The 55512-nt window shown below is 32.7% G+C and overlaps 2 protein-coding genes across 2 annotated transcripts; one reads left to right on the top strand and one right to left on the bottom strand.

The window, feature by feature from the left end:
* Positions 1-11120: 11120 nt before the first annotated feature.
* Positions 11121-11998, bottom strand: LOC130448781 (uncharacterized). Its single transcript, XM_056786292.1, has one exon. It carries the CDS (start codon positions 11977-11979, stop codon positions 11398-11400), a length of 582 nt encoding a protein of 193 aa, XP_056642270.1. The 5' UTR covers positions 11980-11998; the 3' UTR covers positions 11121-11397.
* Positions 11999-30536: 18538 nt separating this feature from the next.
* LOC130448742 (Bardet-Biedl syndrome 2 protein homolog) lies at positions 30537-51652 on the top strand. Its single transcript, XM_056786238.1, has 11 exons — positions 30537-30662; positions 30973-31135; positions 37232-37479; positions 39221-39403; positions 39456-39678; positions 39738-39985; positions 43872-44054; positions 44760-45131; positions 45298-45461; positions 51346-51494; positions 51552-51652. The coding sequence occupies exons 1-11, from the start codon at positions 30537-30539 to the stop codon at positions 51650-51652; spliced, it is 2160 nt and encodes a 719-aa protein (XP_056642216.1).
* The last annotated feature ends 3860 nt before the right edge of the window (positions 51653-55512 follow it).

Genomic DNA, 55512 nt, shown 5'->3' with positions numbered 1-55512 from the left:
AATGGTGGACTACATCCCCACCGAAATGTCCGTTGACGTCAAACATATTTAAACACAATTATTCGATGTAATTTTTAGGTTATGTATTCTTAATGAAAGATAAATTATTTATCTAAAGATTTTGATAATGATAATAATGAATATTGATTTTAATTGATACAAAAGTAAACGATTTGTTATTCAATCATATATTGCCCGCCTAAAACAAACTACTAATCGTTGTACAGACAATAGATTTGTTTCAAATGGTTATTGAAGCTTTTGTAAAGCGAATTATTCAAAATTAAACAAAATAAAAAACCAATATGGACTATTATTATCAAAAAAGTGTGAAATTTTAAGTTTTCACAGTATTTCCTAAAGTTTTAGATATGGGTGGTGTACAAAATGGCGGACTACATCCCCACCGAAATGTCCGGTGACGTCAAACACAATTATTCGATGTAATTTTTAGGTTATGTATTCTTAAAGAAAGATAAATTATTTATCTAAAGATTTTGATAACTATAATAATAAATATTGATTTTAATTGATACAAAAGTAAACGATTTGTTATTCAATCATATATTGCCCGCCTAAAACAAACTACTAATCGTTGTACAGACAATAGATTTGTTTCAAATGGTTATTGAAGCTTTTGTAAAGCGAATTATTTCAAAATTAAACAAAATAAAAAACCAATATGGACTATTATTATCAAAAAAGTGTGAAATTTTAAGTTTTCACAGTATTTCCTAAAGTTTTAGATATGGGTGGTGTACAAAATGGCGGACTACATCCCCACCGAAATGTCCGGTGACGTCAAACACAATTATTCGATGTAATTTTTAGCTTATGTATTCTTAAAGAAAGATAAATTATTTATCTAAAGATTTTGATAACGATAATAATAAATATTGATTTTAATTGATACAAAAGTAAACGATTTGTTATTCAATCATATATTGCCCGCCTAAAACAAACTACTAATCGTTGTACAGACAATAGATTTGTTTCAAATGGTTATTGAAGCTTTTGTAAAGCGAATTATTTCAAAATTAAACAAAATAAAAAACCAATATGGACTATTATTATCAAAAAAGTGTGAAATTTTAAGTTTTCACAGTATTTTCGATAGAAATTAAATCGGAATATTTGAAGGACTATCCTATTCGACATCTCCAAGGTATTAGGTAACTTCCTGGCAATAATACGAATGGTACAGTTGTTCAAGTAAAGATATTTTGACATCAGACCATTTATTTGAACAGTGTTGAACAGTTTTTGATCTCTAAGACTGTTGAATATATGAAATACTTTGTGTTAATCGTGGAAGTGAAAATTTAGCACTTCTAGACTATTTTAAAAAACTATAAATTACTAAAAACTTCACGAAGGAACCCCATGAAAGTTTAGTGCACTGGGAATCACCAGAGCCATGAGATGTATCGTACCAGCAGTACTAGAAGTCGTATAGACTGAAAACTGAATGTAATATCCTCCGAGTAGACATTTATGCTATGGAGAAAACTGTTAATTGAACCGGTGGATTAAGCAGAACCAGAACTATCTACACAGATAGACGGGTAGCATTAAATAGAGTAGCATCAAAATCAAAAGCTGTAATGAGCTGTCGCGAAGCATTCTTCTGGATTTATAACACTGCCGTAAGCCTCCGCTGAGTCTCTGGATACTATGAAGTGGAAGGGAGCTTGCAAAAGGTGTTTGAGGGCTACTCAGTACTCAGTACATTATCTCGGAGAAAATGCATACAGATGAGGTATAAAATTGGTACCGGTGGAATCAAAGCAAAAATTAGTTCCTTAAATTTCTTCTTTAGAAATTCAAAAGGTTTCTTTTTGGTGAATGTTTCGAAATAGAGTTTTTGAGAAACAAGACGATTTGAGAATTCAGTATTACTAAACAAGCCTGATATTTCTGGTATTTCGTTGCTAGTAGCCGAATATTTTTGGTTAAAACTACTATGGATCAAGTATCCAGCTTGTAGGTTGTTTCGACGGCTTCAAATAGATATAACGAGAAAAATTTCGATGTCAAAATATTTGATTACTCAACATATTCGCCTCTTAATTGGATACATTTATTACAGCGAACCTGCAACGTCTCTAAACCTTTCAAAAAAATGTTTCTTCATGCTTTGCAAACCAGACCTCCACAGCTTCTATTACCTCCTCGTTGGAAGAAAATTTACGACCTTTTCAACTTTTTTTTAGTTGAGGAAAGAGATGATAGTCGGACGGAGTCAAATCTGGTGAATAAGGGGGGTAATTCAAACAGTAAATCACGAATTTTTTGCTTGGCAATATGAGGTTTGTGTGCAGGGACGTTGTCCTGCACAAACAAAACACCTTTGGATACCTTTCCGCGGCTTTTCTCTTTAATTTTTTCCGTAGTAATGTCGAATAGTAATCTCCAGTTTTTGTTCTATCTTTTTCCAAAAAATCACGATTACTCCTTGGCAATTCCAAAAAACTGAAGCAAGAACTTTTCCAGTAGATTTTTGGACACGAAACTTGTTAGGTCTTGAAGAACCAGATTGTCGCCATTCTATCGATTGTTGCTTTGTTTCTGGATCGTAGAAATGTACCCAAGTCTCATCCATAGTAATAATTCGAAGTCTACATCGTTTTCAAATCGAGCACAAATCGAATGCGATGTTTCTACGCTTGCACGGTTTTGGTTAACGTTCAAACATTTGGGCACCCATTTTGCAGCAATTTTTCTCATGTCCAAATTGACGTTTTAGCCCAATTCGACGGTCTGATGAAATCATGTCATGAACTGCATCGATATTTTCGGAGACTGACACAAAAACTGTCCTTCCCGATCGGTCATCATCTTCAATGGAAAATTTACCTCTTTTGAAGCTTGCAATCCAATTTTTCACGGTCGCATCCGAAGGACATTGATTCTCAAAGGTATTAAGCATATTTTCGTAAATCTGCTTACCTCTTAACCCTTTTAATTACAGGTACTTGATAGCTCGATACTTCGATTTCCACAATTTCGGTAGATATCTTTTTTCTTTTAATTTATCGCGTAACTCTGGTTCACTTTTTTGACGCCAAACTTTACACTTACACTTCTAATAATTTATTGTTCGTTGCTATGGTAACTGGTCGAGGCTAACTAGATATCAATACGTCCTCGGATGTCTAAGTTTGACATAAAAGGTGATGTTGGGGCTGAATTGCCGCTTGTGTTAGCAGTACTTGAGGATTGACTGCTCGGAAGGATAAAAGACACTCTAGCTAAAGAAAAGCTCCAAAGTTAGGACGAATGATTAGACATAGGTTAGATATGAAATTTGGTTGTTGAATTTTAATTATTTCTCATTATAAAATAATAAATAAAGTTGAAGACTTAGCCAACGTCATAATTTATATTTAGTAAAATCATTATGCTTAGCGTAATTGTCCTATTGAGAACAATCCTTGTACTAAATTATGACGTCTGAACACAACGAAACAAAGGATACTGATAATATATCCTTGAACTAATTCGTGCATAATTAATTATGAGATGAAATTCAGGATGAAAGAACCTCGATTGCTTTTCAATAATAATGGAAACTATTACGAGCACGTTTCATAGTAGGAGGGGAGTTATGAAAAATATTCTACACCAAGCAAGGGGGGGATTTATAGTAACAAAAGTCATTCAAAGTATCGACCATATCAGTTTTGATATAAGTTTTGTTGCTTTAAAGATATTTCAAGGTTTTTTTAAGTCTAAATAACTGCTTTTTGGGGTGAAATGCGATTAATTAAATGTTAATATTGGTTATCTAGATTCAGATTGATCCCCAAAATCAATAACGTTATAAAATAACAACATTTTGGTTTTTTTCAGAACCTTATCAGTCACGTATTCCACCAAAAGATTTTATATCTTTAAGAATACAATGAATGTTATGTTTTCCGACACTTGACAGCTGTCATTAGCTGTCATTCGATGTATTAGAGTACGACTTTGATGATTCGCCTGTTTTCCCGTTTACAGTTGATTCTTTGTGTAAAACCCAACGATTGCAAAGTGTAGTGATTTAACAGGCCAATAATACCTTTAGATCCGATTGTTATGGCATATTCCAACAAAAGATTTTATATCTTTAAGAATACAATGAATGTTATGTTTTCCGACACTTGACAGCTGTCATTAGCTGTCATTCGATGTATTGTACGACTTTGATGATTCGCCTGCTTTCCCGTTTACAGTTGATTCTTTGTGTAAAACCTAACGATTGCAAAGTGTAGTGATTTAACAGGCCTTAAGATCCGATTGTTAAGGCATATTCCAACAAAAGATTTTATATCTTTAAGAATACAATGAATGTTATGTTTTCCGACACTTGACAGCTGTCATTAGCTGTCATTCGATGTATAAGAGTACGACTTTGATGATTCGCCTGTTTTCCCGTTTACTGTTGAGTCTTTGTGTAAAACCCAACGATTGCAAAGTGTAGTGATTTAACAGGCCCATAATGCCTTTAGATCCGATTGTTGCGCTGTTACAAGATGATCAGGGGCAACGTCAAACTGCAAGAATTGTTGGTGCTAGTCTTTGTGGTGTGCAAAGGGTGTACCAGCGCTTTCTGGAGACTGGTCGGATCGCTAGAAGACCAGAGTCTGGGCGAAAAAGAGTTACCACTCAACTGGATGACCATTTTTTGGTGTCTACAAGTTTGGGGAAGAAGGCTTCATGCTGCTGGACTCTCATGCAGAGGAATGGCTACTGGTCCCTCGATGCAACGCCAGCATCGGACTGCAAGATGGATATTTGTCATTTGCCAGAGATTACTTTCGTAGGAATTATGATGATTGGATCTGGGTATTGTTCTAAGATGAGTCGCACTGGGTCGGATGGACGTCGACGAGTGTGGAGAAGACCTTTGAAAAGATATGCTGAAGTTTGCATTGACGAGCGTCTTCCATTTGGCGGTGGGTCAGTTATGGTTTGGGCGGGAATCACTGCACAAGCTCGTACAGAGTTGGTATTCATATAAATCGGCTCCCTAGCCTCTCACAGATACATTACGGAGGTGTTAGAAGACCGTGTTATGCCTTTCATGGTGACTATGGGGGAACGTGGCGTTTTTATGCAAGATAATGCGAGACCACAAACACCCAGAATTGTCAGGGAGTATCTGGATGTGGTAGAAATTAAGCGGTTTGACTGGCCAGCCCGCAGTCCAGACATGAATCCTGTAGAAAATGTTCGGGACGAGTTGGGACGACAGATACACACCAGCACCAAGAATTGCCCATGAGCCGAGAAGATTGCTGTTGGAGGAACGGGATAACATCCGACCAGAATGTGATCCGCAACTTAATTCAAAGTATCAAACATAACAAAATGTTGAATTTCGCCTAAAATGTTAATTTGCTGCTTTTTCAGAATAAATCGTTAAATCCAAGAAAAAAAATGCATCTTTAGTTAGTAGGTGGCCTCAATTTTTTGCTCCTCGGTGTATTAAAGATGCGGTACCTTAGATATTAAATGGAAATTTGGACATGAGAAAACTATGCGCAAGATGGGTTCCGCGTTTGCTCGCTGGATCAAAAACAGCACCATGAAGATGCTTCCATCGAGTGTTTGGCAATGTTTTACATAAATAAAGCGGATTTTTGCGCCGTTTCATAATCATGGATGAAACGTTGGTCCATCACTTCACACTCGACTCCAAAGAACAATCTGAAAAGGGAGAACCGGCTCCAAAGAAAGCAAAGTCGTTCCATCTGCAAGGGAAGGTCATGGCGTCGGTTTTTTTTAGGATAATTTCCATTGACTACCTTGAAAAAGGAAAAACTGTCAACGGAGAGTATTATTGAGCGAAAAACGGCTGCATTTGGCGAGGAAGTAAGTTTTTTTCATTAAGACAATGCACCAGCTCACAATTCTCCTATTTTAATGACCAAAATTTTTGTATTGAAGTTTGAATTGCTACATAATTCACCCTATTCGCCAGATTTAACCCCCTCGGAATATTTTCCAACATTGAAGAGGTGATATCGACAGTTAATGGCTATTTTGAGGAACTTGACGAACTTATTGTACAAGTTTATGGATCTAAAAGTAGAATACGCTGAAAAATAAATATATTCTTTTCCAAATTTTTGTGTTTTCTTTGTTGTGCCTGGAACTATCCTCGTAAGTCTTCTGATGTTGAAGCAAACAACACATATGCCCCCTTATAAGTGAAACAACTCTTGCAAGATATAAAAAATTATCAATAACAATTTTTTTTGATGAAATTTGGCACCGTTTGACAGATGTGTCTTCTAAAAGTTGTTTAGAATCAACGTATACCTAATTCCGTAATTGTAAACTATCATTTTCAATTTTTATTATAGAAAAAAATCACTGGCTTGACACTCATTAGTAATAATAAAATAAAAGTAAGTTAAAAGCCTCAAAATGAATGACTGTTATTGTGAGTACTGCCAATTTACTAGGCCAACATGTCAGACTCAGCCTCGTTGCTTCTATCTGCACCCTCCACGGCTCTAAGAGACTCGGAAACCTAACCTAACCTAACCTAACCTAACTTAACCTAACCTAACCTAACTTAACCTAACTTAACCTAAACTAATCATTCGTAACAATTACTACGGGGTTATTCTTACAATCAAATTACTTATTAATAATTTTTTTTTGTATAATTCGTTCCAAATGAATGAAAAAAAAATATATTGGGACTAGAAATGACGTATCCATCAGATTTCATCTGTAGCTGGTATTTATCCGTGGATAATATTTGTCCGTGCTTGGTTTAAAGTTTATTATTTAATTAGAGACACAGATAAAGCTTCTATCGTGTTTCTATGGTCGAAATTAGAGTCACGGATTTTTCCGTGGAGGGTACCAATAGACACTTCGTATTTACCCATTAGAAACCATCTAAAAGCGGATGATTCATATGGTATAATATACTTTTGGATTAATCACTGTTATACTGAAAATTTGCCCTCGGTATGTTGCAGAATGGTCCTAGATAAAACGTTGTAACCTAGATTTTCGCTCGCAATTTGCGTAAGCATTACGTTGATGACCCATTTATAGGACGCTGCACCCAAATCTGTCATCTCTGTATTGAAAGAGCTGAATCGATATCATATAACTATAATTCTTTTTTGAGAATTAGTTGACGAAATTATGTCAAAACAAAAAATAAAACTAAACAGTAAACTTTGACATCGGAAATCAGTAGTGATAAAATATAAAAACAAAATGGCAGATATTGAAACCAGTTTCAGTCAATTAGACTGAAATAATCAGCAACATATAGAAATTGATAGTTAGAGGTCGAAACTAAACATCTAGAGTTCAAAAATTTCATCATATTTAAAAAATTAGGTCTGATTTGTTCAAATACTTTTTGGACATTTTGTTTAGGTAGAAATAATTCCAAATGATTGCTGTAATCGATGTTAATATAGAGTATGAGGAAAATTTTTGAAAATGTCATCGTTTGACCACTTGAAACCGTATGAATACTTTTTTTTATATAGTACCTGGCCCCATACACAATTCCCAGCGATGTTCAATAAATTCGACACCATTTTGATAATAAGAATCGTCAAGCTCTTCATGGTTGGAAAATCTTTGACCCCCGAGACATTTTTTTTGAATCTGGGAAGAGAAAATATTCCGTGGGGGCTAAATTTGGCGAATAGGGTGGATGAGATACCAATTTAAACTTTAATTCAATAATTTTGGCCATTGTATTAAGGGATGTGTTAATCGGAGCAAAGTTTTGATGAGAAAAACTTTCTTCTTAGCCAAACGTTGCAATAAGTTCCTTTAATATATTTTACAAGAGATTCAATGAAAATTTTTCCACGCGCATCCCATAAAACCGACACCATTACCTTGCGTGAAGAAAGAACGGCTTTTGCTTTCTTTGGAGCCGGTTCTCCAATTGTTTTGATTTTTCCTTTGAGTCTACTAAGTCTGCTAGTTCGCGCACTTTCAGTCTACGATCTTCCAGTACCACTTTGGGGATTTTCTTCAACATTTCTGGAGTTGTCACCTCATTTTGTCGATCGCTGTGATGCTGGTCTCGTTTAAACTCTGCTATCCAATACTTTTTATAAAAAATTGATCGTTTTTGCGTCATTTGAACTCAAACCCCTGCACATTTTTTTTTTCAAATTCGAGTTACTTAACTTATTTTCGTCATAACTCGCTTAATTTTTATGCTAGACGGTTTTATAAAAACTCATTTTAAAGGTCTAAGGAAGTACTTTAAAAATGTTCACTACAATTTTTATGAAAAATTGATCGTTTTTGCGTTATTTGAGCTCAAACCTCTACATAAAGGTTTTTTTAAAAAAATTGAAAAAAAAATTCACAGAGTACTTTGGTGTTTGGTTGCCACAGTCCCACAATAATAACGTTTATATATACAATTTGTTGATAAATTCTCTTGATTTTCGGTCTTCTTTAATTGAAAATTCTTTTGAAAACAGACAAAAACTTGACGTTTCGATCTATTGTAGTCTTTACTTGACTTATTTTCGTCATAACTCGCTTAATTTTTAAGCTAGGTGGTTTTATAAAAGCTTATTTTAAAGGTCTGAAAAAGCACTTTAAAAATGTTTATCACAATTTTTATGAAAAATTGATCGTTTTTGCGTTATTTGAACTCAAACCCCTGCACATTTTTTTTTCAAATTCGAGTTACTTAACTTATTCTCGTCATAACTCGCTTAATTTTTATGCTAGACGGTTTTATAAAAACTCATTTTAAAGGTCTGAAAAAGTACTTTAAAAATGTTCACTACAATTTTTATGAAAAATTGATCGTTTTTGCGTTATTTGAGCTCAAACCTCTACATAAAGGTTTTTTTAAAAAAATTGAAAAAAAAAAATTCACAGAGTACTTTGGTGTTTGGTTGCCACAGTCCCACAATAATAACGTTTATATATACAATTTGTTGATAAATTCTCTTGATTTTAGGTCTTCTTTAATTGAAAATTCGCTTGAAAACTGATAAAAACTTGACGTTTCGATCTATTGTAGTCTTTACCAAAATATAATTTGATAAAGTCATTTTATTTCGACTAAAATTCATCGAAAATATTACACTTTAATGTCTGAAGATGAAGAAGATCGAAAATTGTTGCCAGTTTTTGCTTTAAATTCAAATATTTCCTTATATCTGGATCTACTTAGGTTGAACGCTTCGGGAGGCGTTAATAACGAAGCAGATTGATAATTTAGGTTGTATTCAAAAATATTTTGATTAAAATGGATGCGGATGGGAGTTTATACACTAATAAAACGACATAAATCACTCGTAATATTTTATTAAGGGACATTCTACAAGGCACTAGTTATTCGAAAGTTTGGAATACATATTGAAAAGAGAAGAGTATTTTGGTGTTTGGTTGCCACAGTCCCACAATAATAACGTTTATTTATATAATTTGTTGATAAATTCTCTTGAATTTAGGTTTCCTAATTTAATTTTAATTTTGCCACACATGGTGTCAAAATTACCGACATTTTTTTTTTAAATTCGAGTTACTTGACTTATTTTCGTCATAACTCGCTTAATTTTTAAGCTAGGTGGTTTTATAAAAGCTTATTTTAAAGGTCTGAAAAAGCACTTTAAAAATGTTTATCACAATTTTTATGAAAAATTGATCGTTTTTGCGTTATTTGAGCTCAAACCTCTACATAAAGGTTTTTTTAAAAAAATTGAAAAAAAAAATTCACAGAGTACTTTGGTGTTTGGTTGCCACAGTCCCACAATAATAACGTTTATATATACAATTTGTTGATAAATTCTCTTGATTTTAGGTCTTCTTTAATTGAAAATTCGCTTGAAAACTGATAAAAACTTGACGTTTCGATCTATTGTAGTCTTTACCAAAATATAATTTGATAAAGTCATTTTATTTCGACTAAAATTCATCGAAAATATTACACTTTAATGTCTGAAGATGAAGAAGATCGAAAATTGTTGCCAGTTTTTGCTTTAAATTCAAATATTTCCTTATATCTGGATCTACTTAGGTTGAACGCTTCGGGAGGCGTTAATAACGAAGCAGATTGATAATTTAGGTTGTATTCAAAAATATTTTGATTAAAATGGATGCGGATGGGAGTTTATACACTAATAAAACGACATAAATCACTCGTAATATTTTATTAAGGGACATTCTACAAGGCACTAGTTATTCGAAAGTTTGGAATACATATTGAAAAGAGAAGAAGAGTATTTTGGTGTTTGGTTGCCACAGTCCCACAATAATAACGTTTATTTATATAATTTGTTGATAAATTCTCTTGAATTTAGGTCTCCTAATTTAATTTTAATTTTGCCACACATGGTGTCAAAATTACCGACATTTTTTTTTTAAATTCGAGTTACTTGACTTATTTTCGTCATAACTCGCTTAATTTTTAAGCTAGACGGTTTTATAAAAGCTCATTTTAAAGGTCTAAGAAAGTACTTTAAAAATGTTTATTACAATTTTTATGAAAAATTGATCGTTTTTGCGTTATTTGAGCTCAAACCTCTACATAAAGGTTTTTTTAAAAAAATTGAAAAAAAAAAATTCACAGAGTATTTTGGTGTTTGGTTGCCACAGTCCCACAATAATAACGTTTATATATACAATTTGTTGATAAATTCTCTTGATTTTAGGTCTTCTTTAATTGAAAATTCGCTTGAAAACTGATAAAAACTTGACGTTTCGATCTATTGTAGTCTTTACCAAAATATAATTTGATAAAGTCATTTTATTTCGACTAAAATTCATCGAAAATATTACACTTTAATGTCTGAAGATGAAGAATATCGAAAAATGTTGGCAGTTTTTGCTTTAAATTCAAATATTTCCTTATATCTGGATCTACTTAGGTTGGACGCTTTGGAAGGCGTTAATAACGAAGTAGATTGATAATTTCTATATAAAATGCACGATTAGGTTTTATTCAATTACATACTTATTACCTGATAAGTTTGGATAGGAGATTATACCATGAATCACTAATAATTAATTTTTAACCATGTAAATATCATTTAATTTACGTAATCAAAAACGAAAAAATATTTTGGTTAAAATGGATGCGGATGGGAGTTTATACACTAATAAAACGACATAAATCACTCGTAATATTTTATTAAGGGACATTCTACAAGGCACTAGTTCGAGAAAATTGTTTCCAGAAAGCACAAAAAAAAACATTGATAGTGAACAATATAATTTGAAAATGTGCTTTTTTTTAAATATCTAAATTCAAAAATTTGATATTTGAGTCCCTCTCAAGATTCCTTAATACTAATAATGATGAATATATAAAAAAGATGATACAAGGTGAACATGATAATCAACAGTCTTATCGAGGAGATAGGATAAATTTGATATTGCTAAAATAAAAATTTATCTACCTGGCGTATAATACATACTACAACCACAACTTTGAAACATTTTCGAATTTCTCGGGATTCTTTGCGTAGGTAAACCTGACAGTCCTTTCACGTAAGTATAAGTCACCGGTTGCCTCAATATCTTCGTGATGGGTTTCTTCGTTTTTCTTTTATCTTTCGTATTACTACAACTCTGCGAGCGGACATTCAAATTTTGAAAAACTTTCCTTATACTTTCGGCCGATGTAGAATGATGGTGTCGGTTTCTCGATTGGATATCGCTACCGGCTTCGCTAGAACTGCTCGACATATGATTAGGAGAAATTGATCTGAATCCTGAATCGGCGGAAGCGGCTTCTTTCCGTCTCGAAACTCTACCGAACGAAGACGAACACGAATCAGAACTCGAAGAATTGCAATCGTTTTCTTCTTGGTAATTCAAATCTTCATTAGACCTTCTGGATAATCTCTTGCTGATAGCTTTGAACAGTTTTATTCCTCTAATTTCCCTGCAAGGTGACGGAGTCATCGGGGATATGCTTCTGGAATCCGGCGAGAGGTTCGTCAACACTAATGTATTATCACTTGTCGGCATTTTCGCGATTTCTCACCAAATCGTTACAGATGCTATAACTGATCTGCCGGAATGTTTACGTCTCTTTATATAGACTCGTTCAACGTGGGGTTGGAAAATGCGCGCAGGTTTCGCGTCGCCTCAAGACGAAAACACGTGAGCTTCGTCGAAGAGGAGTTTACAGACGTATTTTTCACGGGCTCCATCAAATTTTCCGGTAATAAAGAACGCTATGGGAAGAAATTATCGCGGGTTGTTGTTTCGTTTTGGCAGCGTGACTGATATTTATTAATTAGCGTTAAATATACCGGGAAAATTTTCTTTTATTCAACTGTACAATGTATAAAAAAAAGTAAGAGATTTAATTACCAACGCAAATGATAGAGGGCATTTTTTTGTGTATTTTAGATAATGTGATTTCTCTTAAAATTTAATACAAATTTGAATAGAACTTAAGATCAACGACAACGTTTAGAAATCCATCTTAAGTTGTAATTATCAACGTTCCTCTGCATAAACGTTTTTTTTTTTAAATCAAAATAAAATTTCATATTAAAACAACTTTTTTCAAAATATACGTGTTCCAAACCATTCAAACTTTTGGAACGTGTTGTAAGGGCTTAAATAAAGATAATTTTACATGGGCTACGATTAATTTTAATTTTGTCGCACATGGTGTCAAATTTACAGACATTTTTTTGAAATTCGGGTTACTTAACTTATTTTCGTCATAACTCGCTTAATTTTTATGCTAGACGGTTTTATAAAAACTCATTTTAAAGGTCTGAAAAAGTACTTTAAAAATGTTTATCACAACTTTTTATGAAAAATTTATCGTTTTTGCGTCATTTGAACTCAAACCCCTGCACATTTTTTTTAAATTCGAGTTACTTAACTTATTTTCGTCATAACTCGCTTAATTTTTATGCCAGACGGTTTTATAAAAACTCATTTTAAAGGTCTGAAAAAGTACTTTAAAAATGTTTATCACAACTTTTTATGAAAAATTTATCGTTTTTGCGTCATTTGAACTCAAACCCCTGCACATTTTTTTTAAATTCGAGTTACTTAACTTATTTTCGTCATAACTCGCTTAATTTTTATGCTAGACGGTTTTATAAAAACTCATTTTAAAGGTCTGAAAAAGTACTTTAAAAATGTTTATCACAACTTTTTATGAAAAATTTATCGTTTTTGCGTCATTTGAACTCAAACCCCTGCACATTTTTTTTTCAAATTCGAGTTACTTAAATTATTTTCGTCATAAATCGCTTAATTTTTATGCTAGACGGTTTTATAAAAACTCATTTTAAAGGTCTGAAAAAGTACTTTAAAAATGTTTATCACAACTTCTTATGAAAAATTGATCGTTTTTGCGTCATTTGAACTCAAACCCCTGCACATTTTTTTTTCAAATTCGAGTTACTTAAATTATTTTCGTCATAAATCGCTTAATTTTTATGCTAGACGGTTTTATAAAAACTCATTTTAAAGGTCTGAAAAAGTACTTTAAAAATGTTTATCACAACTTCTTATGAAAAATTGATCGTTTTTGCGTCATTTGAACTCAAACCCCTGCACATTTTTTTTTCAAATTCGAGTTACTTAAATTATTTTCGTCATTACTCGCTTAATTTTTATGCCAGACGGTTTTATAAAAACTCATTTTAAAGGTCTGAAAAAGTACTTTAAAAATGTTCATCACAACTTCTTATGAAAAATTGATCGTTTTTGCGTCATTTGAACTCAAACCCCTGCACATTTTTTTTTCAAATTCGAGTTACTTAAATTATTTTCGTCATAACTCGCTTAATTTTTATGCCAGACGGTTTTATAAAAACTCATTTTAAAGGTCTGAAAAAGTACTTTAAAAATGTTTATCACAACTTTTTATGAAAAATTGATCGTTTTTGCGTCATTTGAACTCAAACCCATGTACATTTTTTTTAAATTCGAGTTACTTAACTTATTTTCGTCATAACTCGCTTAATTTTGATGCTAGACGGTTTTATAAAAACTCATTTTAAAGGTCTGAAAAAGTACTTTAAAAATGTTTATCACAACTTCTTATGAAAAATTTATCGTTTTTGCGTCATTTGAACTCAAACCCCTGCACATTTTTTTTTCAAATTCGAGTTACTTAAATTATTTTCGTCATAACTCGCTTAATTTTTATGCTAGACGGTTTTATAAAAACTCATTTTAAAGGTCTGAAAAAGTACTTTAAAAATGTTTATCACAACTTCTTATGAAAAATTTATCGTTTTTGCGTCATTTGAACTCAAACCCCTGCACATTTTTTTTTTAAATTCGAGTTACTTAAATTATTTTCGTCATAACTCGCTTAATTTTTATGCTAGACGGTTTTATAAAAACTCATTTTAGAGGTCTGAAAAAGTACTTTAAAAATGTTTATCACAACTTCTTATGAAAAATTGATCGTTTTTGCGTCATTTGAACTCAAACCCATGCACATTTTTTTTTTCAAATTCGAGTTACTTAACTTATTTTCGTCATAACTCGCTTAATTTTTATGCTAGACGGTTTTATAAAAGCTCATTTCAAAGATCTGAAAAAGTACTTTAAAAATGTTTATTACAACTTTTTATGAAAAATTGATCGTTTTTGCGTCATTTGAACTCAAACGTCTGCATAAATTTACGAAAAAGAAAAAATTGGTTTTCAGCGACTCGTAAGCTGCTGAATATTATTTAAAAAATTTAATTTAAACTGTCTAATTTCTTTGTTTTTCATAAGCTCCAATTTTGATAAGAATAATTTTTTCGAGAAAATGCGTAATTTTCGAGTTTTTCGTGAAAAAATGTTGAAAAACGTGATTATTTTTCTATAATTTTCAATCACGAATAACTTAGAAACTAATGAGTTAAATAAAAACCTTCATATCACATTTTCTTTATAAAATTCAATATTCTATCGATTGCGAGGTGATTTGCTTAGTTCACTGTACTAATATAGGAGCTACAACTTTCTAATAATTGTATGAAAAATCCGTTATCGAGTAAAGTTAAAATCCATTGTTTCTATACCGACATACAATTTGTTAAACTCATCCCAAAATGGCTGTAATGACTGAAAAAATAATTAAATATTTAATAATAAGTTCCTATGAACTGCCACACGACCCCCTTTTTTATTTAAACTTTTCGAGGGGGTGCTTATAATTCAGAGGTGGTGCTGGATCATTATTTTTCCAATATTCACCCTATTTATCAATTATTTCCATAAAATAACATGATTTCCACACATTAAACTCGGTATATACTCTACAATCGAGCGACGCAACGAAGCGATAATTCAACGTCAGAAACCTTAGTGATTTTATGCCATTGGGGTGTGTTAAAGTGCAGTGGAAAAGGGAGGATGCTGCTACCGATATCTTGAAATGGGGTCGGTCATTACACTTTGGATTTTGGGAGGTGAACGTACGGCCTACCCCCGACTAGGTAAAGGCACTACGAACTTTTAACCCCATTCAATGCGCCACTACGAGTAGTTTGTATTCCAAAAGAATTTTAATGTGGAAATATTTTCATTAAACATTTTATACAATTGGAATTTTTAGTACGCTACTTTACGTCCAAAATTTGGAATATTTAAATATGCCAATTATAAACAAGCAACTGGACTTTAATACTTTCACACCAACCTCCGAATCTCCCCAAAAGTAAAAAGATCCTTACCACCATAGCCGTTGCAATGGGTTTTTCGTAATTAATAAAATATTATTATTGCTTTTTAATATATACAGTTTTTTATTTGTTTTTCCAACAAAAATTTAGTTCATGGAGAACCTGTCAAAGCTTATTTCTGATGATTGGTGGCCATCCGTCTTCCAAAAAGGAAGCAAAAATTTCATCAATTTTTAAAGTAAAATTACTACGGATTGCTTATTTGTAATATTCATCCATGTAAACCTTACTGTAGACCATAAAATTATCTACAAAAAAACGTATCAAACTTTTTTTCCTACGATCCACCGTTTCCGAGATATAACGATTCAAAAAGCTGAAAAAGAAATACCAAAACTGCAGAACAACATCGTCGAACTTTAGCAACATTTTAGTCAAAAACAGTGGCTTGTAGGAAAAAAAGTATTGATACGTTTTTTGTAGATAATTTTATGATCTACAATTTTTGTCTAAGGTATCTTTACGATAAAACTCATCGTTTTCCTAAAAATAGCGAAAAACTCATTTTTTTGACCTTTGACCTTGAATAAAATATTTTCCATACACGTAAATCGATGGGAAACAATCAAATTCTATGTTCAATTGTATTTTAAACAATTTTACCGATTTTCAGATAGCGTGCAATTAATTTGATCCTCGCCGTTATACCCGTAAGCACGTTATAGGAAAAACCAACATATCTGTGCTACCAGCTTCCACGCTGTTTCGGGACACCTCCTCTTGTTACTTACTTCAAGAACCCAGACACGTCGTTGGTATAGACTGTTAAACATTCTTCTTTGGGACATAAAAGCGAGCAGATTTGTTTACACACCTCTAGTCAACGTTTCCCTTGAATTAATCGGTTAATTTGTATGGGACTTTTGTAGATCTTACCTAGTGACTTTAAATTGCAAAGTTTGGTAACTTTAAAAGTATCCGAGGGAATCTGATAAACGTTTTCTACTTTAAGTCACTTATTAAACGATTAAATTAAAGCTTCGGCAATGTAGCAGTTGTACACTAGCCGCCCCTGATTTGAACCTAATTCTTAAGTCTTAAAACTATATTTCGGGGTAAATAAAAAGGGTATAGATCCAAATTTTGATTGAAATGAAGAACGTTCATGTTTACTTTTAGATTGACGAGCTATCACCCAACAAGGAAGCGGAAATAAATTTCGACGTTTCCTAAAAAATGAATAAAATCTCTTATGTTGATACCATCGAAATGCGGAAGAATTCAAGATGTTTACTCGAAAAATCATCATTTTCACTAAAAATACCCCGAGTTCATTGACTTTTGAAAATGTGTTAAAAGACAAAAAGTCAATAGATATAATTTTCGCATCGCGAAAGAAATTTTCATGTTTATCCAATGAAATCTGATTCGAAGTTTATAAAAAATGTCTCGACAAGTTCAACGAACGTACCATAGAAATATTAAATGTTGCTCTCGATAGAAAACAATTTCTTTTTATCAGATACAGGATTGGTTTAAGTAATTTTTCAACATATTTATCAATGAAGCTGAAGTAAAAACTATGATGAGATCCGTCATCACTTGATTCAATCCATGATTTATCAAACACATTTTTTCTACGTACTATCTCCTTCTATCAATAGAAAACTATGACATACGTCATACGTTACGATATGATTGACGTAACGTGAATAACTGATCGTAATCAAAGCTGAGTTTTTATTTAATTTTACATCGGTAAATACTAATATAATATATCAACTTTTGGCATTTAATAATACATAAAATGCCGTAATTCATTTACGAGTTTGCTATAAGTTTGACGGGTTTATATAATGAAACAGAAAATGTATCGGAGGAACTCAAAATGACATGTTCTGAATCTTGTCATTCGATGATTTTGCTTTCGTGGAGTAATAATTTGGAACAGACATTGAAAAATTGTCGTGCAAATGATTCAGATATACTAATAGTTATTTGTATGCCAAGGACTGAAAGTGCTACTGTGTTGGACGAGCTTACGCAACATTTTTTACACGACGCATAAGATCTAAAACTTTTTCAATCACACTGACTAAAGAAAATAAATAATAGAGAATTATAAACATTTTATTTATTGAACAATATATATTTGCAATGTCGATATTAATTTATCAATTATTTGTAAAATGTAATGTTGATGGATTCTCTGTAGATGTATTTGCGTCTTCGATGGAATTTGTTGATTGATTCTTATTTGCGGTGGAAGAAAATATGCTGTTAGCAATTTCAATATTGTTTGATATTGAGTCATCTATATAAGGTTATGCAAAACCATCGAAGTGAAACTGTCAACTGTCAACTGTTACTCCAGAACGTCCCGAAAGTGTTTTGCAGTACGGAACTGTCAATGTCACTACATGGAACACTCAAAACGCACCTTTCAGTATGTAAATAAATACAGAATGAACAACTTTCAGATGGCGTTGTTTAAAAAAAAATTGAGGACTGGTTTATTAGAGAACGATATTTCGTGAATGTAGATATTGAATCAGTGCTAATCAAAAATTGGTGAAGACATCTTATATAGGTTATGTATTGCGTCACTACATACATTTATATATCTACTCATGTAAAATCCAAGTCATCCTGCAAAGAATTAGCTTTTCAGTAATAAATCAGCATAGCTGGTATCAATTTAAGATGTTGTAGTTTATTTACACGCTACATGCTACTTTAAAAATATTTAGCATTACCGTGGACAGCTAAACAAACAAACGATGCAGTCCTTAGCAAATGCGTTTGGTGGACAACATTAAATGCAGGAAAATAGCTTATTTGGGACACATAATGATTACTATGGGTAAAGTTGAAGGTCGTAGAGGAATTGGAAGGAAACAAGCCTCTTGGTTGAAGAATATTAGATAATGAACTGGGATAAGAGAAGCTGGAGAGTTATTTAGACTAGCTCAAGATAGAGAGAGTTTTTCCATGAATTTATTCACCTTTGGACCTTTGGAATATTAGTCATAACGATTATACTAACTTGACAGCTATTTTGATTTGATTCACATGAATATTGTTGCTGATGTATCAGTCACGTGATGGGAAACAACAGCTGTAACTTTAGAAGATGCAATTAGTTATATTCATATAGCTACAATTATAATAATTTCAGTAAATTATTACTAGGGGAAAGCAGGAGTCATTTAAAGACAATTACATAATTATACTTAGATAAGACAGTTTTAACAGTTCTGTCAAAGTATTATATTGTTTAGTTTTCTCTTTTCGAAGAGTTTCTTTCCATGTTGAGTTCGACAGATGGAAATTGCTAACTTCCAGTTCATTTTTAACGTTCTAAATCAACCCTAATTTAAAAACTGCAGGATTTGGATTGAATTTGGCCGTTAAATTCATCCAATCTGACCCAGAGATGGCGGTAGTTGTTTGAAAAAGTCCTCTGTATTAGAAAGTACAAATATAAACAGTATATGTTGTAAAACGTATGTTAAAACGTATGTTTATTAAAATTTTGAACATTGTAACTAAGTAACAGACGAATTTGTATTATCAAATTTTCTCTTCGGCGTCTGTAAATGCCACTTGAAAATAAATTGTTAGTACTTAATGAGAAAAATGAAAAATGGCATCAGCGCGACTTGAACCTGGGACCTCTAGCGCGTGAGCTTCGTATTCTATCCATTATACCACGGAGACCTTAATAATACGTTTTTTTTATGCACTACTATTCAAAGTATGTTTCTTTAAGAACATAGATAGACATTATCAATCTGTGGCAGAATTCTATAATACATTAAGTCGAATTGTTATTTTATATTTTTATATTATCTAATGAAATAACGATAATTGTGTTCTTTAGTGTATAAAATTGTAAAATTTTCTAATGATAATTAAGATTAACTTTTCCTACTATAAATAAAATGCAACCGACTCTGGTGTTTATAAAAATCAAGGTATTTCTCACACTTTTACTATAACTTGTCACATCGACAGTGTCCAGATCTTTTATGAACGTGTATCAAATTTCTGAACTTCATTTTGAAGATGAGAGCAAATTAATTTATTCAAATAGAACAGACCCACCGCCATTCACGTAATAAAAATTTTTTATTATTTATTTTTTGTAGCTCCGACTTCGTAAAGTGTCTTTAAGGTTTTTTTGTGGATAGATCAAATTCCATTTAACGGTAATTTAGTTAAATAGTTGTTAAATTGATTGACAATGAGACAATTCATCTCGAAGAAAAAAATATAAAAATGTCCCCAAACTAAATATCATGTATAATTTAACGAACAATAAGTTTTATTTGTAGATATTTGAATGTCGAAAGTTTTTCTATGATGGTACGTCTGGAAGCCCGATGAACATAATTGGAAACGACGCCTATCAATGTCACGATGACAATTATCAAAACTAAAATAAAAATCGAAAGAGTATCTCAGCAGGAGATTTGATCCCGACCTGGGATAATAGAATGTCGATTGATGAAGCCCCACGGCGCATACGGCGCGTAGAGTTTTTACACTAAGAGAAAAAAAACTTTTACTTTTAGATAACATTCAGAAATTTTTTACTATATGTTTTTTTTTTAATAAAGATACTGCATTTTTGTGGTGAAATGAATACGGTTTAAAAAAATTAAAAACACGCTTTTAAAGCACATCAAACTGTAAAGGGGAAAATCAATTTTTAAATAAGGTTCAAACATTAATCGATTTTACGAAAAATACGGAAAAAAATGCCCCACGCTTTTTTTATTTCATTATTTTTGTTTTAAGCTTAATTTTGAAGAAAAATTATTAGTTTGATGTGCTTTAGAAGCATGTTTTTTAATTTATTTTCAACTATATTTAGTTTTTTAACTTTTTACTTCGATGTTTCGTTCAAAACAAAATTTTTCTTCAAGTTCTAAAAATTATTATTGTGAATATCCAACACAGGGGGCACGGATGTTGAATTTTTCTTGAACAACTTTAAAAAATTAAAAATACGCTTTTAAAGCACGTCAAACTAAAAAGGCGAAAATCAATTTTTAAATAAGGTTAAAACTTTAATCGATTTTACGAAAAATACGGAAAAAAATGCCCCACGCTTTTTTTTATTTCATTATTTTTGTTTTAAGCTCAATTTTGAAGAAAAATTATTAGTTTGATGTGCTTTAAAACGTGTTTTTTAATTTTTTTTCAACTATATTTAGTTTTTTAACTTTTTACTTCGATGTTTCGTTCAAAACAAAATTTTTCTTCAAGTTCTAAAAATTATTATTGTGAATATCCAACACAGGGGGCACGGATGTAGAATTTTTCTTGAACAACTTTAAAAAATTAAAAATTCGCTTTTAAAGAACATCAAATTGAAAAGTAGAAAATCAATTTTTAAATAAGGTTCAAACATTAATCGATTTTACGAAAAATACGGAAAAAAATGCCCCACGCTTTTTTTTATTTCATTATTTTTGTTTTAAGCTTAATTTTGAAGAAAAATTATTAGTTTGATGTGCTTTAGAAGCATGTTTTTTAATTTTTTTTCAACTAAATTTAGTTTTTTAACTTTTTACTTCGATGTTTCGTTCAAAACAAAATTTTTCTTCAAGTTCTAAAAATTATTATTGTGAATATCCAACACAGGGGGCACGGATGTAGAATTTTTCTTGAACAACTTTAAAAAAATTAAAAACACGCTTTTAAAGCACATCAAACTAAAAAAGGGGAAAATCAATTTTTAAATAAGGTTAAAACTTTAATCGATTTTACGAAAAATACGGAAAAAAATGCCCCACGCTCTTTTTTATTTCATTATTTTTGTTTTAAGCTTAATTTTGAAGAAAAATTATTAGTTTGATGTGCTTTAAAACGTGTTTTTTAATTTTTTTTCAACTATATTTAGTTTTTTAACTTTTTACTTCGATGTTTCGTTCAAAACAAAATTTTTCTTCAAGTTCTAAAAATTATTATTGTGAATATCCAACACAGGGGGCACGGATGTAGAATTTTTCTTGAACAACTTTAAAAAATTAAAAATTCGCTTTTAAAGAACATCAAATTGAAAAGTAGAAAATCAATTTTTAAATAAGGTTCAAACATTAATCGATTTTACGAAAAATACGGAAAAAAATGCCCCACGCTTTTTTTTATTTCATTATTTTTGTTTTAAGCTTAATTTTGAAGAAAAATTATTAGTTTGATGTGCTTTAGAAGCATGTTTTTTAATTTTTTTTCAACTAAATTTAGTTTTTTAACTTTTTACTTCGATGTTTCGTTCAAAATAAAAATTTTCTTCAAGTTCTAAAAATTATTATTGTGAATATCCAATACAGGGGGCACGGATGTAGAATTTTTCTTGAACAACTTTAAAAAATTAAAAATACGCTTTTAAAGCACGTCAAACTAAAAAGGCGAAAATCAATTTTTAAATAAGGTTAAAACTTTAATCGATTTTACGAAAAATACGGAAAAAAATGCCCCACGCTCTTTTTTATTTCATTATTTTTGTTTTAAGCTTAATTTTGAAGAAAAATTATTAGTTTGATGTGCTTTAAAACGTGTTTTTTAATTTTTTTTCAACTATATTTAGTTTTTTAACTTTTTACTTCGATGTTTCGTTCAAAACAAAATTTTTCTTCAAGTTCTAAAAATTATTATTGTGAATATCCAACACAGGGGGCACGGATGTAGAATTTTTCTTGAACAACTTTAAAAAATTAAAAATACGCTTTTAAAGAACATCAAATTGAAAAGTAGAAAATCAATTTTTAAATAAGGTTCAAACATTAATCGATTTTACGAAAAATACGGAAAAAAATGCCCCACGCTTTTTTTTATTTCATTATTTTTGTTTTAAGCTTAATTTTGAAGAAAAATTATTAGTTTGATGTGCTTTAGAAGCATGTTTTTTAATTTTTTTTCAACTAAATTTAGTTTTTTAACTTTTTACTTCGATGTTTCGTTCAAAATAAAAATTTTCTTCAAGTTCTAAAAATTATTATTGTGAATATCCAATACAGGGGGCACGGATGTAGAATTTTTCTTGAACAACTTTAAAAAATTAAAAACACGCTTTTAAAGCACATCAAACTAAAAAAGGGGAAAATCAATTTTTAAATAAGGTTAAAACTTTAATCGATTTTACGAAAAATACGGAAAAAAATGCCCCACGCTCTTTTTTATTTCATTATTTTTGTTTTAAGCTCAATTTTGAAGAAAAATTATTAGTTTGATGTGCTTTAGAAGCATGTTTTTTAATTTTTTTTCAACTAAATTTAGTTTTTTAACTTTTTACTTCGATGTTTCGTTCAAAATAAAAATTTTCTTCAAGTTCTAAAAATTATTATTGTGAATATCCAATACAGGGGGCACGGATGTAGAATTTTTCTTGAACAACTTTAAAAAATTAAAAACACGCTTTTAAAGCACGTCAAACTAAAAAGGCGAAAATCAATTTTTAAATAAGGTTAAAACTTTAATCGATTTTACGAAAAATACGGAAAAAAATGCCCCACGCTTTTTTTTATTTCATTATTTTTGTTTTAAGCTTAATTTTGAAGGAAAATTATTAGTTTGATGTGCTTTAGAAGCATGTTTTTTAATTTTTTTTCAACTATATTTAGTTTTTTAACTTTTTACTTCGATGTTTCGTTCAAAATAAAAATTTTCTTCAAGTTCTAAAAATTATTATTGTGAATATCCAATACAGGGGGCACGGATGTAGAATTTTTCTTGAACAACTTTAAAAAATTAAAAATACGCTTTTAAAGCACGTCAAACTAAAAAGGCGAAAATCAATTTTTAAATAAGGTTAAAACTTTAATCGATTTTACGAAAAATACGGAAAAAAATGCCCCACGCTTTTTTTTATTTCATTATTTTTGTTTTAAGCTTAATTTTGAAGGAAAATTATTAGTTTGATGTGCTTTAGAAGCATGTTTTTTAATTTTTTTTCAACTATATTTAGTTTTTTAACTTTTTACTTCGATGTTTCGTTCAAAACAAAATTTTTCTTCAAGTTCTAAAAATTATTATTGTGAATATCCAACACAGGGGGCACGGATGTAGAATTTTTCTTGAACAACTTTAAAAAATTAAAAATACGCTTTTAAAGAACATCAAATTGAAAAGTAGAAAATCAATTTTTAAATAAGGTTCAAACATTAATCGATTTTACGAAAAATACGGAAAAAAATGCCCCACGCTTTTTTTTATTTCATTATTTTTGTTTTAAGCTTAATTTTGAAGAAAAATTATTAGTTTGATGTGCTTTAGAAGCATGTTTTTTAATTTTTTTTCAACTATATTTAGTTTTTTAACTTTTTACTTCGATGTTTCGTTCAAAACAAAATTTTTCTTCAAGTTCTAAAAATTATTATTGTGAATATCCAACACAGGGGGCACGGATGTAGAATTTTTCTTGAACAACTTTAAAAAATTAAAAATACGCTTTTAAAGAACATCAAATTGAAAAGTAGAAAATCAATTTTTAAATAAGGTTAAAACTTTAATCGATTTTACGAAAAATACGGAAAAAAATGCCCCACGCTTTTTTTTATTTCATTATTTTTGTTTTAAGCTTAATTTTGAAGGAAAATTATTAGTTTGATGTGCTTTAGAAGCATGTTTTTTAATTTTTTTTCAACTATATTTAGTTTTTTAACTTTTTACTTCGATGTTTCGTTCAAAACAAAATTTTTCTTCAAGTTCTAAAAATTATTATTGTGAATATCCAACACAGGGGGCACGGATGTAGAATTTTTCTTGAACAACTTTAAAAAATTAAAAATACGCTTTTAAAGAACATCAAATTGAAAAGTAGAAAATCAATTTTTAAATAAGGTTCAAACATTAATCGATTTTACGAAAAATACGGAAAAAAATGCCCCACGCTTTTTTTTATTTCATTATTTTTGTTTTAAGCTTAATTTTGAAGAAAAATTATTAGTTTGATGTGCTTTAGAAGCATGTTTTTTAATTTTTTTTCAACTATATTTAGTTTTTTAACTTTTTACTTCGATGTTTCGTTCAAAACAAAATTTTTCTTCAAGTTCTAAAAATTATTATTGTGAATATCCAACACAGGGGGCACGGATGTAGAATTTTTCTTGAACAACTTTAAAAAAATTAAAAACACGCTTTTAAAGCACATCAAACTAAAAAAGGGGAAAATCAATTTTTAAATAAGGTTAAAACTTTAATCGATTTTACGAAAAATACGGAAAAAAATGCCCCACGCTCTTTTTTATTTCATTATTTTTGTTTTAAGCTCAATTTTGAAGAAAAATTATTAGTTTGATGTGCTTTAGAAGCATGTTTTTTAATTTTTTTTCAACTATATTTAGTTTTTTAACTTTTTACTTCGATGTTTCGTTCAAAACTTAATTTTTCTTCAAGCTCTAGTCATTATTATTGTGAATATCCAGCACAGGGGGCGCAGATGTAGAATTTTTCTTGAACAACATAATAAAACTCAAGGTGTTCAAATTCTAAAATACTGATGCAGGTAGTACAGTAAATATCCAACAGAGGACAAAAAGTTGTGAAATCTATTTCGATGTAAAAGAGAAAATTCGCAATGATAATTTCTAAAGAAAATTTGCTGAAAAAATATAATTTTTTCACGGTTTGAAAGGGATTTGAATCCACGACATCTTAGCCCACTCGGCTAACGAACTTTTGAGCCAAGAAATCAAACAAAAACGACAGAATTTGGCTAAGAAGAAAGTGTTGTTTCATCAGCTCACAAATCCGTTATTGCAATGGTTAGGTTAAGTTCGTTACAATAAAATAAATAACACCACCCATTGAAGCCGTATTTTTAACAACAATTTTTGACTTTTACACATTTTGTTCGTCAATTTCTTCTTGCAAATCTTGTTTTTGTAATGAATCCAGCGCTATAACATCGTTCCTCCCTTTTTAAAAGCGTTTCATTCATTTTTACAGAATTGGGTTTCTCGATGGGATCAGTTATGCCATTGCGAATTATTTTTATTCTACACAGTGTCTGAGTCAGTCCAAACATAACCTTATTCCGCAAATTTGTGATTGATTGTTGGGAATTGATCAAATTGACAGCTGACCCGACCTATCCCTATCTCGCACTATTTTGTTTTATGTAGAGTCAAAGTTGGTAACCATGGTTATATTTGGCAGTACTCTTAGATATGTTCAAGTGACAGTGACAGTATGACACAAAAATTGTGACAGGCGAACGTGTTCCAATTTGTAATTGTAAGAATTTTTAAGTATTGAACAACAATCTGATGATTGTTCAGCAAGAGTTTTGTGAATCGAAACAAGTATCATTTCTCAACAAAGAACCCAAACCCACTGGAAATAACAACATTGATATATGCCATAAAATTACTGACCCGTTGAATCAGTCTCCTTATGTCTGTTTGTTGCTGATTTACTGTTTTCGAATGTAACATCCAAAATAATTGGTTGAATCTTCTAGTGAACACATTGGAAACAAATAGTATTTTGGTTATGCACCGGAAGACCAATAATCATGTAAATTTAGCAAAAACCTAGATCCGTTATTCAAAATTACATCGATAAAGGCCATGAATGTCATATAAAATCTTCGGAAAGAGTTTTATTTCTCAATTTGTTCTTGTAGTAACTATTTGTTTTGTCTACTAATTTTTCCGTGAAACACAGCTTCAAAAATTGTAGTGGTTCTTCGATTTTGAAAACTTTTGGCTCCGGTACTGTATTAATTGTTAAAAAAAATTGATGTTTTATAAGGGAATGTCGTTTCCAGTGACATAACTCTAAGCATTGCTGTCTACAGTTGGTGTATCTTATTCTGAATTAGATTCAATAATTTCAAATCTTTTTTTAGACGACGCCATCTAAAAGTTGTTCGTTCTGTATTCATTTTTTGGAAGTTCCATGTAGTGACATTGACAGTTCCGTACTGCAAAACACTTTCGGAACGCTCTGGAGTACACAATTTTATGTGACGCTAGCCACTTCAATGTTGACAGTTGACAGTTCCATTTCGATGATTTTTCGATTTTTTAGACGACGCTGAAAGTTGTTCGCTCTGAATTCATTTTTTGAATGTTCCATGTAGTGACATTGACAGTACCGTACTGCAAAACACTTTCGGAACGCTCTGGAGTACACAATTTTATGTGACGCTAGCCACTTCAATGTTGACAGTTGACAGTTCCATTTCGATGATTTTTCGATTTTTTAGACGACGCTGAAAGTTGTTCGTTCTGTATTCATTTTTTGAATGTTCCATGTAGTGACATTGACAGTTCCTTACTGCAAAACACTTTTGGGACGCTCCGGAGTACACAACTTTATGTGACTCTAGCCACTTCAATGTTGACAGTTGACAGTTTCACTTCGATGATTTTATCGATTTTTTAGACGACGCTGAAAGTTGTTCGCTCTGAATTCATTTTTTGAATGTTCCATGTAGTGACTTTGACAGTTCCGTACTGCAAAACACTTTCGGGACGCTCTGGAGTAGACAACTTTATGTGACTCTAGCCACTTCAATGTTGACAGTTGACAGTTCTACTTCGATGATTTTTCGATTTTTTAGACGACGCTGAAAGTTGTTCGTTCTGAATTCATTTTTTTGATTGTTCCATTTAGTGGCATTGACAGTACCGTACTGCAAAACACTTTCGGAACGCTCTGGAGTACACAATTTTATGTGACGCTAGCCACTTCAATGTTGACAGTTGACAGTTCCATTTCGATGATTTTTCGATTTTTTAGACGACGCTGAAAGTTGTTCGTTCTGAATTCATTTTTTTGATTGTTCCATTTAGTGGCATTGACAGTACCGTACTGCAAAACACTTTCGGGACGCTCTGGAGTAGACAACTTTATGTGACTCTAGCCACTTCAATGTTGACAGTTGACAGTTCTACTTCGATGATTTTTCGATTTTTTAGACGACGCTGAAAGTTGTTCGTTCTGAATTCATTTTTTTGATTGTTCCATTTAGTGGCATTGACAGTACCGTACTGCAAAACACTTTCGGGACGCTCTGGAGTACACAATTTTATGTGACGCTAGCCACTTCAATGTTGACAGTTGACAGTTTCACTTCGATGATTTTATCGATTTTTTAGACGACGCTGAAAGTTGTTCGTTCTGTATTCATTTTTTGAATGTTCCATGTAGTGACATTGACAGTTCCGTACTGCAAAACACTTTCGGGACGCTCTGGAGTAGACAACTTTATGTGACTCTAGCCACTTCAGTGTTGACAGTTGACAGTTCTACTTCGATGATTTTTCGATTTTTTAGACGACGCTGAAAGTTGTTCGCTCTGAATTCATTTTTTGAATGTTCCATGTAGTGACATTGACAGTTCCGTACTGCAAAACACTTTCGGGACGCTCTGGAGTAGACAACTTTATGTGACTCTAGCCACTTCAGTGTTGACAGTTGACAGCTCCACTTCGATAATTTTATCGATTTTTTAGACGACGCTGAAAGTTGTTCGTTCTGTATTCATTTTTTGAATGTTCCATGTAGTGACATTGACAGTACCGTACTGCAAAACACTTTCGGGACGCTCCGGAGTACACAACTTTATGTGACTCTAGCCACTTCAATGTTGACAGTTGACAGTTTCACTTCGAAGATTTTATCGATTTTTTAGACGACGCTGAAAGTTGTTCGTTCTGTATTCATTTTTTGAATGTTCCATGTAGTGACATTGACAGTTCCGTACTGCAAAACACTTTCGGGACGCTCTGGAATGACTCTAGCCACTTTAATGTTGACAGTTGACAGTTCCACTTCGATGATTTTATCAAAGGCACAAAAACATCTACAAATTGTATCGAAATTACAAACACATCTACAGATATTCCATCTGGATCTAATTCAATAAATATTTATAATTGTTACGTATAATTAAGTACATTATATTATTAAATAAATGAAATGTTTATAATTATCTATTATTTATTTTCTTTCCTCGGTGTAATTGAAAAAGTTTTGGTTCTTGATGATGTAGTTGAAAAATTATTTTTCTGTATGTACCCATGCCGGATAGTTTAGTTCTGAATATAGAATAATAAGTTGAATAGATAAAATTACAGAGATTGGAACTTGAAATTGTTCAAATTATCCCAAAAATATAAAATTCAAGGACAGCGGCTTCATCATTATGTACTATGTGAACAAAACTCAGAACAGATCGATTTTTCTTCTTAAATTGACAATTTACAATACGAAAATATTATCCCCCTACAGCACCTTCTCTGAATTATATGCACCCCACGAAAATTTTAAATAAATAAATAACAAAATTGAAAAAAAGTTTCGTGAAAGTCAACGTGTAAAAAATATTGAAAAACCAGGTAGAAATGTTCAATTTACTGACGACGATATTTTGAGAGTTTTCCATAAAGAAAATTACCACTCTTACAAAACCGCATTTTGTTTTTTCCCAATGGGTGGATTGGAAGACGTGGAACGATCGAATGGCCGGCTAGATCCCCCGATTTGACTCCTCTCGACTACTTCTCAAGGAGTTGTTTAAAATCTAAAGTATATCTTAATATACCAGACAATATTACTGATTTAAAAGTTGGGATAACGGAAGAAATTAACAAAACAACCCCTAAGGTCATACAAAATGTAGTTAAATTCCAAAATTGCCTCGGTTATTATCAGTAACGTAGTGACGTCGAAAATAATCAGTAGTTACAACCTTTCCTCGCATTTGGGAGTCATTGGAGACATCTTCGGAGGAGCTATAATTCACTATTCGTCGAGGCATTAGCCAGGAAAGTAGTTGTTTCCTCCTTTGAAGAACGACGGAATACATTTTCGAAATTATTTCAACAAATTATTTTGATATGTGATAGTTTGGAGCTAAAGATCATTTTTATGAATTAGAGAGTAATAAAACGATGAAGAATTCGTTATCCTACCTAACCTAACCTAACCACTTCTTTTAGTAGACAGTTAAAAAGCTATATTTCGAATATTGTCGTATGAAATAAGTTGATTATTTCATCATTAATATTAACTTTTGCATTATCTCTTCTTCTATTTAATCGTATTGACTGTATTTTCCCAGTTTGTAAACTTACAGCCTTCAAAAAGAACTTTTAACATATCTCAATTTGAAGTAATAATTTTTTCATAAAACTTCTTTTTTTTTCTATCTGTGCCCATACAAGTTTAATCTGGTTTAGTTCGCAATGATCCGGCCGCCGTCATTCCACGATTTACTGTAGTTCCAACAATTTCAGTTCAATTTCGTCAAAATCAACATATTTTTAAAAAATTCTAATCAGTTTCGAATCCCATTTGGTATAATATGCTTTCTAGAACTTAAATATTTTGTAACCAGTTCGCGAAATGAGTTCCTAAACCCTGTCCGGATATTATGGAATTCTAAAATTCGGCGAATCCTTCGATGTTTGCTGTTTATATAACTTTTTATTATAGCAGACGGTTTATTTACATTCTTTTTATCAAATACTATTTTTTAGAATTCTTTTGAGATATATAAGGAGTTTGTGTAGTGATCGAGAAGTTTGAATGAATTATTTAATTAGTGAAGTGATAGCGATAAGTGAATTATATAATTTAGTTAAGTGTAGTGTATATTATTTAAAAAAATAAAGAAAACATGAAATTGGTCATCAAAATTTTCGGAATATTTTTGTTTCTATTTATCTATTTATCTATCTAAGTCACATTTATCAACATTCTGAACAATCGGAGGGATCTACACGTGTTCATAGTTACACAACAGTTCGAGTCTTACCAAAAGTCACCAAATACGCCAACACGTTGATGTACATGTGAATTTTCGTCTTATTTATTTTTTTTTACGCGAATCGATATCGCCTTAGCTACATTCTGTTTGTATTGCAACGAAAAACTAATCCAGTCGAATTGGGGATTGTTTATAGAATGGATAAAATCGTGAGACCAGTTTTCACTTTAGAATTAAATTGTAAAATTCTACCGGGTCTAGTCACTATTGGAAAATACGACGGAGCTCATCCTTGCATCACTGCTGCCACTACAACCGATAAGGTGACTATTGAATTGTTTATTCCGTTTTATTATTACAAAATTTTATCATCTTCGTTCGTATTATTACAATCTTCAGTTAGATACAAGCTTACATAGTACATTTATATATTTTTATCCATTTTACTGATAATTTATAATCATACTTCAGCTCTACAAACATATTTGGTCCTCGGTAATTTTCTCAACATTTTTTCTTCGGTTTACCCACACCATTATCGTATTTTTTTGTTTCCTCCTCGTTGAGCGTGAATTGTTTTAATATTTTCTTCGCTTTGGGTTAAATTATGATAAAAGTAGATTTTGTTTTAAGGTGTTGATTCATAGTCCGCATAGAAGAAATACCAATACAACTGGAAGGGTTTTATGGTCGGATTCGAACAAAGAAATTGCTTATTTGAATATTAATCAAACGATAACGTGTTTAACTGCAGGAACCATACTTCCAAATGAAGATAAAGACGTACTACTCATAGGTGATGTAAATTGTTAGAAATAATACTCAAACTCTAATTTTAATGGTCAAAAACCAATTTGGAGAAGGTGCCATTTGAAATTCGGGAGAATGAGAAGTTGTTGTGGTTAAATCCTTCAAAAATTATTGAAAACACCAAATTGCAAAGGCGAGATATCTAATACCCAATCAGAAAACATACCAAATACGGGATTCTAAATATATTGTTACGAAAAAGTCCATGACTTAGGTCGTAAAGCAGGTCCTGTCCGGTTATAATGAAACTCTAAAGTCTAGCGAAAACGACGATTCGTTTGATGTTTTTTAGTGCCTTTGATATTGATTTTGATGCTTTTTATACAAAGCGCCGAGATTTTTTTTACCAATTTCGTTATTAATTTGTTTTGATTGTTTATTTTCTAGAATTTTTGAGAAATTAGTTTTGGGTATATAAACGAGAGTGAATACGAGAAGGAAAACCCGTTTCCTTTCAAATGATAACTTGAGAGTGAATTATAATTCTCAATGATTAAGTGTAAAAGCAAACGGGATGAAAACACCAAACAAGAAATGACCAGAAATATCATCAAAAACAGCAGATGGAACTAGAGTGTACGGGCTTAGAACCAAACACTCTGAAAACCTGGGGAGCGCACCAAGCATTTTTCGAGTAGAAATCTATGTAATTGAGAAATGGATTCAGTTCAATCTAGACAGGAACGATCGCCAACAGGATATACTGGAGCAAAGGAAAATGAAATAGCTGATAAGCTCGCTATAGCGGGTCGGACGAGCTCTTGATAGAATTCGAACCCTTGGAGACTCCAAATCCATTTCCAAGATCAGGTTAAAATAAAAAGAAGAAGGAAAAATGACTTTAATTTGGTTCTGATCCTGATATACCAACCAAGCTACAGATTGACCCAAACAAAAAGGAGCACCTGTACTATAATTTTAATTCAAAATCCTCGCTCCATTTTACTCAATATTATTTTGTTTTTTTGATGTTGTTCCTTACAATAAACGAAGTTTTACTTGGGTTTAAACATAACTTTTGTTGACGAGTTTTAGTTTAAACATTTTTGGGTTTTATCTTTACCGTTTTATTCGCCCTAAGTCCTAATAGTCCAGTCAAAATAGACATTTGACTTAACCAAAACTCGTGTAGAGCTGAAAATTGGTAAAGACGTTGAATACATCATTATAAATGAAATGTCAAAAATCCCCTTCGATCGTACTTCTGCAAAAAATTTCATTCAAAGTTAAAAAGTACGAAATTAAGGTTTTTTCAATTTTTCTCGAAAACGGTAAGTATTACTCTGAAAATAGATTGAACAAAAGTTGTAGATCATACAATTCTCTACAAAAATGGTTCAGTTACATTTTGTCGTACGACTCACCATTCGTGAGATATAAGGGTTTTAATCATTAGAAAATTCATATTTCACATAATATGCACTAAAATGGATATACACGTCATCGGACGTTCAATATGATTGTTTCTTACAATAAACGAAGTTTTACTTGAGTTTGAACACAACTTTTGATGGCGAGTTTTAGTTTAAACATTTTTGGGTTTGATTTTGTCCGTTTTATTCGCCCTAAGTTCTAATAGTCCAGTCAAAATAGACATTTGACTTAACCAAAACTGGCATAGACTTAAAAATTGGTAGAAACGTTGAATACATCATTATAAATGAAATGTCAAAAATCCCCTTCGATCGTACTTATGCAAAAAATTTTATTCAAAGTTAAAAAGTACGAAATTAAGGTTTTTTCAATTTTTCTCGAAAACGGTGAGTATTACCCTGAAAATAGATTAGACAAAAGTTGTAGATCATACAATTCTCTACAAAAATGGTTCAGTTACTTTTTGTCGTACGACTCACCATTCGTGAGATATAACGGTTTTAATCATTAGAAAATTCATATTTCACATAATATGCACTAAAATGGATACACACGTCATCGGACGTTCAATATGATTGTTTCTTGCAGTAAACGAAGTTTTACTTGAGTTTGAACACAACTTTTGATGGCGAGTTTTAGTTTAAACATTTTTGGGTTTGATTTTGTCCGTTTTATTCGCACTAAGTTCTAATAGTCCAGTCAAAATAGACATTTGACTTAACCAAAACTGGCATAGACTTAAAAATTGGTAGAAACGTTGAATACATCATTATAAATGAAATGTCAAAAATCCCCTTCGATCGTACTTATGCAAAAAATTTTATTCAAAGTTAAAAAGTACGAAATTAAGGTTTTTTCAATTTTTCTCGAAAACGGTGAGTATTACCCTGAAAATAGATTAGACAAAAGTTGTAGATCATACAATTCTCTACAAAAATGGTCCAGTTACATTTTGTCGTACGACTCACCATTCGTGAGATATAAGGGTTTTAATCATTAGAAAATTCATATTTCACATAATATGCACTAAAATGGATACACACGTCATCGGACGTTCAATATGATTGTTTCTTACAATAAACGAAGTTTTACTTGAGTTTGAACACATTTTTTGTTGGCGAGTTTTAGTTTAAACATTTTTGGGTTTTATCTTTACCGTTTTATTCGCCCTAAGTCCTAATAGTCCAGTCAAAATAGACATTTGACTTAACCAAAACTCGTGTAGAGCTGAAAATTGGTAAAGACGTTGAATACATCATTATAAATGAAATGTCAAAAATCCCCTTCGATCGTACTTATGCAAAAAATTTTATTCAAAGTTAAAAAGTACGAAATTAAGGTTTTTTCAATTTTTCTCGAAAACGGTGAGTATTACCCTGAAAATAGATTAGACAAAAGTTGTAGATCATACAATTCTCTACAAAAATGGTCCAGTTACATTTTGTCGTACGACTCACCATTCGTGAGATATAAGGGTTTTAATCATTAGAAAATTCATATTTCACATAATATGCACTAAAATGCATATAGACGTCATCGGACGTTCAATATGAATGAAACTAAGAAACTATGGGTTTGTGTTTCACCACGATGGTATTTGATGGTTATACTGATCAACGAAAAATATGAAATCCGCAGAACAACGTTGTCGAACTACAAAAACATCTGTTGATATAGTTTTTGATCGATCTATGAAAGTTCTAGCGAACCGACAACAATTTCTTGCAAACGTTCATAGAATTTACAGCTACTAGTATTTCAATAAAACAATCTGATACCCTTATTGAATTGAAATAGCAATAGAACAATGGAAAAGTTAAAATACAACTGTCGTTGTTGAATAAGATGATAAAATTGACAAAGAAAATGATAAAATTATTTACTTTTTGAAACCCGGGAAAGCTCAAGTACAATCAACAATATATTCATCACAAAATCTGACTACAAAACGTAATGATTTAATTGATTGCACAGAAGTAATTACAAAGATTGACTCTTCTCCAGACGACATCGTTACAAATGGAATTCGTTTTCTTCTTGCAATATATGGTGCTTCCAAAAAACGTCATTCCATAGACAATTATAGGTATTTGAGATTTGTAAAACCTGTTTAGAACAATAAAAGTTGCCTTGTCTGCTTCTGCCCTTCAGCACTTGTGTATTATCAAGATCAAGTGTGCCTAGGCAATGACTTGGACCCAGAAGGATGGGGTTGGAAATTAACAGATAACTATTTGGAGCAAATTCAAACTTTTGTCCCACCCAGGGTCAGACTTGCTCCAATCTCGAAACAAATACAGCAGATGAAGAGATTGATGATATTAATGAAAAAATAATTGATGCATTCCTTTTCTTAGAACAGCGAACGGAAATTCTGAAAGAAGAAGAAAATGAAGGCGAAGAAATAATTGTCGAATTCGAATTAGACAATTTTTTAATATAATAACATAAAGGAGATCATTAGCAATATTACCATTGTTTCAATCAATAGGATACGATCTGATCAAATTTTTTTTATTACTATTGATCGTAGAGGGGAAACCACGTTTAAAAAAAAACAGGGGCTTATGAAATTTCATTTATAATGATATATTCAACGTCTCTACCAATTTTTAAGTCTATGCCAGTTTTGGTTAAGTCAAATGTCTATTTTGACTGGACTATTAGAACTTAGGGCGAATAAAACGGACAAAATCAAACCCAAAAATGTTTAAACTAAAACTCGCCAACAAAAAATGTGTTCAAACTCAAGTAAAACTTCGTTTATTGTAAGAAACAATCATATTGAACGTCCGATGACGTGTATATCCATTTTAGTGCATATTATGTGAAATATGAATTTTCTAATGATTAAAACCGTTATATCTCACGAATGGTGAGTCGTACGACAAAATGGAACTGAACCATTTTTGTAGAGAATTGTATGATCTACAACTTTTGTTCAATCTATTTTCAGAGTAATACTTACCGTTTTCGAGAAAAATTGAAAAAACCTTAATTTCGTACTTTTTAACTTTGAATGAAATTTTTTGCAGAAGTACGATCGAAGGGGATTTTTGACATTTCATTTATAATGACGTATTCAACGTCTTTACCAATTTTCAGCTCTATACGAGTTTTGGTTAAGTCAAATGTCTATTTTGACTGGACTATTAGAACTTAGGGCGAATAAAACGGACAAAATCAAACCCAAAAATGTTTAAACTAAAACTCGCCATCAAAAGTTGTGTTCAAACTCAAGTAAAACTTCGTTTATTGTAAGAAACAATCATATTGAACGTCCGATGACGTGTATATCCATTTTAGTGCATATTATGTGAAATATGAATTTTCTAATGATTAAAACCGTTATATCTCACGAATGGTGAGTCGTACGACAAAATGTAACTGAACCATTTTTGTAGAGAATTGTATGATCTACAACTTTTGTTCAATCTATTTTCAGAGTAATACTTACCGTTTTCGAGAAAAATTGAAAAAACCTTAATTTCGTACTTTTTAACTTTGAATGAAATTTTTTGCAGAAGTACGATCGAAGGGGATTTTTGACATTTTATTTATAATGACGTATTCAACGTCTTTACCAATTTTCAGCTCTATACGAGTTTTGGTTAAGTCAAATGTCTATTTTGACTGGACTATTAGAACTTAGGGCAAATAAAACGGTAAAGATAAAACTCAAAAATGTTTAAACTTAAACTCGCCAACAAAAGTTGTGTTCAAACTCAAGTAAAACTTCGTTTATTGTAAGAAATAACATCAAAAAAACAAAATAATATTGAGCAAAATGGAGCGAGGATTTTGAATTAAAATTATGATACTAGTGCTCCTTTTTGTTTGGGTCAATCTGTAGCTTGGTTGGTATACCAGGATCAGAACCAAATTAAAGTCATTTTTCCTTCTTATTTTTCCTTTTAACCAGATCTTGGAAATGGATTTGGGATCTCCAAGGGTTCGGATCCCATCAAGAGCTCGTCCGCCCCGCTTTAGCAAACTTATCAATTATTTCTTTTTCTTTTGCTCCGGTGTATCCTGTTGGCGATCGCTCCTGTCTGGATTGAACTGAATAGATTTCTCAATTACATAGATTTCTACTCGAAAAATGCTTGGTGCGCTGCCCAGGTTTCTAGAGTGTTTGGTTCAAAGCCCGTACACTCTAGTTCCACCTGCTGTTTTTGATCCATCAGAATACCATCTAATAATATTTCTGGTCATTTCTTGTTTGGTGTTTTCATCCCATTTGCTTTTACAGTTAATTATTGAGAATTCATGGGAAGTTATCACTTGAAAAAAAACGGGTTTTACCTGTCTAGGTCTAATTATTAAAACCGTGATATCTCACGAACGGTGAGTTGTAAGAGAAAAAGTGACTAGACTATTTTTGTAGAAAATTTTATGATCTACAACTTTTGTTAAGCTTATTTTCGAGAAAAATTAAAAAAAAAAACTTAATTTTGTACTTTTTAACATTGACTAAAATCTATGCGAATTTTGGTTAAGTCAAATGTCTATTTGGACTGGACTATTAGGACTTAGTGCAAATAAAACGGTAAAGATCAAATCCAAAAATGTTTAAACCAAAACTCGCCAACAAAAATTGCGTTTGAACTTGAGTAAAACTTCGTTTATTGTAAGTCGAATGTCTATTTTGACTGTACTATTAGAACTGAATATAAATAGTTACATTTTATGGAAAAATATTCCGTAGGAACCAGCACTCATTTACTAGTTTACCACGTTCATGACAATAAAGATATTTTATATAAAGAATGTCCAGATGGAGTACGTTCTATAGCTGTCGGGACATTCAAAGACGTGAAGAACATCATGATGGTGGGTGGAAATTCTTCCGTACACGCTTATGATAATCGAGGAAATGAAATATTTTGGACGGCCGTTGGAGATATAGTAACGTCACTAATTTTTATGGATTATAATCAAGACGGACAAAACGAAGTTAGTTTATTCACAAATTTAGTTTGACCACTTTGAAAAACATCATCATCCCTTTTGTCCCACTGTATTCAAAAAGAACTTTCAAGGCGTAGCTCCCTACTGACATTAATCCTTTCCAAATTGCACCAAATCATCTAAAGATCTTTTTGTATCAGTCCTGGTGTTGCAATGAAGCTTTCTGAAACTATGATCTAAGTCCTAGGTGCTAGATATTTTGGTTTGAATCTAATACAGATAACATGGAAGTGGATTCAGATATGCTGGATGTAAAACAAACATTTTTTCATTGATTATGGCTTTATTGTTTTCCAAAATGATCTCCATTAAGATCAACACACTTTTGCATGCATTTGAACCAAATATCGAAGCATTTTTTCCACTCCGATCAAGGTACTTCCAAAACATGCGATTTGAACGCACCAACCGCTTCTTCGGAATAAGAATAAATCCTTGGACGTTAAACAAGGACTGTACGGCGAAAGATCCGTCGAATTGATGTTTTGACTGTTCAAAAACGTTTCTGTTTGAAGTGATGTATGAGAGCTCGCATCGTCGTGGTGTTTACAGGTTTCTATGATTTGTTCAAACACCTCTGATAAACAAACGCTGGTAATCCGTTCAGAATTCACCGTTCTACGTTGTTCTAATGGAAAGGCGACATGTCCAATTAGTCCTAGAGAATAGGCAACCGTTTTTTTGGTTTTTGGTTGGCAACTTTTGTTCATCTTGAAAGACCCATACGACTCAATAGCATTCGTATGACCACCATAAAAAATATCGAACTTTATGGAGGTGATGTCAGTTTTGACATATCTATGCTAAATCTTAAGTAGCAATCTTCGTATGACAGGCGGAAGACAACTCAGGAAATCCAAACAGTCCAGAGATTTCAGTATTTCGCAGTGATTGGACTACCTTGTTGACCAACGTTTGGAAATTCTCTTCAGGATGTTGTCAACGTTATTAAAGGGTTTGGTGTAGGTGGATAACCTTCATAAAATTCACCTAAATGTACTAATAATATTAGTAAAAGTAAAAGACAATTCAAATCAACTTTAAGGATCAATTTAGTTGTGGTGGTTGTCCAAATCCTGTTCCTTAAGGCCGGAACACTCTTATCATGCAACCTTCCGATCCGACTACGATTATACAGTCGGATTAGTGTCTAAAAGGGGTTTTACACTGACACGTGTTCGATTCCATTCCTAAACGACTCCGATAGCTCAAACTATTCGTTCAAGGACACTTTTCCGTTGGAATTTTGGAACTTTGTAGTGGCAATAACGCAAAAAAACAAACAATTGAAAAGGAGGGGAATAATTTTATTGGACGATAATAAAACCCTTTCTCTAAAATCGTACTGTCAAGTAGTTCGCGGTTTTATCGAGGTGGAGCTGCAAATCGGGGAGTACCAGTGATGCCAACCGGTTAAAATTTCCCCCCCCAAGCATATTTTAAACTCCCCTGAATCACACTGAGATACCGTAAGTTTTGTTTATATTCTTTTGGTTAAAGTAATGAGTTTAATATTAAGCCCATCTTTTTCTTTCCAAGTTTTTTCAAAAAATCCGGCGGCGATCCGTTGTTTGGAGTAAAATCGAACCGGAGTCGGATCGGAACGGTGAACGACAAGTGTATTCAGGCCTTTAGCTACCCGAAACCTCCTTCGTTCGATCCAATTTCATCGGGTTTTATAAATATGTTATAGTTATGATATTTTTTTGAATTGAAATTTTTCAAGTTAGTTGTAAGTTCGGAAGATTACAATATTAGAATATTCGATAAAGACAAGATGCTAGCGGAACATTTAGAAACAGAAGTAGTGACAAATTTACTACCATTACATGAAAACTTATTCGCTTATTCCGTCTCTAACGGGACAATAGGTATATACGAACAAGACGTACGATTATGGAGGGTAAAGGTAAATATAAATCAAAAAACCAAAAACAAAATTATTGTTATAGTCGTTTTAGTCGAAACATTTCGCAATTTCACTACATTCTTACGACCTACTAGGTCAAGGTAGTCCCCAATTGGTCACAGGATGGTCCAACGGTAAAATAGATTTCAGATCTGTTAAAACCGGCGAAGTTCTTCATAAAGATTCGACGGGATCCGGCGTATCAGGTATTATCGAAGGTGATTATAGATCAATGGGGAAAACCGATTTAATATGCGTATCATCCGAAGGCGAAGGTAAAAAATAATTAGAATAAATTATTTATATTTATATGTCCGAAATGTTTATTTTGTAGTAAGAGGCTATACAACAACAAAAAATGTAACGACTAGCACCGATTCAGAAACAGATCAAAATATTATTCGGGAATTATTGGCAGAGAAACAATCTTTATTGATGGAATTGAAACAATACGATACCAATAATAAATATAACGAAAATATTTTCCACGAAACAGAGTCGTATGAAAATAGCGGTGTCATACCGGCTAGTACCAGATTAGAACTAGCGATTACTACCAACGACACGAATCATAATCAAAAAGTGAGTAAATTTTTCTTTTTTCTCCATTATTTCAACGTAGGTATCATCTAGAATATGGGATGGCTTTAATTCCCAGAGATCTTCGTTTTCTATTTCATACGCAACCAGGTGCGGTGCTCTGGAGTCCACACTTCGAGATAACGTGGATAGAGGTTTCGTCCTCTGTATTTAGCGTCAGGTTTAGCGTCTTCAGGTGTTTATTGAAGCGACACTGCCCTGATACAACTCCTGTTTGAGTTGGTACATTTTTCTCACTTAGGTTAACATCTTCAGCGGATCTACTCTGGTTGTAGTTTGCAAGAAACGTCTCTGCCTGTATCATCTCCTGTAGGTTGTCCCAATAATTGGATTTGTTCCTATCTTTCTTTTTCTATTGTTCTGTAGTCCATACTACAGACAAGTTTGGTAAATACCATTATTTCAACGTAGTTAAACGCCTGGGTATCATCTAGAATATGGGATGGCTTTAATTCCCAGAGATCTTCGTTTTCTATTTCATACGCAACCAGGTGCGGCGCTCTGGAGTCCACACTTCGAGATAACGTGGATAGAGGTTTCGACCTCTGTATTTAGCGTCAGGTTTAGCGTCTTCAGGTGTTTATTGAAGCGACACTGCCCTGATACAACTCCTGTTTGAGTTGGTACATTTTTCTCACTTAGGTTAACATCTTCAGCGGATCTACTCTGGTTGTAGTTTGCAAGAAACGTCTCTGCCTGTATCATCTCCTGTAGGTTGTCCCAATAATTGGATTTGTTCCTATCTTTCTTTTTCTATTGTTCTGTAGCCCATACTACAGACAAGTTTGGTAAATACCATTATTTCAACGTAGTTAAACGCCTGGGTATCATCTAGAATATGGGATGGCTTTAATTCCCAGAGATCTTCGTTTTCTATTTCATACGCAACCAGGTGCGGTGCTCTGGAGTCCACACTTCGAGATAACGTGGATAGAGGTTTCGTCCTCTGTATTTAGCGTCAGGTTTAGCGTCTTCAGGTGTTTATTGAAGCGACACTGCCCTGATACAACTCCTGTTTGAGTTGGTACATTTTTCTCACTTAGGTTAACATCTTCAGCGGATCTACTCTGGTTGTAGTTTGCAAGAAAAGTCTCTGCCTGTATCATCTCCTGTAGGTTGTCCCAATAATTGGATTTGTTCCTATCTTTCTTTTTCTATTGTTCTGTAGTCCATACTACAGACAAGTTTGGTAAATACCATTATTTCAACGTAGTTAAACGCCTGGGTATCATCTAGAATATGGGATGGCTTTAATTCCCAGAGATCTTCGTTTTCTATTTCATACGCAACCAGGTGCGGTGCTCTGGAGTCCACACTTCGAGATAACGTGGATAGAGGTTTCGTCCTCTGTATTTAGCGTCAGGTTTAGCGTCTTCAGGTGTTTATTGAAGCGACACTGCCCTGATACAACTCCTGTTTGAGTTGGTACATTTTTCTCACTTAGGTTAACATCTTCAGCGGATCTACTCTGGTTGTAGTTTGCAAGAAAAGTCTCTGCCTGTATCATCTCCTGTAGGTTGTCCCAATAATTGGATTTGTTCCTATCTTTCTTTTTCTATTGTTCTGTAGTCCATACTACAGACAAGTTTGGTAAATACCATTATTTCAACGTAGTTAAACGCCTGGGTATCATCTAGAATATGGGATGGCTTTAATTCCCAGAGATCTTCGTTTTCTATTTCATACGCAACCAGGTGCGGTGCTCTGGAGTCCACACTTCGAGATAACGTGGATAGAGGTTTCGTCCTCTGTATTTAGCGTCAGGTTTAGCGTCTTCAGGTGTTTATTGAAGCGACACTGCCCTGATACAACTCCTGTTTGAGTTGGTACATTTTTCTCACTTAGGTTAACATCTTCAGCGGATCTACTCTGGTTGTAGTTTGCAAGAAACGTCTCTGCCTGTATCATCTCCTGTAGGTTGTCCTAATAATTGGATTTGTTCCTATCTTTCTTTTTCTATTGTTCTGTAGTCCATACTACAGACAAGTTTGGTAAATACCATTATTTCAACGTAGTTAAACGCCTGGGTATCATCTAGAATATGGGATGGCTTTAATTCCCAGAGATCTTCGTTTTCTATTTCATACGCAACCAGGTGCGGTGCTCTGGAGTCCACACTTCGAGATAACGTGGATAGAGGTTTCGTCCTCTGTATTTAGCGTCAGGTTTAGCGTCTTCAGGTGTTTATTGAAGCGACACTGCCCTGATACAACTCCTGTTTGAGTTGGTACATTTTTCTCACTTAGGTTAACATCTTCAGCGGATCTACTCTGGTTGTAGTTTGCAAGAAACGTCTCTGCCTGTATCATCTCCTGTAGGTTGTCCCAATAATTGGATTTGTTCCTATCTTTCTTTTTCTATTGTTCTGTAGTCCATACTACAGACAAGTTTGGTAAATACCATTATTTCAACGTAGTTAAACGCCTGGGTATCATCTAGAATATGGGATGGCTTTAATTCCCAGAGATCTTCGTTTTCTATTTCATACGCAACCAGGTGCGGTGCTCTGGAGTCCACACTTCGAGATAACGTGGATAGAGGTTTCGTCCTCTGTATTTAGCGTCAGGTTTAGCGTCTTCAGGTGTTTATTGAAGCGACACTGCCCTGATACAACTCCTGTTTGAGTTGGTACATTTTTCTCACTTAGGTTAACATCTTCAGCGGATCTACTCTGGTTGTAGTTTGCAAGAAAAGTCTCTGCCTGTATCATCTCCTGTAGGTTGTCCCAATAATTGGATTTGTTCCTATCTTTCTTTTTCTATTGTTCTGTAGTCCATACTACAGACAAGTTTGGTAAATACCATTATTTCAACGTAGTTAAACGCCTGGGTATCATCTAGAATATGGGATGGCTTTAATTCCCAGAGATCTTCGTTTTCTATTTCATACGCAACCAGGTGCGGTGCTCTGGAGTCCACACTTCGAGATAACGTGGATAGAGGTTTCGTCCTCTGTATTTAGCGTCAGGTTTAGCGTCTTCAGGTGTTTATTGAAGCGACACTGCCCTGATACAACTCCTGTTTGAGTTGGTACATTTTTCTCACTTAGGTTAACATCTTCAGCGGATCTACTCTGGTTGTAGTTTGCAAGAAACGTCTCTGCCTGTATCATCTCCTGTAGGTTGTCCCAATAATTGGATTTGTTCCTATCTTTCTTTTTCTATTGTTCTGTAGTCCATACTACAGACAAGTTTGGTAAATACCATTATTTCAACGTAGTTAAACGCCTGGGTATCATCTAGAATATGGGATGGCTTTAATTCCCAGAGATCTTCGTTTTCTATTTCATACGCAACCAGGTGCGGTGCTCTGGAGTCCACACTTCGAGATAACGTGGATAGAGGTTTCGTCCTCTGTATTTAGCGTCAGGTTTAGCGTCTTCAGGTGTTTATTGAAGCGACACTGCCCTGATACAACTCCTGTTTGAGTTGGTACATTTTTCTCACTTAGGTTAACATCTTCAGCGGATCTACTCTGGTTGTAGTTTGCAAGAAACGTCTCTGCCTGTATCATCTCATCTCCTGTAGGTTGTCCCAATAATTGGATTTGTTCCTATCTCGTTCAATTTTTGTAGAAAATTCCAGACGAGTTTGAATTTTATGATATCGGAGCTTAGATTGAACTGAACACATTTTTCCATTGCATAAATTTTTGCTTGAGAAAGTTTCCCCAAGTATTAAAGCAGAATATAGTGTTTAGTGTAAGTGTTAACTATATTAGAGTCGAAGAAACTACTGAGTAACATCGTTTTAAGAGTAAAATAAGCAGATGAATCGCTTATTGATTGTTTTAAGATCGTAATGTCCAGGAAAACCTATTAGGTTTCGATAATAGCAGTCGTAGAAATTTTTTGATATGATATGTTTCAGCCACACGTAGAACTCTATCTCTGTACCAACAATTCAACTATAATAAAGGCAGCCATCATTTTTGCTGAAGGAATATTTAATGGAGAAACACATGTAGTTCATCCCCCTATGACAAAATTAAAATCGCAATTACTGATTCCTCTATATTTACCAAAAGATTGTCCTGTAGATATTCACGTCAAGGTAAGTAATCACTCTTGTAGTTTAGTATAAGTAAAACTGATTATTTCATACCGTCTTTGGTGGTATTGCAAGGCCACGCTGCTTTTCTACGTTTTATCGTGCCCACCAATTCACATTCTCTTCCTATTTTCCCCAAACTTCCTTCGTTGGTTTTTCTTTCCATGCAGCTCTCAAAATTCTTCGGTAGATCGACGTATCAAATGTTCATGGGGTTAATTCTCAGTGTCCAGCCATAGCACTGACCATACGTGGCATTTTGTGAATCTCATTATGAGGTTGAGATCAGTGAACACGTTTGATGACCAGACTTCACATAACCTCAAATTATAGAGCACCATCGCCGTAAATTCGCTTGGTGGATGTATCTAAGATAGCTTCACAACACTTGGTGCTCTCTGTAAGGCTTCGCAGCCTCTTCGATACTCGACAAGGCTCAAACTCGTCCATCTTTGGAGTATTGTTGGACAGTTTGGAGCATGAATGACGGATGCTAGTCCGAGCAGGACTTACTCGATGGTCAGACGCGGCTTATAAACACCAAGCTAGCCTGCAGATACCCAGAACTTCAATTTGTCGAGACTCATTTCTTTGGAGGAGTGCAGGCCTGTGGAGTCAGCCAGTAAGGCAACCACAGAAGTTCAAGATCAAACATAAAAGAAATTCGAGTTTATTTTAGTTGTTGACCATATTTTTTGTCGTTCTTAGGTACTGGTTGGTTTTCCAAACAGCTGCCAGTTTCACGTGTTTGAGGTAACAAGACAATTACCGAAATTTTCAATGTATTCTTTAAAAGATGTAGACAGAAAAATAAGAAGCGACAGTTTCGTCATAATCAAATTAAACGAAAGGTTACAGAGAATTTGCATGTGGGCGAATCAAAATTTTTTACTTAGCGAAGAGGTCAAATTCGAATCTGGTACTACGTTGAAGTTTTCTTTTAAATGTTTGCGAGACGGTTCTAATTTGGATATGGTGTTCGAAAATAGTGGAAAAGTTACAGTTTTTACTAAGGATATAGCTTTAGCTGCGGATTTAGTACAGTCTTTAGCTGCTCATTTGAATATAAACAGTTTAGAGGTTGGTATAAGGTCTATTTGATTATTTTTTGAACCCAGCTCAACTTATATACCATTAGTAGCACCAAACGGGTATTTCGTTTGGTACTACATTAAATAAATGATGAGAGAAGTTTGAAAAAAGTGACACAGATTTGTAATATCATTCCGAAATTTTGTATTTAAAGGCAACTGCTTCCTTTCCACTGGAAGAAGACAAAATTACAACTTTAATGGGGAGATTACAAGAAATCCAAAATGCTCGGTTGCATTTAGAAACGGACGTAGCAGATAGAATGTCCCAAATAAGAGGGTTGATTGTCCAAGCAGAAGATTGTAGAATTAACGATTTGTAAGTGTTTTGGACTACTGTATATACATTATTTTAAAATTTCCTTATTCGAGTGTAAATCTGTAAATATTTTCTTAACTACTCGATTTGGGCAATTTATCGAAATGTATCGAGTGATAATTTGCATTATCCGAAACTATTATACAGTTCTTCTGAAGCAGGAGATTTTTCATTTGTTTGAACAGTTCTTCAAAAACATCAGCATTCATGTTTTCTAGTACAGTCAAGCTTAAAATCGACCGAAACCTCGTAATTTTAAACACTTTCATCGATCTTCTTGAGCAATTAAGTTCATCTTACCCTAATCTTCAAACTTGACTTGGTCGCAAAGTATGTTTTTTATTTTTAGAGGGTGAAAATCACCCCTTACTCCAATAAATTGAAAACTAATGAATTAAAGCACTAATGGGCTGTAGTTATGTTCAAATATAATAAATGTTGATTTTTTTGTACCGTGACTTTAATATTTTGATATTTTACAGCTCACCTACCCTTGAAAACAACCCCTATAACAAAGATTATTTGAAAAATGTGGAAAAAAGCATGAAATTTTTTCTATTTCGGATCGTAATAGGAGAATTTTGTTTCTTCAAGTATAAAAAATATGACCCTCAATATTTTTAACAATGCAACTAACCAAAAACCACCCCTCAGAATGTAAAAAATTGCAAATTACTTAATGGAATCAGTTATAGGGCTCATCATTTCCAAATATGTGAAATAATTGTTGTTTTTTCACAATTTAAGTAATATTTCTATTTTTTACCCGTAACTACCCTCTAAAACTACCCTTATAGAGTTATTTAAAAAACGGCTGAAAGTATGAAATCATTTTATTTTCGATTTTGAGTAGAAAAAATATATATAATTTAAATATAACAAACATGATACATAAGTTTTTAATTTAATTCAACCCCTTCCCTTTAAGCTTTTTGTATTCATCCATACATCATTTTGTAAGGAATTTAATGAGCTACAAAACCATGGGAGTTTCAGCCCTTCTAGGCCCTTTTCTTCAGACAATTTTGATGCTAAAGGTAGCATTGAAATCAATACTTTCAACGCTTATATCTCGATTAATTTTCAAGATACGTAAGTTTAAAAAAAAAGCAAAATGTTCAGTAAAATGAAAGCTAAATTTTAATTATAAAATAATTATTACGTTTATCCAATAGCTTTTGAGATATTTTGAAAAAATAACTTTTTTTTTTAAATTTCACAACCATTCAAACTTTTCGAAAGTATTTTCGTCATAACTCGCTTAATTTTCATGCTAGACGGTTTTATAAAAGCTCATTTTAAAGGTTTGAAAAAGTACTTTAAAAATGTTTAACATAATTTTTTATGAAAAATTGATCGTTTTTGCGTTATTTGAGCTCAAACCTCTATATAAACGTTTTTTTTTTAAATCGAAAAAAAACTTTCACATAAAACAACTTTTTTCAAAATATACGTGTTCCAAACCATTCAAACTTTTGGAACGTGTTGGTAGGGATTAAATAAAGATAATTTTACATGGGCTACGATTAATTTTAATTTTGTCCCACATGGTGTCGTTTTTGCGTCATTTGAACTCAAACCCCTGCACATTTTTTTTTCAAATTCGAGTTACTTAACTTATTTTCGTCATAACTCGCTTAATTTTCATGCTGGACGATTTTATGAAAGCCCATTTTAAGGGTCTGAAAAAGTACTTTAAAAATGTTTATCACAACTTTTTATGACAAATTGATCGTTTTTGCGTTATTTGAGCTCAAACCTCTACATAAACGTTTTTTTTTAAATCGAAAAAAAAACTTTCACATAAAACAACTTTTTTCAAAATATACGTGTTCCAAACCATTAAAACTTTTGAAACGTGTTGGTGGGGCTTAAATAAAGATAATCTTACATGGGCTACCATTAATTTTAATTTTGTCGCACATGGTATCAAATTTACCGACATTTTTTTTTTCAAATTCGAGTTACTTAACTTATTTTCGTCATAACTCGTTTAATTTTCATGCTAGGAGGTTTTATAAAAGCTTATTTTAAAGGTCTAAAACAGTACTTTAAAAATGTTTATTACAATTTTTTATGACAAATTGATCGTTTTTGCGTTATTTGAACTCAAACCTCTACATAAACGTTTTTTTTTAAATCGAAAAAAAAACTTTCACATAAAACAACTTTTTTCAAAATATACGTGTTCCAAACCATTCAAACTTTTGGAACGTGTTGGTAGGGATTAAATAAAGATAATTTTACATGGGCTACGATTAATTTTAATTTTGTTGCACATGGTATCAAATTTACCGACTTTTTTTTTCAAATTCGAGTTACTTAACTTATTTTCGTCATAACTCGTTTAATTTTCATGCTAGACGGTTTTATAAAAACTCATTTTAAAGGTCTAAAACTGTACTTTAAAAATGCTTATTACAATTTTTTATGACAAATTGATCGTTTTTGCGTTATTTGAACTCAAACCTCTACATAAACGTTTTTTTTTAAATCGAAAAAAAAACTTTCACATAAAACAACTTTTTTCAAAATATACGTGTTCCAAACCATTAAAACTTTTGAAACGTGTTGGTGGGGCTTAAATAAAGATAATCTTACATGGGCTACCATTAATTTTAATTTTGTCGCACATGGTATCAAATTTACCGACATTTTTTTTTTCAAATTCGAGTTACTTAACTTATTTTCGTCATAATTCGTTTAATTTTCATGCTAGGAGGTTTTATAAAAACTCATTTTAAAGGTCTAAAACAGTACTTTAAAAATGTTTATCACAACTTTTTATGACAAATTGATCGTTTTTGCGTTATTTGAGCTCAAACCTCTACATAAACGTTTTTTTTTAAATCGAAAAAAAAACTTTCACATAAAACAACTTTTTTCAAAATATACGTGTTCCAAACCATTAAAACTTTTGAAACGTGTTGGTGGGGCTTAAATAAAGATAATCTTACATGGGCTACCATTAATTTTAATTTTGTCGCACATGGTATCAAATTTACCGACATTTTTTTTTCAAATTCGAGTTACTTAACTTATTTTCGTCATAATTCGTTTAATTTTCATGCTAGGAGGTTTTATAAAAACTCATTTTAAAGGTCTAAAACAGTACTTTAAAAATGTTTATTACAATTTTTTATGAAAAATTGATCGTTTTTGCGTTATTTGAACTCAAACCTCTACATAAACGTTTTTTTTTAAATCGAAAAAAAAACTTTCACATAAAACAACTTTTTTCAAAATATACGTGTTCCAAACCATTCAAACTTTTGGAACGTGTTGGTAGGGATTAAATAAAGATAATTTTACATGGGCTACGATTAATTTTAATTTTGTTGCACATGGTATCAAATTTACCGACTTTTTTTTTCAAATTCGAGTTACTTAACTTATTTTCGTCATAACTCGTTTAATTTTCATGCTAGGAGGTTTTATAAAAGCTTATTTTAAAGGTCTAAAACAGTACTTTAAAAATGTTTATTACAATTTTTTATAAAAAATTGATCGTTTTTGCGTTATTTGAGCTCAAACATCTAAATAAACGTTTTTTTAAAAAAATCGAAAAAAAAATTTACATTAAGCAACTTTTTTCAAAATATACGTGTTCCAAACCATTCAAACTTTTGGAACGTGTTGGTAGGGATTAAATAAAGATAATTTTACATGGGCTACGATTAATTTTAATTTTGTCGCACATGGTGTCAAATTTACCGACATTTTTTTTTCAAATTCGAGTTACTTAACTTATTTTCGTCATAACTCACTTAATTTTTATGCTAGACGGTTTTGTAGAAACTCATTTTAAAGGTCTGAAAAAGTACTTTAAAAATGTTTATCACAATTTTTTATGAAAAATTGATCGTTTTTGCGTTATTTGAGCTCAAACATCTGCATAAATTTACGAAAAAGAAAAAATTAACTTTCAATGACTCATAAATTGCTGAATATTATTTAAAAAATTCAATTTAAACCGACCAATTTCTTTATTTTTTTATAAGCTTATAATGCGTGATTTTCGAGTTTTTCGCGAAAATATTTTGAAAAACGTGGTTTTTTTCTATAATTTTCAATCGCGAATACCTCAGAAACTATAGAGTTAAATAAAAAACTTCATTCAACATTTTCTTCATAAAATTCAATTCTCTACCGATTCCCGCGGTATTATTTTGAAATTTTGAGTTTCTATCCCCGATTGGCACCAAATCGGGTTTGTTATTTGCATCATTTTTGAGCTTCTCTCAAAATTTCAAACTAATCCATGAATGTCTTTAAAATTACGAGGTGATTTGCTTTGGTTCACTGTACTATTCATGGTAGAGTAGATTCCAAATTCAATAAAACGCCTTTAACAAAACCGTTTGAACTGTCGATGTCTACTATTAGTGATTTCGTTAGGTTTTGTTCCAATTTTCATAACATTTCACAAATTATTTGTTTATTTGTTGCCGTGTCTGTGATACCAGACACTTGATTAACTGAATATCAAATACAAATACTATGGAAGCACTTCTTGGAGACTGTTTACTATAAGGTGGTCTCAGAAGTACCTGGCTTGACCTACAGATGACAGTAGTTCCTTAAAAAATCCCACTGCATTAGTAAGTACACAAACCAGTCAACATATTATGTTTTGAGTTTGAAGACAGCAAAGTTCAAACTTGGACGCAGGACCTTCGAAGACCAGCATCTTAGTGGTCGACCAAATGGAGTGATGAATCCTGAAGAAAATCCACAAAGCGGGTATTGGAAAAAGTGCGTTCATTAACTGAAAACTTGGTTAGTTTGTTCATAATGGAACAAAGTCAAATTTCTGGGCAGTTTCATAACCATGGAGAAAACTTCACACCCAAAATAAAAGAATAATCAAAACAACGGACCGAAAAGGGGAGGAACCGGTTCCAAACAAGGCAATGACCGTTCCATCTGCAGGTAAGGTCATGGCGTCGGTTTTTCGGCTCAATTTCCTTATTACAAAGTTTGAGCCAATAAACCAAGCAATAACGGCCGTTTTTGGCTAAAAGGAAAGTGTTGCTTCATCAATACAAAGCACCAGATCAGATATCTGTTATTGCAATGGTTAAAATGAATGAATTAAAGTTCGAACTGGTACCTAATGCACCCTATTCACCAGATTTAGCCTCCTAGGTTTATTTTTTGTTTCTAGACTCGAAAAATTACCTCAGGGGTCAAAGATTTTCCAAAAACGAAGAGGTGATATAGACAGTTAATCGATATTTTGGGAATCTTGACGATTCTTATTATTTCGTTGGAAAATAGATAGATTTGTTTTTCAAAATTTCTGTGTTTTCTTTGTCGGACCAAGTACCATCTCCCTGTACCTTCTTAACCCTTCAACAGTCTTCTCCATTTAGTATTAACGCATATTCTCAAAATAATAGAGGAAAATTCTATTTCAATTATTCAATCAAATAAATCGAAATCAATTTGGAATAAACGCCCACAAAACACCTTCAATTTCACCGTTTGAGTTCAAAAGCACAAGTTTGAAGCTCATGGAACCCAAATATGCGTCTGGTACTTGAGGTGCAAGAGGAAAACGCAGCGAACAAGTTTGAACATGCATTGTCCACCAATGTGCCCGATTGAGTAAATTATTTGCGGGTTTTTGACTGGTAACAGCTTCGTCTTGTCAAAATTCACTTGGTGTATGTACCTCATTGATCTATTTTATATCTAAATAAAATAATTTCATGTTTGGTGTCTCATTAGACCTTCTGGTAAATCAGATTATTCCATAATAATATTAAAAATGATTGTACCAAGTTTTTGATGTTTTATTACTCTCTCACAATTGAAAACAGACTTTAATTATGCTTCGAACGATATTTTTTGTTTGTTTAAACATGATACAAATTTGTAGAGAGAATTTGTCTGCTCAATATAACGAATTAATGATCGTCAACAAAGAATTGATTAACGGATATAATATTAAAGTTCAAAATTACAATGAGGGTGTTGAAACGATGAAAACCATCAATTCCATTATCCAAAAAGCGTCTAGGTTACGAGGTATGTCAATTATATGTCAAAATATATAAGTTTATATATTTAATTTTCAAATTTCAGTTGGACAAAAGTCGTCGAATATGATTAACTTTTGTAAAACCTGCTTGAACAATAACAGCCCAGAAGGTTTGATCAAAGTGATAAGAACGGGAGAAATTTGAAGGAAACACACACAATATCATTAAGAATCAACCAAATCGTTTAAAAACGATTATTTTATATAAAATTTTGGTTATGTTGACCTTGTACAAACGGAAAATAAATGAAACAGTGAAACGAAACACTCTATTTCCATTTCCACACTCTAATTAATTCTTTAAATATATACCAATACTACCTCAATGATTTTCATCAAGGTACAAGTTTATAACCAATAGAATTCATCCCATTCAGCAGAAATTTCCTACAGTTTTTCCATCAAACTCCTTCCACAAGTTTTAAAAAGCCTTGTTCCTAAAAATCTCTCGACTTGCCACGTAACCATTCGCTTTGTATTCGGATCGCAATCGACCTAATAAATAATAGTCACGTAGCGACAAATCGGGACTATAGGGAGGGTGTTCCACTGTTTTCTAAACCCAGCTGTATGTGGTTTGGCGTTGTCTTGCAGCAACATTGCACTACGAAGTGGAATATCCCGTAGTTTTGATCTGAAGATAGGTTTCACTATTTTCTTAGGAGGCTACTATATACTACGCCTTCGTTTTCCTTCCTCCACTCCATAGATGTTCGTTTACTATCCGGAATACAATGATGGTCTTTGGTGAATATTAGGTACACTAAATTTTCACCAATTCCTTAGCTAAATCGCGTCGTTTTCCCAAAGTGAGTTTTTCTTCAGTGTTGACGTTCTCGTCGTTGTTTTGGGGCGCCGTTTCTCACCATTTCTTCGTCTTTCAGCAAAAGCGGAGTCACTGATAGACAGTTACTGGTTGTTAGGTTAGGTTAGGTTTGGCATAACCTTCTAAAAAACGAGGGTACGCGGTCCCCGATTCGAAACAGACAAGTCTAAAGCCGGTATCACACTAGGAGTCCAATGTTTCCAACATTGGACGCCGGTATGATTGGAAACATCGTGTGCCCATGTCAATCAACATTGGCATTGAAACGTTGGTCTTAGAAGTCGATTTTTTTTAGAGACAAGTCAAACAAGTGCCCAGCATTCTAAGCAAGGTTGGACGTGGACGTTTCTTGTCCTCTTGAGCACGAATGTGTTCCTCCCATGGCCACGTTTAGACAAAGTTGGAAGAATATAAGTTTTGGTACTTTTTCCTGAGGAGAATAGGAGAAGTTGTGCTAAAGAAATTAAATAAAATATTTATCTATGAAATCTATATTCATAATAGTTCATATGGAAAAACGAAACCGTCGTAATCGTATCGATAGGTATCCACTAACGGTGGAAAAACACTATGAGGATTCGGTTCTGGTTTTGGTGCTGCTATAGCAAAGGCCAGTAATGCTATCAAGACTACCTGCAACAATTATGAATAATTAGAAGTATAAATGAAAGTATTATAAAAAAAACCTTGTTTTTCACACTCCCTATGAATCCCAATTAATGGATGTCAAAACAAACAATCTTAAACTCTGAAAATATTTCCATAATAATCAAAATATTCCTATCCAATATTCTACACGAAAAATGACCCGACTACCAAAAGATATATACAGGTGGATCTAGAAATGAAGAGAATTGAACTGGGTTTGGTCTGTACATGAGAAAACAAAGACAAAGCATCAGTTAGAGTATCGAACTATGCCAGTATATGCACGGCTGGAATCCTAGCAATTGCTGTAGCAAATGGGAATAGAAATTGAATTGGTTTGGACACCAAGTCCCACGGGGATGCACGGGAATGAAGAGGCAGATAAAATTGCGAAGCAAAACCTCAACGAAGATAATATCAATCACCATGGTGTGCATCTTTGTAGAATTGGAGTGGACGACTTCGCCTCGGTGCATGTGTGAGTTTGAAAGCTCTGTTTTAAGCTTGGAATGCTTACTTATTAATCCAACCGCTAAAAGTGCTAAAAGTAATCGCAACTTTGGACAGTTAAATCAAATTGCAGGAACCCTAACTTAGCCTGGATGGATAATCTAAGGATTGAGCCCATCACCACAAAAAAAAGAAGAAGTATAAATGCAGAATTTAATTCAAAATAGTGATTGTTGAAATTTAAAACTTAAAGCTGAGTATCTATGTTAAATAAAAAAGTAAATCTTTATTCAAACATTCGTGATTTTATACAGAGTGATTTTTATGTATGGAACGTCTCAATTATCCCGCAAACGTACGATTATTATAAATTTTTGTGTGCGCAAAGGTCTTGGAATACGACCGGTATTATGATAGTATCTACATTGTTGTCAAATCTTTCATTTTTTCGGAAATATAACGAACTTTGTTATTTCAAATGGATCATGAAACAAATCTCGTAACGAAGTCTGGTGTCAGTGAGAGATCCCCCAAGGAGGGAACGTAGGGAACTCTAAGGGACATGTAATGATGAATAGAGAGTTGAAAATAGGGAAAAAGTAATAGCAAAAGCTTCGTTAGTTAGATCCAAGCGTCAAAAAAAAGTCTTTTGGTAAATAACTTGAAGCGGGCATCATCCACTGATGGGTCTTAGTAAATCTATGAGATCCTCTGGCTAGCGTCTTTTAAATATTCTCTGTTCCATTGGATCAGTGGATATTATCTCATTTTCTATTATTAACTGCCGATTTGCCAAGTTTTAGCTTTAGTTGCGTTTTTTGAGCTTCGAACTTTTCTGTTTTCACTGGAATCGCGATTTGTGTGGATTTGTCAGTGTTGCCTTTCATTCTCCACTGATGTAGCCATTCTTGTAGAACATTTAGGTGATATTGTAGCTTTTCTGGTGCTCTTGGAGGGTCTATATCTGAAGACATTATTGCGGTATCATCTGCGAAGGTAGCGATTAGAGTAGCGTCGGTAGTTGGAGTATCAGCAGTATACATAAGGTACAGATAAGGGCCGAGGACGCTTCCTTGTGGAACGCCGCATTTAGCACAAAATCGTATCATTTATTTAACACTCAGGCATGAATTAAGTTTCGAATCTTCAATTTTTATGTACTCAAACCTCAAGAGGAAGCTCGTTGAAGAGATTATCGCCTATTTTGAGACTAAAGACAAATCGTATTATAAAATGGTTTCGAAAAACTTTGCAGCCTACCTGTCATTTAACTTTCACTATAATTGGAGAATAAAATATGAATAGACTTACCGTTAGGAATAGTTTCATGTTTTCGGAGCTCCTGGTAGGAGCCTCCAGACTTGAATGAGGGGGCTTAGCTTGGACCATCGAACCCCGGCCATCCAATAGTCACCCAAATTGGGCTGAAGTCTGGATAATCCGACCTCGGCCATCCTATAGTCAGCCAATTTTGGCAGAAGTCTCAATAACTGCATAAAGTTTTGTTCTAATCTAATTTTATCCATAATATCTCAACATAACATGAGTAATAATTTTTTATGTATAAAATTCTTTTATGAATAAAAGACAATAAAAAATATAAGTGTAATTATTCAACTAATATTTTTATGTACAATAATTAGTACAGTGTATTAATAAAAAAATTTGTCATGTATCATTTTATTAACGATACGAGGTTTGGCTATTAAATATCGAGACTGGTTATGGTTTCCATACGTTTTTTACATTGATCTAAGCAGTGCTGGAAGTCTTTTTTGCTTTACCGCTTCCATCAACTCAAATCAGGTCCTTTTCGAAGCATTAACCTTTCAAGGAAATCTCAGCAGATCCGTTGACCAAGAGCTTTTGGTCAGAAAACAAATTTTTTGGCACCAACTTTGCATAGACTTTTGTCATGTGTAATTCCACGTGCAAAATTTACACAGCCACTTGGACCGTTTTCCTGATGATTTAGGTGACATTAGTGAGGAGCAAGGTGAAATATTCCACCAAGGACCGCTATCAAGGAAGATAGGATACTAGACACGATGGCAGATTACTGTTGGTCTTTAAAACAAAAC

Source organism: Diorhabda sublineata, chromosome 9 (assembly GCF_026230105.1).
Source record: "Diorhabda sublineata isolate icDioSubl1.1 chromosome 9, icDioSubl1.1, whole genome shotgun sequence".
NCBI lineage: Eukaryota > Metazoa > Arthropoda > Insecta > Coleoptera > Chrysomelidae > Diorhabda > Diorhabda sublineata.
Note: the sequence above shows the minus strand (reverse complement) of the source record. Positions and strands in the feature narration are given on the sequence as shown.

Bases quoted from the DNA above. Each gene is read 5' to 3' on its own strand.
- LOC130448781 (XM_056786292.1), bottom strand. From the start codon at position 11,979: ATGCCGACAAGTGATAATACATTAGTGTTGACGAACCTCTCGCCGGAT.
- LOC130448742 (XM_056786238.1), top strand. From the start codon at position 30,537: ATGGATAAAATCGTGAGACCAGTTTTCACTTTAGAATTAAATTGTAAA. The intron at 30,663-30,972 runs GTGACTATTGAA...TTTTGTTTTAAG, and splicing joins CTGCCACTACAACCGATAAG to GTGTTGATTCATAGTCCGCA. The intron at 39,404-39,455 runs GTAAATATAAAT...TAGTCGTTTTAG, and splicing joins TACGATTATGGAGGGTAAAG to TCGAAACATTTCGCAATTTC.